The 68,057-nt window shown below is 34.9% G+C and overlaps 2 protein-coding genes across 2 annotated transcripts; both read right to left on the bottom strand.

Annotated features, from left to right (window-relative positions):
• Positions 1–10,298: 10,298 nt before the first annotated feature.
• Positions 10,299–28,328, bottom strand: LOC122037843 (casein kinase I-like). Its single transcript, XM_042597296.1, has 14 exons — positions 27,756–28,328; positions 27,628–27,668; positions 26,333–26,402; positions 26,096–26,244; positions 25,928–26,023; positions 25,772–25,842; positions 22,022–22,083; positions 21,839–21,902; positions 21,669–21,753; positions 18,529–18,655; positions 18,374–18,456; positions 18,226–18,289; positions 17,400–17,539; positions 10,299–10,824 (listed from the first exon to the last, which is right to left on the bottom strand). Exons 1-14 carry the CDS (start codon positions 27,829–27,831, stop codon positions 10,540–10,542), a joined length of 1,413 nt encoding a protein of 470 aa, XP_042453230.1. The 5' UTR covers positions 27,832–28,328; the 3' UTR covers positions 10,299–10,539.
• Positions 28,329–31,039: 2,711 nt separating this feature from the next.
• LOC122037844 (diacylglycerol O-acyltransferase 1-2-like) lies at positions 31,040–66,307 on the bottom strand. Its single transcript, XM_042597297.1, has 12 exons — positions 66,081–66,307; positions 62,276–62,426; positions 60,571–60,669; positions 59,672–59,773; positions 59,433–59,569; positions 59,030–59,111; positions 58,873–58,893; positions 53,981–54,043; positions 49,388–49,435; positions 47,769–47,831; positions 31,477–31,530; positions 31,040–31,340 (listed from the first exon to the last, which is right to left on the bottom strand). The coding sequence occupies exons 1-12, from the start codon at positions 66,305–66,307 to the stop codon at positions 31,239–31,241; spliced, it is 1,149 nt and encodes a 382-aa protein (XP_042453231.1). The 3' UTR covers positions 31,040–31,238.
• Between the last annotated feature and the right edge of the window lie 1,750 nt (positions 66,308–68,057).

Genomic DNA, 68,057 nt, shown 5'->3' with positions numbered 1-68,057 from the left:
TAAGTATTGATGTTTGGATTTCGATGTTTGACAATACATGGAGATTGCAAGTGCAATCATTCTTTTGGGGAGATTGTTGGTACAATTCTCCTCTGATATCAAGGTTGTCCAGTTAGATGTAAAGAAGAGTCAAGTAGGTCAAGACTGACTGGATACTTGACTGAGAAATCCTGATGAGTGAAGTCAAGTGGAAGTCCTAGTGAGTGAAGCCAAGCAGATGGAAAATCTTGGTGAGTGAAGTCAGGTGAAAGACCTAGTGAGTGAAGCTAGGCAGAGGAGAAGACCTGGTGAGTGAAGCCAGGTGAAAAGACCTAGTAAGTGAAGCTAGGCAGTATTAAAACCCTAGTGAGTGAAACTAGGTGAAAGTCCTGGTGAGTGAAGTTAGACAGATGAAAAGTCCTAGTGAGTGAAGTTAGGCAGAATGGAAGTCCTGGTGAGTGAAGCCAGGCACGTGGAAATCCAGGTGGGTCAAGGTTGACCGAACACCTGGTATTGAGAAGTCCAGGTAGGTCAAAGGGTTGATCGGATACTTGGCACAAGGAGAAAAGTCCAAGTGGGTCAAAGGGATTGACCGGATACTTAGTGAGGAAGTCTTAGCAGGTTGAGGGTGACCCGATGCTAGGCATGATGTCCCAACAGGTCATAATTGACCAGATGTTGAGTTTTAAGGGCTTGGGACTTGATTAGGGCAAATCAAGTTGGCTCAATCGATCAACCGATCGATTGACTCATGCCCAATCGATTGGTTGATCGATTGGGTGAGGTGCCGCAACAAAAGCATCTCCCAATCGATCAGTGGATTGATTGGGGAGAATCGTCGGGAGCACAGAAAGCCTCCCAATCGATCGGGTGATCGATTGGGAGTCTCCAATAGATCGGGTGATCGATTGAGAGGTAGGAAATCGCGCGAGAACCCTGAATCGATCGGGCAATCAATTCAGGTGATTTCCACAGATCACAAAGGCGCTCTGGATCGATTGACCAATCGATCCAAAGCCTCCCCAATCGATTGGGAGCAATCCAATCGATTGGGATCCGACCGTTGGCGCTGGATAAAGTCGTTGCGAGCGTTTTCTTCAGCAGTTCTTCGCCCAATTCTTCTCCGACACACAACGATTTATCCACAGAGCTCACCGCCAGTTCTTGAAGCTTCTTAGAGCAAGGTGTTCTTGCACTTCCAAGGTCAAGAGGCATTCCAGACAAGAAGGAAAAAAGCAAGCTAGAGTTTCTACCGTGTAAATCTTGTAAGGTTTATTGTTTTATCAGCTTGTAGTTTGTTCTTCTTATGTATCTTTGTGTGTGAGTCCTATACAAGCTTCTCCGCCTTCGGTAGTTACCGTAGAGGAGTGTTTTCATAGTGGAGAGTGTGTGTCATGTGTGGATCCTTGGATTAGTCACCTCTTCTTGAGGTGGATACAAAGTAAATCCTTGTGTTAGCGTTGTATTTATGTTTCTTATATTTTTCGCTGCATATCATCACCAAGAAACAAGCGACGACAAGACGACGAGCTATTCACCCCCCTAGCACATTTCGACCCTAACATCTCTTAGCTTTGTCACTTTGAAAGTAGATGGCAAATTAGAATAGATACGCTAGTGTAGTTCCAAAAGTTCACATCATATATCATTGGATAGTCTGCCTACATGAACCACCATTAAGGTGTTTATACCATTGAGGTGAAACCAAAATCCTAGAATTGCCTTCACAAATCGAATTCTCTTAGATCATTCTCTTTCTCTTCCTCTCTTCTTGATCCATTCTTTCCTCTCACTCTTCTTCACTTTATTTTCCATGATTTCTAATTTTCAAACACTCTTAACCTTATAATTAGTCTAGACAATTGTATTTAATTTGCTTAGTAAGCTAGACCTAACCACCAATTTTTGTAGGATCAATATCTTTTTATGACTTGATGACATTGTTGTGCACTTGCAAATTTATCCACATCAAGTTTTTAGTGTCGTTGTCGGGAACTGATTTTGGTTAATATTAACTGAATAGCAAATTGATTCGATTAGACTATTTCTTTTCATAGTATTACTTTGCATTTTTTACACTAGCCTAAATTTTTTTTCTTTTGTCTTTTTAGGGGAATCAATTCAATCCATGCACAGAACCACAAGATTAGGAGAATTGTTGCCATTTGATTCGGTGATAGATCGAATATTTCAATAATGACTTATCGAACAAAGAGCAATGCATCAAGATCAAACACCCCAAAACTTTGTTGTGGTGAACAATAACAACCGACCACTTGGCGATTATGCAACACCAAGTTTGAGAGGACTAATATCTAGTATTGCCCGATCGACAATTGAGGCAAATAACTTTGAGCTCAAGCCAACTTTGATACATATGGTTCAACAATGTCAATTTGGTGGAGCACCTATAGAATACCCGAGTATGCATTTGGAGAATTTCTTAAAGATTTGTGGAACTTTAAAGCAAAATGGGGCTTCTACGGATACTATCCGACTCATGCTCTTTCCTTTCTCATTGAGGGGCAAAGCCAAGACGTGGTTTTCAGGGTTTCCCCAAGAATGTATAGCAACATGGGATCAATGTGAGTTGAGATTTCTGAACAAAAATCCCCCCCCCCCCCCCCCCCTAGCAAGACTGTTCACATGCATCACCTTATCACAAATTTCATATAAAAAAATAGGGAATTGTTGTTTGAATCTTGGGATAGATACCAGCATCTATTGCAATAATGCCCACATCATGAGTTTGAAAGATGGCTAATTATTCACACATTGTATAACAAAATTTATTATGCTACTTAAGTGTTCCTTGAATCAGCTATTGGAGAAGCTATTTTGAATAAAACACTTGAAGAAGCTGAGGATATCATTGAGAGTGTAGCATTTAACCATCATCAGTGGGTCAATGAAAGAATTGTCCTTGTTCAAGCCTCAAGAATGCATACAGTAAATTCAGTGGATTTTATAATGGCAAGGTTGGAAACAATGAGAAAATGCTTGGACTCATTGAGTATAGGTCATGTAATGATGTCAATACTTCTTGAAAGATTTGTGGAATTTCAAGACATGCTAAGGAGAATTGTTCAGTTTTGGCATCCATGCAAGGCAGTCAAGTGGAACATGTGGATGTGATTAACAATTTTAATTCAAGGTCGAATACTCCATATTCTAGTACCTAAAATTTGGAATGGAAGAACCATCCAAACTTGTCATATCGATCAAATCAAGGACAATTTGATAATCAAAGGAGCTATGAAAAGTTATGAACCACAACCACAAAAGTCAAACCTTGAGAAAATGATGGAGCAATTCATAGTCACTCAATCTGAAGCCAATTAAAAGTTTTACCAACAACATTCCAACCATAAAGTCATGATAAAAGAGTTGAGGACTTCGGTTGATTCTCTTATCAATCCTACAAAGATGTTGAAAAATCAAGTGGCACAAGTGGCAAGTTTGATTTCGGGAACTCCCAGGAAATTTCCAAGACAACTAGAGATACTCTTGGTGGAACATTGTAATGCCATAAATTTGAGAAGTAGAAAGATATTGAAAAATTTAATAAAAAACATGAATGAGATACCAAATGATCTTACTAAGGGAATTGATGTACCAAAAATGCCCAAGTGGTAGAGGAGGAGTAAAGCAAATCAAATGAAACAATTGAAGATATCTTGCTTAATCCTCCCGTTCAGATTGATCAACCACTCATCTCATTCCCATAATGTTTGGCAAAGACTAAGAAAGATAAAGAGTTTGGAAAATTCTTGGAGATGATGAAGAAGATCTATATGGAGGTGGCATTACTTGATATCATGTACCAAATACCGCAGTTTGCTAAATTCATGAAAGATATCATCTCTCATAAAAGGAAGAAAGAGAATCATGTGACTGTTGCACTCACTGAAGAGTGTAGTGTCATAATTCAAAATGAGTATCCTGAAAAGCTTAAAGATCCAGGAAGATTTCCTATTCCGTACTTCATCAAAGATACAAAAAAAAAAAGATAAATAGAGTTTTCTATGACCTAGGAGCTAGTGTGAGTCTGATGATATTTTCCATGTGTAAAAAGTTAGGTTTAGGAGACTTTAAACTCACAACCATGTTCTATAATTGGTCGATCACACTTGCCAGTATCTTCTAGGAATTATGGAGGATATTCTAGTAAAAATTGAGGATATTATCGTGTCAACTGATTTTATAGTGTTGGAAATATAAGAGGATCCTTGCATACCTATCATCTTTGGAAGATCTTTCTTAGTCACTGCTGGAATAATTATTTATGTGAAAAAGCATAAGCTTTCATTTGCAGTGGAAAGAAACAAGTTGGAATTTGACCTCTCTAAACTATCAAATGATTTTCATAAAGAGGGTCTAGGGGAGGAAGCCAATTCTAATCACTCGAAGGATCATTCTGAAAGACCTCTGGATACTGAGCCAAATATAGAGCCTTCAAAACATGATAAGTATATAATACTCACCAGAGCCCAGTTAAGAAAAGATATATTCCAATTTGGATTGCTCAAAGGAGGAGAGAGAAATCCCGTAAATCCAATGCCAAAGTTGATTTGAAAAAAAAGGTCGAGCTTATGACCATCAACAGCGCTTCTTAGAAGGCAACCCAAGCCTTTTGTTTCTTAGATTATTGAAGTTTTCATCCACTAATCCTTTCTATTGAGTGTTATTTTGATCAAGTCATTTTATTTTATAGGGAATTGAGCAATATCAAAGAGACACCCTAAATTCCGGAGTCTGCCACGTGTGCTTGTGCTAGCCGGCACGACCCATGATGAAGAAAAAGAAGGAAAAACGAAGTCCACAGTGCCTGATATGGGTGTTTATGCCAGCCGACATGATTCGTGTCACAGAAACCCAAAGTTTACAGAGTGCAACACGATTGCCCATGCCAACCGAAATGACCCATGTCGTTGAAACCTAGAATTTCTAGATCATGACACAGGAGCCTGTGTCAGCTAGCACAACTCGTGTGGCACTATCCCTATATAGGGAAACAACCGACACAACTCGTACCCTAGACGTCGTGCCCGTGTTACAGTTGCCACTGCCCGTGTTGCCATTGTCACTGCCTGTGCCAAGTTTAAAACCCCTCAAAATCCTTCATCTTCTTCCTCTAGATCTCATCTTCAAGCTCCCCTTGCCCTAAAACCCTCACCTCCTCACATTTTCTCATGGGAACAAACCTTTCTCTATCCCTAAACCTTAAACCCCGTTTGAAGTTTTGAAGCAAAGATGGAAAAAAAAACAAGAAGAGGAGAAGCTTTCACTTCCAAAGGGAAAGGCAAGAAGAAGGTAAAAGAAAAAGCACACAACAAGGGGAAAAATCCTTTCAAAATTATTTTGCGTAACTAAAATCATAAAGCACGTTTTGATATTCTTGTGAAACGTAGGATTATGCCCACTAGGTATATAGATATGATCAAGTCATGGAAATCCTAGATATTGAGGATGATACATCGTGGTTGATTAGTAAAGTGAATTGGAATGAATTGGTCAGTATTCATTGTCCCACTTACACTAGGACAATTCTTGAATTCTTAAGTTCCTTATAAGCTAAAGTTTTAATTGGAAATGAGTGTGAGGAGGGTAGAATCAAGTTCTGATTATTAATTATGATTATATATGTTCGTTGAAACAATTCAATTATTGTTTTGGGTTGCCTGCTGGAGGAGAGAAAGAATGACAAGGGATTTTCATGCCACCAACTTTTGGATCCCTCAAGTGAAAAAGCTTTATAACTTAAGGTAGAGCCCTTTAGTGTATGTTGAATGGAGTTACTATTGATTTTGGTTTCCACTTTGTTAGGCATTTAGTCAAGGTTGGAAAAGCTCCTTTTGGGATAATAATGATTGATGGGTTTGTTACCTATATTGCTGAACACCTTAGTTATGACTTGAGTGGGTTAGAGATAATAGAGGGTAATTCTAGTATTGATATAGGGGCTTGTCTAGCAGCTAGATTAATGCTTGTCTACGATGGAGATTCATTTGACTTAGTAATGAAAGATTGGGCACCCTTTAAGCTTCCTAATGTCAAATACACCACAATCACCAACCCTAAAAATTGGAGATTAAAGCGAGTCTCACCTATCCCTTAATTTAGGGAGTCAAACTTACCTCTTCCTGAAATTCCCCATGCACTAGTAGTCCACCCTAATAGAGTAGAGTCATCGGTATTTAGGGATGAGCCACCCACTATATTTTTATCATTTTGAACATCTTAGATGTCCATGCAAAGCAAGATACTATAAGATAATATGTAGAACAACAAAGGAGAAACTGGCACAGTGGATTTGAGAGTCTCACGAGTCATTTTCAAAAGGCAGATGCACATTATGATGTAGCTGAATTATATTTTCAAGTTGAGGCAAGAAGAAGACAAGAACAAATGACCTTCCGGCAAGAGTCGAGGAAGTTTTGGGGAGATGTGACGGGATTCATGCATGATCAAAGATAGCAATGGGGAAGGGAAGAAAATTATCAGGAAGTAAGGGAGGTTATAGCTTCTGAGATTGAATATATGTATCAATGGCATAGTCGACTAAGCTCTGATCTCTTCGATGAAAATACTATGGTGCCTCTCCTTCCTCATTTTTCCCCTCGTCCTCCACGTTGATTGATCTTATGGAGGAGTGCTTCATTTTCGAGGTGAGTTTTTATTTTGTAAATATTGTTTGATGATGCCTATTTTCGATGTTCCATGATAGTTGTCTAGTTTGAGGTAGTTGTTAGTTTTACTTCGTTTCATGTTTAGTTCTTGTTGATCTTTTGGATTCGAATTGAAGTATCCATGCATGCTTTATCCTTTAAGCAATGTTTTGATGTGTCTGGTATTGGTGATACCATGTAAATGCATTCTCTCAATTTTGATGATTCATATTTTCCTATCTCGTGGTAAAATTATATAAAAGCGTTGTTGAGTTGATTTTATTTCACCATAAGCCTACTTGATAGTTAATCATTACATTTCACTTATGGTTTATTTCAAAAAGATTGATTTAGTATAACATAGTTATAATTCATTTTATTGGACTAGCAACATAACTATATGTGACATTTTCCCAATAATTTAGTTAATGGATCACACTCAATTTGTGTCAGTTATTTGGAAAAATTAAAGTCTCATGTAAAAAGAAAAAAATAAGGAAAAAAATGGAAGAAAAATTAAAATACAATAAAATATTTGAGTGAAAATATATTTTGAATGGTAATAATGAGATAAAAAACAGTTATCATGGGTAAAAATAATAAGATGTCCCTTTGAGACCGAGTTAGATTATTGGAGAAATATTTATGTATTTCTCTCACTGCCAAGCATACCTTTGAGACTTTGTTTTGGGAAGAGGGGATGAACCTCGCATATGTCAGGTAAGTTCCGAATGTTGAAAACCTTGGGAACATAATGGGATGACGACTTGACTTAGGGAGAAACTTGAAACCTTAGGAACAAGCTATGCACTAAGCACTTAAACTAGCTCGTTAGGCTTGGTGAAATTAGTTGAATGCTTTCGCTTAATAATGATATTATTTGATAGGATTAGATGAACTTATTAAAGTTTGAGAGATAGGTATTGACATGCATTCTGGATATTGATGTTTGCTTGCAGACGAGCATAGGATTGGTCTGGAAGATTTTGATATGCATATTTTATATAGATTTTTTATCATGTATTGATGTGTATCTTGTCTCCTTTTATATTCATATATTTTATATTCTCATCTCTTTATGCTTCATTTCGATATTTTCATAGTTCGAAGAACTGCTCTCTTATTTTTCTTTTGATAGGAGGCAAGAAGGAGTGAAAAACGATGCTAAAGGCCAACTTCTGGAGGAGCGGGTGCCCATGCCGGAAATGCAAAGGGCACTAGTAGAATTCACAGTGCCTGACATGAGCGCTTGTGCCCATTGACACGGCCTGTGTCAAGCACCAGAGGAGTTCATAGCGCCCACCGCGAGCGCTCGTGCCAACTAGCATGACCCACAACAGGCACCTAGGAAACCACTATTTAAGGGGTTTTTTAGTTTTTGCAAAGGGATCTTTGGAGTCGCCTAAGGGTTCCAAGTTGACATCGGAGGATGATCTAGAGGAGATTCAATGACATCAATGTTGGGAATTCAAATCAGGAGTATCCGAAGACGCACTTAAGCTACAAGACTAAGATTTTTTTCTCCTTTTTTGAATTGGATCTTGATTGTAATTGTTTGAACTTTGATTTCTTGTTGTAACTTCATTTCTATGAAGTAGATTCTTGATTAGATAATAACCCTTTGATATATGAACATCTGTTGTTGAATCTATTGAATTTGAATGTTTCCTAGTCAATGATATGTGTGTTTATGGTTCAGATGTACTATGTAAACATAATCTCAATGCTAAAAGTACGAGATTCGTATCCTATAAAAATTTGGTGATGAACAGGAGAACTCGATCGTCCTACTTGTAGAAATTCGAGACGTACAAAGTTTGCTACGAAAGTAGATTAGTATACCACAAGGAGGCTATCATAGATCTTAATTGATCGGTTCCAATTTGTTTCCACATAGTAAGAGAAAACAAGGTTAGGGGATCGTGGAATCATGTGACAGGTCTTTTTAGGAAAACAATCTCTTAATTCTGTCACTCTAAAAGTCGATGACAAATTAGAATTGATATATCAGTGTAGTTCTAAAAGTTCACATCATATACCATAGGATAATCTACCTACATGAACCACTATTGAATATAGGAAGTCAAAGATAGATTAAGTATTTATAATCATTGAGGTGAAACCGAAATCTTAAAATTACCTTCATAAGTTGAATTCTCTTAGATCATTCTCTTCCTCTTCCTCTCTTCTTGATCCATTCATTCCTCTCACTCTTCTTCACATTGTTTTTCAAATTTTCTACATCTCGTACACTCATAACCCTATAATTAGTCTAGACAATTGTATTTGGTTAAGCTAGTACTTAAGCAGTAGTTCTCGTGGAATCGATATCTTTTTATTACTTAACGATATTTCTGTACACTTGCGGATGCATCCACATCATTTAGCAATGGAAATAAATTTTTCATCGCTAATTAGAGATGAAAATTTTATTTTTGTCGCTAATTCCTTCACTAAATTAGCGACAAAATATTGTTCGTCACTAATTTTAGCAACGGAGCTTTAGTTCCGTCGCCAATATTAGCAATCAATATTAAATTTCATCACTATATTTAGCGACGAACTTTTAATGTCGTCGCTAATTCTAGCGACGGAAATTAAATTCCATCGCTAAATGATGTTAGTGATCAAAAACATGGCGATTAAAATTTTCAATTGCTAACACTTAGCGACCAAAATTTTAATCGTTGTTTTCCTTGTAGTGAGAGTTGATCCACCAGATTGTATTCCTTGTAGTGAGAGTTGACCCACCAGATTAACACTCACCTACGCAAAAGTCAACAGTCAACTTGTTGAATTATCCTTGACAAGTTTGAGAAACAGATTGGAGAAGTTGATGACAATGCAGGACTGCATGGAGTGGATTAAGCTATTATTTGAACACTGCATGATGCAAAAGGATGATTTATGGAAGAAGAACAATCCACGGACCTGAAGATTCGACCATAGGTGAGCGCTCATGGAGGCGCAGATGGCCCTGGCATTGGCATGTTTCTTACTCCCCCATAATGGTGAAGAGGTATTCATGATCCCCTACCTCAGAGCAATGCCTGTTATCCTGTTCTGCAACAATTGTTGTAGACGCAAAAATTTGAGATAAGATAAGTGACTATTTCCAACACGCAGCCCTACATGCATCACACTACAACATGCAATAGGTCTGACGGCACACTTGGAAGCAGCAGCCAAAAAATGACAAAGGATGGAATTTCTACCCACCTTTTATGATCCTTTTCAAGACCGCCCTTTGTTCACTGGACTATGATTTTGTGTCCAATGGTGAAATTTAGATGCAATTAATCTACATCCAAAGGTTCTTTCTTCTGCAGTGGTCAGAATAATGGAATTTAAATACAAATCAACATCTACAGATTCTTTCTGCTGCAGTTGACATATATAACAGTTTCTAGGACTCTTGCATATATTAGTCATTTGTGAAACAGCTCTGTATGCATGCACAACTTCATTCCAAAATCTGAGAGAACCATGGAATCTTTTCATTCAGTTCGACATCCACACTGACTAAGCAACAAGCCTTAATCTATAATCAAATTGGAAAAGGGTAGTTTGGCTATCACAACTTCATATTATCTCCAGATTTTGCTCACAAATATACATCCGCACACAATCAGACACAAATCGTAATCAATATTAAGAGCTACACTCCATTGCCCTTAGGCTTTGATATAAAAAAAACTAGGTTGTTCCAAACCCTGTATCCCTTAATTGAATCAGAAACAGGTGATTTCTCTGAATCTAGCAGTTCAGCCATGCAAACAAGAATAGACTTCCTAATGGGCAGTACAAAGCAATACATTGCTTAACATTATCATAGTTTAGGTTTCCTATTTACAATGAATTAAGTCAGCCGATAGCAACTCGAAGTGAAATGCTAATACCCAAGCTTTCCATCGTTATCGAGGTTAAGGTCATGAAGTTCTCTGAGTGTAGACTCGTAGTCCATAGGTTGATGCCTGCTAGATGATGAATATTTGTTATCCATTAATATAGCTTGGGAGCCTCTGTGTGCTGAAATTTTAGTAAAAAATGCAGCTGCTTCTTTTGTGTGAGTGTATGACATATTTGACTCACTGCTCTGCATTACATTGCGATTGCTAGAAGCAATGGCTCGGCTCGAAGAACCACCTGAACGCCCCACAAATGTTGAACTCGATGGCTACAAATGTTGAGAAATTTCACCACGAGGGATAGAGAAAATAATAACGATGTAGATAACATTGTGTTTTGTTTCTTTTTTTTTCTAGAGATAAATACAAGAAGCAGAGCAACTAATTGAGATATTAGTACTAACAAAATGCAACTGAACATGAAAAAGGACATGTTAAACCATTTAACTGCAAAGAGAATATACAATTAAATTCATCATTGTGAAAACATTGAGATGCAATACATAATAACATAGATCATGATGATTCACTCCTTGCAATACATAATAACATCATAATGTCATGCTAAAAATTTAACAAAGTTATCCGCTACAAGATGACCATATTATTCACTCCTGCACCTTAACTACCCTTTGAATACTAAAGAATTGGACATGATGCCTGATAAAGGTTATATTCCAAGCTTGAAGGCCTAATATTTCTAGCAAACACAAAAACAAGGCACTAGTACCTGGATAAGGTCCTAGGGAAGAGTTTATTATATGCAATCTTACCCTATTTTACAAGAAGTAGTTGTTGTGACTCGAATCACCTCTAGGTCATACAGCAACAAGTTTACCATTGCGCCAAGACTCCCCTTCTATAAAATGTTATGATCTAAATTAAAAATAACCAGAAATTTGGAAAAATGTGTACATTTGGAAATTTTCAATTATGTTAGTGGAGGGATGAAAGGAAAAATGGTTAATTAGTTCCATGTTTTTTAGAGTTCCTCATACCCAAGAAAGAAAAAAAAAATGACACGGTGAGGTGAAGTGATGATGAAAGAGAGAAGGGACTTTGAATGTCTCTAATAGGCTCTTCCACATCCTGTTTAGTGCTCCCATCCCCGTTAGAGGTGCATGCATTTTTTCATTGATTTTCCTTGCTTCAATGAATTTTTTTTCTTAAATTTTTGTAGTATATGGTTCTTGATCTTTTGCATGGAGAGATTGATAAAAATGATCAAATAAATTATTTTGTTATTTGGGGAAACGTTATTTTGGTTCAGAAGAATAGGAAAGTAAATTAACTTGAGATATATACTTTATAATCCTATTAACTTATGATTATCTTCATTAAGAATTTGCTGGATACTATTTTACTCTAAATTTATGGTTGGATTATTTAAATCCTCAATCTGAAAAATTGCATTCAAGTTGCAATAGCTCTGTGGAAAGTATTATATTATGTTATATTTACAGGCTCGATATTTCATATGACTAAATTACTTTCAGCAAGATAATTTTATTAAAGTCTGAATCTTAATGTGACAAAATTTGTATTTGAAAATCTAAAATATTTTTTGAATTAAATAAATTAACATTAATATTAGGTAATTCTTGATTAGACTCTCCACAAAGGAAATTAAATTTAATCATAGGTTATAAGCCTGATTTACAAGTCAGTGTTAGGTAAATGATTTATTTCTAGAATGAGTTGAATGGTTTAGTTGTCCTTGTCTATGTTAAGTCTAATCCATTTGATAAAATAATGTGGACAATTTGATCCTAATTATCACTATTATGACCTTTTGAGTTAGTTATGATCACACACATATCTAGTGCTACGTGCAGCTCAGTTAAGACATATTACTTCTGGTCAGTTGAAAATGTTTATACCTCAAATCACATGGATCACCCTAGCTATGGAGTTGATCTTGCCCTCGAGAAAACATGAGCTTAGTTCTAATTTTGATACATTGTGGAGCGACTAAGATATTCTCGAATAGGTAATATATTTGGCTTAGACGGATAAATTGAGCTATAGTAAAATATTAGACACTAAGGTTATGAGCTAATCTTATCTTGATTGTTTTATAAGATTAAATAATATAAAAATAGTTCAATCAGCACAGTTAATTTAAGTTTGTACATCATGATCTTAGCTGACCAATTTCTATTAGTATTATTTAGTTATTTGATTAACTTAATCTTCATTATACTTACTAGTCTCTTTAACATAAATTGGTTTATCATTTCTCAACCATGATGTACACCAAATCCATAGTATTTGCATGCTTGACTTAGTTAGTTAAGCATATCCTTGTGTTGAGTTACCTAAATTCTAAATGAACCAACCTAGCCTAAGATATATGTTCTTTCATAATTAATTTATATTGTAGCAAAAGGTGATTACGCTTATCTCAGGCGCCCCTCACAGTTCATCCCCAAGTTATGTGAAGGGAGGTAAATCGGGGTCAGCTTATAGTCGATCGCCAAGTTAGCTAAGGGGGTGAGAGGGTTTTTTTTTAGGGCATGCGCCCGCAATAACTAATATATATGAACATATAGTATTGTGACACTAATAATTAATTTAGGTTAGTGGAATCAACCTAAATTAATCAAACATTGCAATTAGATTTCTATATTGTTTCCCAATTTTACTTATATACTTTGGTCTTGATAATGAAATATGAAAATATAATTGTGACCATAGTTGATCACTTGATTGTTCCATGACCTATGATCTTGTAACCCATGATCCATGATTATTCTTTTAATTTGTGAAATCTTATTCTTACGGATAGTTGATCACCCATGATTATCCTCGAGCTACTTCAATAAGCCTCTCAATAACCTTTACTATACTCATGTACATCACTTTGCCACTTGATATTCGCTGAGCATTTCATAAAGCATGCCATTTTTACTCATATAAGATTGGAATAAACCGAATGTATGGCATTATCACTTTGCAAAGTACGGATGGACGCATTGAACTGAGTTTTAATCTCAGTGGAGAAGGCACAAAAACAAAGAAAATAACTCAGAGCGATTTTTCATTAAATATAACCAAGTTACACGAGAATAGTCATCTACAAAAGTAACAAAATACCTAAAACCGGGTTTAGACAAAATAGGACAAGGTTCCCAAATATCAAAATGAACTAATTCAAAAGGAATAGTAGCACGTTATTTACTCTAGGACTCGAACTAAGACGGTGATGTTTTACAAACTAACACGGCTCACAATTTAATGAAGACATCTTTCCATATTGTGGGCAAAGCTTTTTGAGCAAAGGGAGAGATGGATGTCCCAACCTACAATGATACCTGAAAGGAAAGTGACACTTGAGCAAGCAAAAGAATTTAGAAGCAGTGTGTCAAGAATGTTGATACTTCATCCCAAAATGATGTGGCTGAACGTAAAAATAGGCATCTCCTTGAGACTACACGGGCCCTTTTATAACAAATGAATGTTCCCAAACTTTTTTGGGCCGATGCAGTTTCTACAGCATATTTTCTCTTTAACTGCATGTCATCTACACTTCACAGTGAGATCCCTTACAAAGTCCTTTTTCCCAATACCTGTTAACCCTAGAATATTTGGTAGCACTTTTTTTGTTCGGGATGTTCGTCCACATGTCGCTAAATTAGATCCCATGTCTCTGAAGTGTATCTTCCATGGTTATTCTCGTCTTCAGAAAGGTTATAGGTGTTATTACCCCAGTATTAACAAATATCTTGTCTCAATTGATGTTGCCTTCATGGAAGACACATCTTATTTTCCATCATCACCTACTCCAACTCGTCAAAGGGAGGAGGATGATTTGTTGGTGTATTCTGTCACATCCTCTACACTTATCCCAGAACCGATTCCTATCAAGTCACCTATTATTCAAGTTAATTCCGAGTGTAACCTCTTGATTCATGTCTTGCACCTACTACTTGGTTATTAAATTCAGATCCAGTCCAAAGTGATGATCTTCCTATTGCGTTACGCAAAGGTAAACGTCAATATACTTATCCTACTTCTTTTGTTTCTTATAACGGCTTATCGTCTTCCTCTTGCTCTTTTATTGCTTCACTCGATTTTGTCTCTATTCCTAAAATTGTTCGTGAGGTCATATCTCATTCTGGTTGGAAAAATGCAATGATAGAGGAGATGAATGCTTTAGATGACAATGACACTTGGGACTTGGTCGATCTACCTTCAGGGAAATGGGCTATTGGATGCAAATAGTTAGTTGTTAGATTAAAAACACGCCTTGTCACTAAAGGCTATGCTCAAACCTATAGTGTGGATTATTCTGATACCATTTCTCTTGTCACAAAATTGACATATGTTGGAGTGTTTATTTCAATGGCTACTTATCATAATTGGCTTTTACATCAACTTGATATCAAGAATGCTTTTCTTCATAGTGATCTTCAAGAAGAGGTGTATATGGAGCAACTCTTGGGTTTGTTAATCAGGGGGAGTCAGGGCAAGTTTGTCATCTTCGAAAAGCTTTGTATAGTTTGAAACAAAGTCCTCGTACTTGGTTTGGAAAATTTAGTCGGGTTGTTGAAAAATTTAGTATGATAAAGAGCAAGTCTGATCATTCTGTGTTCTATAAGGAGTCAGTAACTGATATTATTCTATTAGTTGTGTATGTAGATGATATTGTTATCACTGGAAGTGATATGACGGGAATCTCATATCTTAAATCTTTCATTTATATTCAGTTTCATACGAAAGACTTGGGAGTGCTGAAGTATTTCTTAGGTGTTGAGGTTAGAAGGCGTAAAAAAGGTATATTCCTATCTCAAAGAAAATATGTTCTCGACCTATTAAATGAGACAAGAAAATTGCAGGTAAAACCTTGTAATGCTCTAATAACTCAGATCATGCATCTCACTAGATAAGAGGAACTATTTGAACATCCTGAGAGATATCAAAGGTTGGTTGGGAAGTTGAATTATCTTACCATAACTCATCTGGATATTGCATATTCGGTTAGTGTTGTCAGTCAATTTATATCATCTCCAATCATTCATTATTGGGTAGCATAACAAATTTTGTGTTATTTGAAGGGAGCACCCGAACGAGGTATCGTATATAAAAAACATGGCCACACTCATATTGAATGTTTTTCGGATGCAGATTGGGCAAGTTCCAAAATGGATAGAAGATCTACTTCAGGTTGTTGTATCTTTGTTGGAGGAAATTTAGTCTCATGGAAGAGTAAGAAGCAAAATATTGTGTCACAGTCAGTGCAGAGTTAGAATACTATGGCAGAGTTTGTGTGTGAGATAATGTGAATATATCAACTCTTGATTGAAGTAGAACTTAAAATTTTAATAACAGTAAAATTGTGTGATAACCAAGTTGCTCTTCATATTGTATCGACTCCTATGTTTCATGAGCGAACTAAGTACATTGAAATTGATTCACTTCGTTCATGAGAAAATTCAACAAAACTATTACTACAAAAAATGTGAAGACTGAAGAACAACTCGGGGGCATCTTTACAAAAGCTTTAAGTGAGGTTCGGATCGATTATCTTTGTAACAAGTTGGGTATGATTAATATCTATGCTCCAACTTGAGGGGGAGTATTACATATAATAGTTACCATATTTGTATATATACTATTTGTTACCATATTATATCTATATATTAGGTAATATATATAGGTCAATTAGGCAAATTTGTCAATTAGCCTAATTATAGTTTCCTAAAATAGATTCTAGTTTGTATATAAATATGTCTACTCTTCAATAAAGGATGTACTCTTTTGTATCTCAAATTAACAGATTTGATAATTCTATAAGATGCCCTCAACTATCACTCATTATTCTTAAACTAAAACTCTTACTTAACTTTGTCTTATTATTGTTCTCAGAACTCTAAACTTATTTAGCATGCTCGTACACTTATATCTGTGCGACGTGGAAAATTGTGGCACTATGGCCGGTGTGCATTGCTCCAAGGAAGTTCAAGAGTTTTTCCATGTGTCACTGTCACTTGTGTCTTTGATATGCATGACTTCAACATCTTTCTTATGAATACTGACTCAGATTCTTTGAGCACTTGCTTGTGATAGGGTCCGCATTGCGTAAAATTGTGAAATTGATAGTATAGGATGCCGATCAAGAGGAGAATTCCTCTAATGTGCATTCCTTGTATTTTGTGTTTCACATGTTGACTTACACTCTTGTTGATACTATATACTTATCTTGATTTTTTAATTACACATTTTCCTGTTTAATGAGCTCTATATTTATTAGATAGCTTACTTGCACTTAATAGTTGTTTCCTATACTTTATTGTTTCAACTCTTAACTAACTATGCTTTAACTTATTCTGGGGAAGACCCACTTAACATATTAATAATATGTTGCTATTATCATTACTTTTTTAGCAGGAATTGTTAAATGAAGATCCTTTTTTTTGGTGTTGTTAGAATCATAAGTGAGGCGTCCAGTGAGATTTCTAGATGATTGCAGCTTGTAGTTCATTTGATGTAAAAGAAAAATGTATACTTTTTTATGGATGTTATAATTTTATTGTTAGTTTGTAATGGGGTGTTAACATGAAATCTCCTTCAGCATAGATACAATGATTTTTAATAATATATATATACATATATACCTTACTGTTTAAAGAGATCTACAATTGGTCTAAGATGATATCTGTATTAGTAGTTACGCACAAAAAATGTTTTTAAATCAACAAATCTTATTTGTTACCTTAAGTTCACATGATATCATTGGTCACCCAAACAGTGGATTAGCACTAACTACTACACTATAAAGAAACTATAGCATAGTCAAGAACAGAAAATAAACACAATTTTGAACAACATAAGAATATCTCACTGTAGTTTCTCTAGGAACAGCTGGATCATTTACTGCTGGACTCTTCTCAGTGGATATGTTACCAGCATTTGCAACTGGCATAGAACATTGCAAATGAGAGTTATCCCCTCTCCAGCCATCTGTCTTTGCTCCTTCGACACCTGGAATGGAATTATAGTTGCATAAAGAACTATATTCTCTCAAACTAGAAAAAGGAAAACCAGTGAAAGCTAAGGAAAATGTTGTTACATGCTAAAAAGAGGTTAAGATTATCAATTACGATGTTTCACAAAATATTACAAAGATACATCAGCCTAAGAAACCCACAGCTATTGAAGTAATCATTTTAAGCGTATGATGAAACACAGAAGCAGAACAAAACTTATATATGAGATGCCACTGAGGCAACACGGAGGATATCCCACAGACAACTAGAACTCACAAAGAAAAAGAGGATCTTTCACAGAGAACTAAAATTCATCAAAATGAATTTTATTATGCAAACGATGATTGTAAACCTAAGCAAAATTGAAAGTAAACTAAAACTGTTCAAGGAAAGAAATAATTGCATATCTAAATGGACTCAGTCAAACTATAAAAAACCAAACTAACTTGAAACTTCTACCAAAACTTCACTACATTAGTTACCAACTTAAAGTCGTAGATTTATTCTCCCTCTCCTGAAAAAAACCTACCAAAATACCCTCTTACAAATCTATAACTTCTCAGAAACCGAATTCTTAATTTGCATGAGCATGATAAAGGATTCACTTTCACTCACACACCACATAACTTATAAATTTCAACTATCATAAGTTAAGAAAAGATCAACTGTAGAAAATATTACCAGACTTCCTATCAACATTAGCAGTGGCAGGAGCCGTCACCGAGCTAGGTTCATCTCCAGAAGCCTAAAACAGAAGGTGCAACCCTATTAACTAAATAGTCAAAAAATCAAAGTCAATGGATAGAAGAAAATTTATTTTACAACTTACGATAGCTTGTGGAGGAACACCTGCAATTTGTGTCCGCTGATATTTCATAATGGTCCAATCAAACACATAGTCAAATTGAAAACCTGTGAGGAACAAAGGTATATAATGAGCCTCGCTCTGATAATTCATTGGTTTATGTAGATGTGAAAGCGCACCTTCACGGATGAAGAGTTCACGAAAGATCCTCTTAAGATAAGCATAATCAGGTTTATCGTCAAAACGTAGTGAACGACAATAGTGGAAGTATGATGCAAACTCCGATGGATAACCACGGCATAAAGCCTGTAATACAATCTTTAGCAGTTTTGTTGTGATGAAATGCAGAAAATTTGGAATTTAATATTCCTATCTGTCATTTGCAGTTTACCTCAATACATGTGTATTGTATTGTAGTTGAAAGATGAAATATTAATGTTGTTAAGAGACAACTATTACACAATATATACATATATATAGGATTCATCATAATAATATATAACTAAAACAGGCAGGCAATATGGAACTAAACTCACAACACATATAAGTACAATAAACTAATAACTCTAACAAGTCCCCCAAGCTGGAGTATAGATGTTATTTGTGTCCAACTAGCCATCACATAAGCTAGAAAAAAGATCTCATGAAAAGAAAATCACAACTAAGACAGTTGACAATAATGAAGATAAAAATGTGATACTAGTACTGCAACTTGAAGATGTGAGAATTGATCTTCAAATAACTGATGTCTCAGCTTAAGTTGATGGCATCTTTAAGAGAGATCTTCATAAGACAAAGTCAGTGATTATCTTCAAAGGATTTGATAAAATCTTCCACAGTATTCCCCATCAAACACAAATTGAAGAAATTGCACTTTGTGAGGATGAATGATAATTTATGAGAAATTTCTGAGTGAAATAAATAATTCTGTTCTAACATCCACTTTGGAGATGAGAAATTATCAGGAGAGTGACCAACTGAAGGCCAATTATCACTCTAATAAGCAAGTCAAAGAGGAGACCATGCAAACTCTAATATCTAATTAGAAGAGGATACTACTTACTAGTAGAGAGACAAAAACTAATCTATCTTTTTAAAGTTGCAACCAAAGGACATCTAATTGTTGTTTGTAGGCCAACATGACATTAGGGTTCCAACCATCTGTTCTGGGAGGAGGACGAATGTTGAGAGGAAACTAAGTTGTGAGTCATTTTAATTTGAGAGGTATCAGGAAAGATTTGAGAGGACAGTTGTTGGAAACAACTAACAAAAACTAAAATCATCTTAAATCATGCATACAAGACCAATCAAAAATGATAAGGAATGAAATAGCGGTAAATCAAGACAAATAGGAAAGAAGAATTTTGAGAAGGAAATTGTGTGTGTGTGTGTGTTGAACACTTGTTAACTCTTAGATTTTGCGATAACATATGATCTTATATTAGCTAATACGTTTTTTTTAAAAAAAAAAAAAACACTTAGTCACGTTCAAAAGTGGGAATAATAAATCGTAAATTGACTTTCTTATGTTTAGGAAAAATAATAGAAAGATTTATAAAGATTGCAAGGTCATCCCTGGATAAAACTTAACTACTCAACATAGGTTAGTAGCATTGGATATACGCTTCAAAGATAGTATCAATAGAAAGAAAATATATACAACTCCTAAAATTAAGTGGTGAAAGTTAAAGGATGGGAAGCAAAATATATTTAAGGAGAAGGTAGGAGTACAAGGATTAGGTAAAATATACGGTGACTCTAATATGACATGGGATAAGATAGTATCAAAGTTAAAAATAGTAGCTAAGAGTGTACTCGGTGAGTCAAAGGGGCATGCACCACTAAGAAAGGAATTTTAGTAGTGGAATGAGAAAGTACAAGAGAAAATGAAGAAAAAACGAATAGCTTATAAGGAATTATATATTTATAAGAAGGAGGAAAATTTTAAAAATATATAATAGCCAAGAAAGAAACTAAGAAAGTAGTGAATGAAGCAAAGAATGAAACTTTTGAACGATTATATCAAAAATTAGATAAAAAGAAGGGGAAAGAGACATTAATAGAATAGTTAAAGTGAGAGAAAGGAAGACAAAAGATCTTATCCAAATAAAATGGATTAAAGATGAATGTAATAGGGTACTAGTAAATGATGAAGAAATAAAAGAACGGTGGAAAAGGTATTTTTATCAACTTTTTAATGAAGGTTTAGGTGATCAACTTAACTTAGGTAATTTAAGTAGGTAAAATGAACATAGAGATTTAAAATATTATCATAAAATTCAAACTTCAAAAGTAGAACAAGCTTTAAGCTTTAAATGGGATGCACAATAAAAAAGTTATTGGACCAGATGATATTCCGATAGAGGTATGGAAGCACCTAGAAAAACAAGGTATTGAATGACTTACAAAATTATTTAACAAGATATTAAAAACGAAAAAATGTCTTTAGACATTTTTTTCCTTGTTTTGTGGAAAAGATCTATTCTTGGTTTTGTGTAAGGGGGAGTAAAGCGGTTCTGGAATCAGGAAACATAATTTGAAGCTGATGATTGAGGGAAGCAAAATCATCATAGTGTCACCTTGGAGGTGGGTGATGACTTCAATAGTGAGGAAGGAGGATGCAAACTCATTGAGAAATATAGGGAATTACTCAATAAAATTGCAACTATTGTCTGCCTATATAGGAGGAATTCATTGTTAGGTCTATTGTTGTAGCTTTTATAGTCGGGGAACAAAGAAGTCAAACTTTGTTAGGGTGGGGCCAAGGGAAACATCGCCAATGAAATCAAGGAGCTGGTAGGAGGAGAGATCAAGGTAGGAGCCTTGATGTTGGCTCAGTTACCATCACCAATTTTTGTAGGCTCGTGAGTGGCCTAGACAGACCCCACAACAACAATAGAGGTTTTGAAGATTGGGAAGGTGTGTTGTAAAGGAATTAAGGACTTTGGCGTGAATAGAGGAGGGAAAATTAGGAATTTATGAAGAAGGAATGAGGGGATGTTGCACCATTAAGTTAAACTTGCAGTCCTCCTAGGGTGATTAAAGAAGGAAACTTAAGTTTAAGAGAGCCCACTCTAATACCAAATTGAGAGTGATGAAATATTGTATTGTTGCTGTTAAGAGTAGATCATTGCTGTTAAGAGAGAATTATTAAAATGTATATATAGGATTCAACATATAACTCAACTCAAATGTCCAGCTTGAGACTAATCCTAACACAAATGACTAACAATACAAGTAACATAATAATTCTACCATATTTGAATGAAATGTACAAAATTTAGGAATTCATGTCCCATAATTGAAATATGAAATTTACCTCAATAGATGTGGAAACTTTTCTATCACTAATTCTTTCATACTTTTGCTTCTTATTTCCAGCTTTTAATCCCTGCCATGGGAGGCTACCACAAAACAGGTACAATCAGTGATGGAAAAAACATGCAACAGAGTGTATTCATATTATAATCAACATCAAAGGAAAACAACCTTCCTCTCAAGAAATACATGAAAATATATCCAAGAGATTCCAAATCATCCCTCCTGCTTTGTTCTTATTACCACAAAAGTGAAGCAGTCAGGCTCAGAAAAGAAATGGAATAAAGCAGATCTCTACTACAACTTGAGAAATTAAAATTAAGTCCCAAAACAATGTGGGTATAAAGCATATACCAACTCCAAGGTGAGTGTTTATGCTAGCATATCTCGCTGTTCCAGTCAAATTCTTGTTCTCCCTATAGCATGAATAAAGAGCATCAGATCAATAAAGGTATTTCACAATTGTGTCCAGAATATGCTTAAATGACCTAAAATCAAGTATTCGGAACAGAAGTGCCAATGGGAAAAAATGGTACTTTTGTGGTTTTAGTCCAGTTGGATCCAAATGACACTTACATCTATCAGACAGCATGCTAAGCCTCCACGGAATTTACAATAAAGGTACTGTGCTGCAAAACTCACAATTCTGTCTAAAAATGTGCAATAGTTTATGTAGAATCAAATATTATCTGGGAGAAGGTGGGCAATGAACAAAAATGGTATTTTTGAATTTTTTTTTATCTTATTTTGGTTTACTTTAAAAAAAAATACATCTTTGGAAAGATATGCACCTCCCCAAAAATTATAGTTATTTTGATCTAAGCATATTGTGAACTAACAAAACCCTCTTAGTCAGCTAGTGTCCAAATGTTGGAGACAAGTTTATACGTGCACTTTTATCCATATGACTCAGAAGTTTCTACAACCTAATCAAGAAATAGATGAAGCTTGCCGTTCAATTAAATCCAATTAATTGAGATTTAAGGTTTTCTGCATTAGAATGAATTTATGTTATTGTTATGTTCAAAACTATTAAACATACAGAAATCGAAGTCTCTGTCTCTAGCCCAAACCTTAGTTGGAGAATGAGTTTGGCTGAGTTCAATTATGGTTCAAGTTTAATACCGTCGAACTGCTTCAAGTTTGGTCGAAATGTATTGGATTCAACAAGTCAGACCGAGGTGAGCTGTAGTGGAGTTACTTTAAGCGACTAGGATTGAAGTAGCATAGGACCATGGTTTAAAATTTCGTACCGTGCCGAGGGTGAAACGGAAGAAATTTATGGTTCCGCCCACTGCTCGACAGAGGCACCGCTAGCCGCCACAACCTCCTGCGGCGCAAGATAAACTAAGTTAAACATAAACGTAGTGTTTAATAATTAAACTTATATTAATAATTTCAATCAATTTCTAACTATAATAGGGATAATTTAAACATGTTTAATTAAACCCTAATAAAATTATCCCATTAACTATATATATAATAAAAATTTTATTTATTTATTTATTTACCATATAGGGGCGCGAAGGGGAGCCTTGGCACAACGGTAAAGTTGTTGCTTTGTGACCAAAAGGTCACGGGTTCGAATCCTGGAAACAGCCTCTTACAAAAAGCAGGGTAAGACTGCGTACAATGGATCCTTCCCGGGACCCCGCATAGCGGGAGCTTCGTGCACCGGACTGCCCTTTTTTATTTACCATATAGGGGCGCCAAGATCCCTTTTTTAAAAAAAAAAAATATTGTATTTTTTATTTTTTTAATATTTAGGTTAAATTTTTATTTTTAATTAATATATTTTATATTTAAAAAATATCAAAATCATATCGATACGGTACTAGATACGGTACTAAAACTGTATCATTCTTATCATAAATCAAAACTCCGATACAGCTCGAAATTTTAAATCACGCATTGGATGAAACTCCACCCATGATGAATTACCTCGTCATGGCTGGTCCTAAGCTCAGATAAAGGAGGAAGGTTGCGTTAGGTTGTCAACCAATGTTAAATTATGACAAATGTTCAATGAATGAATCCGTTGGATTGTGGGATGGTGGAACAAGGTTAATTGCCTTGGAGTAGTGAATTGTAAGGTGATTGGTCCTAAGTGGTTAGTAGCAGTGTTGTCAAAATCGAGAGTTTAGGTAAAATCTTTAGAACAGTCATAAAATCGGATCATAAAATCGAATCGTAAAATCGTAAGATTTTACATCATACTTTAAATCAATTTTAAAAGAAACCTGATATATTCTTTTTAATTGATCATTAAATATTTTAATCCAAATTATAACATAAATCTACATATAGAACATTTTAATTCATATAATCATAAACTACTCGCATTTAAACTTTTAAACAACCAAATACTTACCATGAAAATACAACATAAACATAAATTCAAGTCTAAACTTAAATCTAAAGATAAATAAAACACAAGATAACAAATTAATATAAATCATTCATAGACCAATGCAAATCTAACATCGTCCCAAGCGATATCATTTTGTCCAAAATAGTTCCCTTTTATTTACGACACAAAATCGATAAAATTATCTCAAAAATCATGTTTTTACAAGTTTAAATGTGATTTTACGATTTTGATCCGATTTTACGATTTTGCTCCGATTTTACTTTAATACACAATTTTATCACGATTTCACTCGATTTTCATAAGTAAACTCGCGATTTTGTACGATTTTACGAGTTCACTCGCGAATTTGATAACATTAGTTCGTAGTGAAGGATTAACTCTCCAAAAGGTGGGTTAATACGAGATTAATAACGTATACAATAATTGTCAAAGAAATAAACTTCAATTAAGTGATCTAATGTTGATGCACGAAAGGGGGTTTATGCTATTTGATATGGATTGAATGTGTAGAACCGTTAATCCGATTTGTTAACATTAATGGGCTATTAATGGGTACAGAGCTTCATGGTGGATGGTCTCTACAGGATGAGTTAAGTATAAAAGGAAGATGTCAACACTCATGTTGGGTATCTTGCAAAATTGTTGACTTTTCTTCTTCCTCCTCTCTACCTCAATGAGAAGGACTAAGGTTGTTATCCAATCCTGCAAAAAGATTTCCGTTGCATTGCAGGAATTGCTCCAGTGACAAGTAAGGGATACAATGGCATTAGCTTTGGACTCAGGTCAGCATTCGGTTTGCTATTGTATCAATTCAGTTTTCAGTTTTGCCTTATTAAAGATGATAGCTAGATCCTATAGATGATACATCCTTTAGTTTGTTTCAATGTATCGCTATTGCTTTCAAGTAGTTGTCACCCAAAGATCACTCAGAGTGCTGCGAGCAATTTTTGTGGGTTTCCTTGTAAATCCCTTTCTTGCAGCCTGTCTTCCATTTATAAACCAGAAAATGTGTACACAGCCAATAACAGAACTCTATGTGGCTTGAGTGCCCAGGTGAATCCATCTTGACTCTTTGGCGAACCTTGGTTGTTGACTCTCTTGGTTGGGCATGTGTCTCCTTCTAACTAGTTGCCCTTGAGTCACAAGGATTGAATCATGTTCAAATTGTTGTTCACTAAGTTCACACATGTGACCCATCCAGTGACTCATAGAATCATTGGTAAATTACCTACATCACTTATTTTCTCAGATGTATTTGATCATAAGCTTGGATGAACAATGGTCAATATTCACAAAGCAATCCTTCAAGTGAAATGGAATCAAAAGCATATTTAACCATTTGGTAGCGAAGATATGGGATTCTGCAATTTGGTTTCAGGTTTGTTAGGAGATCTCTTCATTAACCAAGAGAATCAAGCATCCAATTCCATTTGTAAAGCTGTTAGCTCATATCAACAATCTCAAGAACTGATAACACAAATTGGGCAAAAGTAATCAACTCAGATAACTATGATAACATCAAATGTGACCCCACATATCAAGAATAAAAGCTTCCTTTGACATGCAACTGGAGTCGGATTTTAATTTTTTAATAAAACTAAGGTAGGTATAAGTGATTAAGCAACTTGAATACCTACAATCAGATCACATCCAATGCAAACATACTTCAAGAACAAACAAACTATTTTGACCATCTAATAAAAATATAATTTTACTCTGATCATACAATTTACCTGTAAGGAATGTGCTGATGAGTTGTGGTGTCCCTGTACTTCTTGGCCAATCCAAAATCAATAATGTAGACCTAGAAAAGGAACTCATATGTAATGCACAGGTAATGGAAGCTAGGAACAGGAATACCACAACTACAAGTACACTTGGTGAGACACCTGATTTGCTCGCCTCCCCAAGCCCATCAAAAAGTTATCTGGCTTGATATCTCGATGCAGGAAAGATTTAGAGTGAAGATATTCCACACGGTTGATCTAGAAAAGATTTCAGCAAAGGTTAGGAAAGATAACAAAAAGCAAACAAGTAACATAAAAAGATAGAAATACCATCTGATCAGCTAGCATCAGGACAGACTTCATAGAGAGTTTTCGACTGCAAAAATTGAACAAATCTTCGAGGCTTGGGCCCAATAAATCCATAACAAGAACATTATACTCTCCTTCTATGCCAAACCATCGCACGTTGGGAATGCCAGCTACCATAGTAGGATTAAACAATTATGAAACCAATCATGACCATGCATTTATTTATCTTGAAGAAGAAAAGCATAAAATTTTCATTACTTCCTCCTTGCAAGATTCTGTAAAGTTTTGATTCGTATTGCAACTGTGGATGCTTTGTCTTGACATTTTCCTGATAAAACCAAACCACATCATCATAACCTTTCAAAGCACCAAAACGGAAAACAAAAATGTAGGATGATTACAGTAAGTTATAGAAAAAGTAGGTTGAAAAATATACTGTGACGATCAAAATCACTGAAGTGACGCTCTTGAATAGATGAGATACTTTTTACAATGAGACCACAAAAGATGGTAATGAATTTCTTCATATCTTACAACAGACACATGATAGTCATGAGTTACTCCATATATCGCTTAACATCAACTTAATCTGAGATGAGTAATATGAATATTTGTAGGTATAATTCATTGGACAATGGAACATCTCCCAGAAATGAGCTACTAATGATTCATACATAAGAGCACATACAACTGAAAATGATTAATTAAGGACCAAATTACTATCCAGAATGAATGACTGAATAAATAAAATGGAAATTAGTTAGGTAAAAAAAGTACAAGCAAAATCTTCCATCCTCAATGCATGCTACTCTTCTACAGTGTGAATTATTGTTTTAGTATGCAGCGGATCCATCTAGACCTTCAAATTCACTATAGGCATTGAATTTGGAGACTCCTATTCTCACCATATTGTTAACTGATCAGCAATATTAGAGCTTCAAATCCTACAATTTTAGACACAATCCGACCTACCATCAGTGTCAAGTGGTGTTTGTTCCAATAATTTTAGGTCAGCTACATTAATCTCATCCCTCCATTGAGCTCAATGTAAGGCTATCATATAACATTAAGGTTCTAATTAATTAAATAATTATTTAGTACTTTGACTAATATTTTATCTGATCTCCTTCTACCCTTTCCACCTTCCACTCTAATTAATTCAGCACTTCTAATTTTATAATATGCAAAGCTATGCAAGTCCCAAGGCAGAATGGAAAAGGTTGAGGTCGCATTAGACCTAGATAACCGTTAAAATTATCCTACAAAGTGATCTACCTGTTTGATATACCAAATTCAAGTTAAAAACAAACACGCTATGTGATAATTTCGTTGGTACAGTCTATGTTTTCATGAAGAATTACCTATCTCAACCATTTTAAGTCCCTCCGCTTTCTTGTATATCATAGACCATCTTACCAGATTTATGCTATACAGAATATGCATTATCAGTTGAAAATTCAAACAGGACTCTTAGTATAAGCAGAACTTTCACTGACATTTCTCTGTTACTTTAGCATTAGAACGACACAGGAAAGCCAGATAGAGATGCCTACCAGCTTGATGGCTACTTCTTCATTCGTTTGAGCATTAATACCTGGAAAAAGTTATCAAAATAACAGCAATTAAAGGTTCGATTAAGATCACAACAACTAAATCCAGAGAAGGTAAGGTATAGAAAAACCTAAATAAATCTCCCCGAAGGAGCCGCTCCCAATCTTACGACCCAGGCGAAACTTGTTCCCAACTCGTGGTTCCATAACTGGCACACAGAACAGAACTTTTCTGGCAAATTCAAACCCTAATGAAGTTCAAGCACCAAAAGAAAAGGAACAAGGAATCGAATAGGCAAGCAAGCTCTCTTCCCCCCCCCCCCCCCCCCCGCGAACTACAACAAATGCAATGTGACTGCAAGGGCGATGTGATTGGGGCCGTGAACAAGAAATAAACACTGCAGAAGGAAGCAGAAAGGGATGAAATCTTCAGATGGTTGGGCGTTGCTGTTGGATTAGCTGAGAAGCGGAGACTGAATGGTAGGAGAAGGGGCGAAAAGAAACAGAAGAGGAAAAAAGAAAAAAATCTAAAAGATCTACAGTTCGATGAAGAGGGAAGTGGGACAATTATAGTTCGCATTGCTCGCGATCCTCACCATCTTCGCTGTTCGCGTACGCAGTGCATTATTCTTTGCTTTTGGCAAAATTTTGCTAGATCGGGACCATATTATTTTCATTATTCTCAGTGTGCATCAGGCTACTTGCACCCAACCGCCTTTCCTACTTTCGCAAATTTTCCGTTCTATTTTTCGATGGTGAATTTGTTGGTGAACGACATCTAAACCCTTTTTTGCATAAAATAATTTTACAATGTAATGGAGAAAAAAATGTTAATAGAGAAAAATAATTGTTTATATAATAAATAAATAAATAAATCATTTTATTTTCTTTCATAGTCCAATTGAGTGAAATTAGAAATGAGTAAAATTTCAATTCAACTCGACTGTCGAATTTAATTAATTTAAATTTTTAATTTGGTTTATTTTTACAAAAAATATTGATTATTTTATTTAATTCAATTCAATTTCAATTTAAAATTTTAAAAATCAATTAACAAATTAAATTGAATTTTATTAAATAATTTTAAAATAAAAATATTAAGTTTTTTAAAAATTTTATTAAATTAATTAAAATTTTATTAAAAGTTTTAATATTTTAAAAAAATATTCTTTGTAGGTTTGATTTATTTAATTTTAATAGTAAAAATTAATTTATTAAAAAATTAGATTAATTCGATTTTGAATAATTTGAATTGTAATACTTGACTGTAAGTGAAACTATTGATTTATACAGCTGGTGGGGACAGAGGAGCACGGTGATCTCTTCTATTTTTTAAATTTTTATTATTTTATTAATTCTAAAGGTCATTAAATTTGGTCTCATAATTTTTTTTTATTAATCATCAAAATAAATTAAAAAATATAGATAGATAATGATTCAATGTCATAAATTCTTCAAACTCATGTACCTTAGGTGAGATTTGTACCTTTATTATATGAAATTCATTTTATCTTTTATCATCGTATTATAATCTTGAGGATAAATTCGAATTTCTGACTTGAACCACTATAATATTGAACTAATAGTTGCCTCATTATTCACCTACATATTCTTGGAAAAAGTCTCATGCTTGCCCTCGATAATGGTGGTAGCGGTTAGGGTTTTCATATAATTAGTCAGACATCTAATAATTGAATTTCAATTATAAAATAATATAGGAATTTATTTATAGGAATTTATTTAGTAGAACGATAACTCTAAGAATATTAGTCAATTAGATAGACCTCAGTAAGTATTATTTTCTGAGTTATTTTGGATAATTTTTTTTTATAAAGTTGGATCTATTACTTATAGGATTAAGCAGGATACCTGGATTAAAAAAACACACACACACTTGTCTCTAGCGAGTAGCTTCGTCTACCTTTTCAGCTTTTTAACGTGTGGCTTTGGGGAATTTCTCAAATGTTTTTTCTTTGTAGTGTTGATGTTTCTCAAATGAACAATTCATTCGATGGGTAGTAAAATCTTTAAGTTTCTTTTTTATAATATTAATATAATTTTCTACGTAATTCTCTACCCGATGAATATCAATCTGATGAATACGTTTTGATCCATATTAGTCTCATAATAGTGTCTTCTCAGGCTCGAAATTATAATTCATATCTCCAAATCTTAGATTGCTGCCTTCTCTCAAGTCTAGAAGGAATCGTCATCACTTAAATTTTTCAATTTATCTTCTCACAAATAATTTTAGGGTGATCGTGTAGGACCGCTGGGATGACAGATTCCACTTTTTACTATCATAGAAGGATTTATTATCCAATTAATCTAGGAGATGACTGATTCAGCCTTATAAAAATTTTTCATCAACCATCAAAATAAATTGATAAATACTTGCGAAAGCATGATTAACCACTTGAAAGATTGAATCGTTGCACCATTGTGCTAGGACAAGCATGAGACTTTTTCCAAGAGTATGCAAGAGAACAATGAGATAACTTATTAGTTCAATATTCTAGTAGTTCAAGAAAGAAATCCGAGTTTATCCCCAACAATCCCATCAATCTATTCCTAAACCAACACGAAAAAAGTAAATCAAAGATAGCTACTAGCCATTAGTACAGGTGTCTAAGGTATAGAAGAAGATATGCTCAGACGCGTCGAGTTTCGATCTCAAAATCTTATATGATAATACCTCATGCCTCAACTACCACATCGCCTTGAGAAAACAAATCCGAATTTATCCCTAAACTTATGAAGCAATGATAAAAGATGAAATGGACTCCTGTACAACAAAAATTAAAATCTCATCCAAGACATGTTATATTTGAAGAGTTTATGACACTGAACTATTCATCAGGATCCATTTGTATTTCTTAATTTATTTTGATAATCAATAAAAAAAAATTATAGAACTAATCAATTGGATCGTAAATGTTGAATACTAGGGTTAAAAAATATATTAAAAAAATCTGAGGCAAGGGATATTTTGGACATCACCTCCTCAAAACGCAGCCTTCAATACATACATTTTGGGTGTTACGAAATCTCAAATGGTGTAAAGTACCTTGATCAAGAACTGATCAATAAATCATAGCTTTTGTACTATTAAGCATACGATGGTTTATATAGGGAATAAATGTCCATCGCATCAAGGGCAAGCAATACGTGCATTTATCCAACGTATTGAGGCCCACAATCTGACAGAAAACATGTCATGCTTTATGGCTTGACTGATATGGTTATCACATGATGATAAAATTGTCAAATTAAATAAGGATCACGAAATCAGAAAAAATATCCTCTCATATTTCTCATATTATAACCTAAATCCTGCCCTAATTTTAAAATACGTTCACAGAAAAAAAACAAATATTATATTAAAAAATTGTAGAAAGAGAGCCTTCACAGAGAATTGTCCTTATCCAGCTTTTTTTTCATCAAAAAAAAAAAAAAACAACGTCCTCAACCTTCCAAAATATTTGACTAACCAACCGGGTAATGTTTTATCACAAGAGAATAAAGAAACATTCTAAATTATTCCATGTGAATATGAATAATAGTTGGTGCACGATGTCCGCTTCATTAAGAACAAAAAAACGTTTGTAGATCAATCAATCCTTCAAATTCCTGTTCATCACGTCATGGTAGTACAAGAGGACACACATTGGCTGTCCAAGAATGCAAAAGAAAAACCAAAATATAATATTCCCAACCTGGACAATTTGGACCAAGTATTAGAATGTTGATGTATCAAATTATCTGGGAAACGATCGTAAAGAGAAAAAGTCGTAGGTTGACTCTTAAGAACTAAGCAGGACAAGAAAATTTGCACCGTAAAGGTCAACGTACCATGGTGTTAGTGAATTTACGCTGGAGGTATTTTGTCAGAGTGACCAGTGGAATCTGCCAAGAAAATAACAAAAAGCATTAGAGTAACAGGTTTACTACGCATTTTAGCTGGGCATCATGAGTGCTTTGGTTTTGTTTCTATTTTTTCTTTCTTCAGGGAAGTTCAGACACCAAGACAACTCACCAACATTAGTAAAAGTGCGTATATGGAACAAGTTTTCTACTGTGATAACTAGTGAGAAGCATACTGTTAACGGCAGATAGGTACAACTAAATGATAAGAAAGGGCAACTCAAGTTTCAATAAGCCTTGATCCTCTTTCACTAAGTACACCTGATTTTAGCATTAATTCTTTCTTTTTCAAAGTTATGAAAATAGGGAACAAAAAAAAAAAAAAAAAAGAATGATACAATCAAAATAGGACTTGGCACTTTCGATTTTCCCCTCTTTCTCCTTCAGCCAAAATCACATGATCCAAGTAGTTTAACAAATGTACAAGATTAAAGGACCAAGAAAAATATGATGCATTCAAAATGTAGTCTTCCATGAGGCTCTGTATGCTTTTCTTTTATTTCTGATTGGAGATATTGCTAGTGCAATCCCAAGTAATGCCTACACCCATCATATGGCTTATGTATTTGTGTCACAATGGCACGGTATACATGACATGGACTACCGATGCAAGATAATTCAGCGTTCTGCTGTATTTTTCATCATGCCAATTCATACTGTAACCCAAGTCGCGTTTGGATTCCAATTTTAAGAGCGGGGGTTTCAGTGTCAAACTCTACATGAAGGGGGATGCAAGCTCTTCATAATGTGGCATGGGCGTTGATTGTTCAGGCTGTTCAGGATTATTTCAATTCATTGGTATGGTTGTGGAGGTTTCGTCGTTCAACACAAGCCATCTGGTAAGTTCAAGGGCATCAACGCGTGAAATTTGTAGAAGAGAAAATGTTGACTCATGTGCTCAGCCTTGAAGCTAGTCACTCAATTGATAGTCGCTCTCTCATTATGAGGAGAGCTAGGTCTCATGGTAAGAGACTGGCTTTAGCAAGCATCTCTATGCGAAGTAAATTCTAGGGTTCCAACTGCAGACTCAACTGGTAGAGGCTTGATAAGGGTTCATTATCCTATAAGTACCATTGACAAGGTGATTGCGTCGAGGGCCCCATAGATTATGTGTGTTCATGTTGACCCTCCTCAGATTTGGGCTCCTCTCACCTCTGTACCCTCATCTTAGCCAAGGTGCCTTCAGTGCTTGGAAAGAGATCACCTAGTGTCGACATAACCTTGTCTATTATAGATACATGCAACCAACCATCATGCAAATATATAAAGGGTAGCTCGGTGCATAAAGCTCCCACATGGATCCCGAGGAAAAGTTGAACCACATTGGGTATATTGTACACAACCTTACCTTGCATTTTACAAGATGCTATTTCCGTGACTCGAACCTGTGACCTCAATGTCACATGACAACAACTTTATTGTTGCACCAAAGTCATCATGCAAGTATATGCTCTAGGGAAATGGTCGCTTCTATTTTGATAGGACAGGAGGTTTCCTAATATGTGTCAAGGTAAGTGGAGATGTCCAAGTAATTCAGAGGATATGCAACAAGGAGTTGATGGAGGCCAAGTCTCCCAGTTCCCTTTTGGTGATTTTGGGCATAGTTTTTGTTGGGAGATTATGATTTGGGTTATAGATGGTCGGGGTAATACAGGGTATGCCTTGCAGATGCCTTAAGGCAAGTTTTCATATATTGCGGTATGTCGATGACCTCTTGCTATTTTCTCAGGTGGAGCCTTCAAAGGTGCAGAATCTTCAGATATTGGCGCCAGACTTCTCAATTTTCAATGGTCCAAGCACTAACTTGGAGGGTTTGCTTTATTTTATCTTGGAAGCTTAGAGTACACAGGAAGGGTTCTTGTAGATGTGTTCTGTTGCCCCTTGTAGAATCTACCTATGGCTTATCTTGATTTTCAAGGATTTAAAAGGAGGAATAGGAACTATAGGGGGCGCTTCTAGCAAGGGTAGCTCAACTACTCGGCCTATGGCTGATGTGTTTCTTTCCTGAAGGTAGACTCACTCGAGTGAATAGTGTGCTTCCTCTATTCCTACTAAGTGTATTACCTTCCAAATTGGGTTCAAGTTGGACAGGATCTGCAGGGGATTCTTTTGGCACCACCATCAGGGCTTTCACTTCTATGGTCTGAAATCTTGCATCTTGAGGTGCAGTGTGTCAACCTTCTCAGATGGGTAGTCCTGGTATCCTTAGCATCACTGGAAATAATCTGGCGCTTGTCTGAAAATCGTGGTGGCTCTACCTCAATTGTGCTCAAGCTCTGTGCAGACACACTATAGCTGCATTATATTATCACAAACTGATGGTGTGATCTTGTGTCTCCAGACAGTTCTTAGTCTCATGCGTAGAGATTGCATTCTGCCAGGAATAGTATTCTGTCGGGAGATGCTGAGTCTGGTGATTCATACCTTCGGCACAGTTGTCAGGGCAAAAGGATGGTTCTAAAATGACACGTACCACTGCTATTCTTGTTACATTCTAACCAAGATGTCAAACTTAGACAAGTTGACCTCACTTTGCCCACCCTCGTGATCTCCTTTAATAGACCAATCCTGAGTGACTTGCTGAAACTTGTTGGGTATGTTTGGTCAATTGATGTGTTGGACGAGTTTGATGCTCTGTGGAGTTGGAAAGCAGATGAGAGTCTTTCGGCGAAACTCATTTCATTGTGCTCTAGTGGTGGCTGCTTTTCTCCTTATTTTGGTCTAGTATGGCATTCTTTCTCTTTGATCAAGATTAAAGTGGCAACTTGACTACTCTTAATGGCAAACTGGACACTGGAACCGTTCTCACAAAGAAGAGGGTGCCTCTGGTAGATTTTTCTTGTGTGTTGTGGTAGCTCTGTCGAGGAATCCAGCACACACCTGTTTTTCTTGTGCTCTGATACCGGTGTGGGACAACGGCTGATTAGAAGGGTTTTCAATTTAGATGGGTTCATCTTCGGTTGGGATATGGTTGGCAGCTAGCTCCCACTTGGTAGGAAAACTTCTCCACATCCTTAACACCTCTATGCAAGCATGTCTACACACAATTTGGTTGGCTCACTACAATGCTTTTTTAAATATACCAATCTAAATGTCTTCCATGATTCAGCTATGGGTTGATATGAATCTTCATGGAGAGTCCAGGTGTGGGTTAGAGCAAGGGCTTCTTACCTGGAATTGCTTAGTTGATCGGGAAGGTTGCATAGGATTGATGCCTTCTGTTCTTAATGATTTGTACAGTGTAGGCTATTGTGATCATCTTTTAGTCTCATTGTTCAAGCCATCACGTGTAGCAATGTTCTATTTCTCTAATAAAAACTCGTGTGACTATTTATCACCCATGATTATTATTTCAAAAAAAAAAAAAATGCACCATGCATGCTAGCTGTCATGACCCTGGTCCACAACCATGGTGATCGACTTGGCTCAAAAAATACACTTTGTGCCATTTCCAGAAGAAAATTTCATTGATCAATGATATCGCATAGGGAAAGAGAATGCAGCTAGAGTATCTTCTTGTACACACCAATTGCTGAACTTGATGGGAAGACAAGTGAATAATACTAAAGAAACAATGTCAGTAAAGACACCAAGGAAAGGATAATTAAATAATAAACAAATATCATAGATATGTCAGAATGCTGGTTGGGACTAAAGATTTTCTTCCTTAAAAACACTAAAGAACATGAGGTTTATATTAAAATCCTTCCTAGTAAGCTTTGAGTATGTCACAACATGCAATATCTACTAAAGTGTAATAGATAATGGATGGAAATTTTTTTGCACATTGGTGGGATCTTGGATGGAACTATCATGATATTGTCTACTAGAAATTGAAACTAGAGATGACAATTAGGGTTGTAAATGAATCGAGCCGAGCAGAGTTTTGAGGTGTTCAAGCTTGTTGATAAGGTAACCCAGCCGAGCCGAGCTTAAAATAAACCAAGCTTTTGAAATGATTGTTCAAGCTTGGCTTGATTTATTTTTTATGAGTTTGAGCTTGTTTGAAACTTGGTTTGAGATTCGTTCATTTAGATGTTATCGAGCTCTCAATTCAAGTTTGGCTTGAGCTTGGTTCAAGCTTGTTTGCTTAGATGTTATCAAACTCTCAATTTAAACTTGTTTGATTGTTTGAAACTTTTAGTTGTTTGATTGATTATTAAGCTTGATAATTTAAACAAGGTTTAAAATTTCGACCCACTTGATCAGAACGATACGGTTTCGGTATCGTATCGTGCTGTGCCGATACAGTTTCGGTATTTTTTTATTTATCTATAGTAATTATAAGATATATATATATATATATATATATATATATATATAAGTTTTATATTGATTTATTATAAGTTCTCAATTATTGAATAATTTAATATTATTAGAAAAATAATTAAAAATAATTTTATTTAAATAGAATTGATATATCAATAATTCAAATTAAAATGGAAGTACCTATAATAATAATAATAATAATAAAAAGTATATAAATTAATACAAGATATTACTTTATATTAATAATAATTATATAAATTAACTATTTATTCATTTAATTAATTATTAATTAAATAATATATATATTTTAAACAGTAAAAAAATATCAAGTAAAAATTAAAAAAAAATATCAGAATATAAATATAATTTATTAGAATTTTTTAAATTTTTAAAGAATTTTTTAAAAAATTTAAATGAAATTTAGAATAATAAAAAATATAAATAAGAATTATTATATTTTTCAAATTTTTAAATGAAATTTAAAACATTATTTTTTCAGAATATTAATTAATAAAATTTATTAAATTTATTTTAATTTTAAATATATTTTTTATATATTTTATTAAGATAATTTATTTAGGGTTTATAAAAGCCTCTTCGAAATATCACACATCCTCCTTAGGAATTGTTTAAATTAATTAAATAAAATAAATAATTATTGAAAACGAAAAAAACTTACAGACGCGAGATCGCCCACGATCCCGCGGGGGGCGTCCGGCGGCGCCGGAAGCGTTCGACGACGCCGACCTTCAGCGGCGCAAAAAGCGTCGCGGGACGCTGCTGAAGGCATCCCGCGTCTCGTCCAGCACAGACGGAGGCGTCCTGCGTCTCCTCCGGCGCCGCCAAAACGGACACACTTCCTGTGCCGATTTCGGCCGATCGGCAGAACAATAAAAACTGTCCGTGCCGGGCGGCACGGAACGACATTTCATACCTTGAATTTAAATTTATTTATTTTATTTTATTTTATTATTTATTTAGTATACTCAAAAGAGTTTTATTAATAAATATGGTTCATGAACATATTCATGAACATTGTTCACGAACGTTAACGAGCCGATGTGTTCAGGATTATTTGTTTAGCTTAACGAGTTGTTCAAGCTTGTTTGTTTAATTAATCTTGTGTATATTAAAAAAACATAAATAAGCTCTTACCAAACCAAACACCAAACTTGTTCACGAATACTTGGTTCATTTACAGCCCTAATGACAATAGTATTACCCGTTCAATTAGGTCCTTGTGGGTCAGGTTTAGGTAATCACTTATTGTGATGGGTTGCATTTGGGTATTGATATGTCATGTGTTTGTATTTTCAGATATATGTGGATATTTAGAAGAGTTTGGACATTCACAAGTATCAACAAGAAATACCAAGGTTCACATCATGAATGTGAAATATTGAACTGTGAATCTTAAAGAACCATGAATTGTAAAGTTCAAAACAAAAAAGTTAAAAATAATTCAAATTTTTTTAGAATTGTGCTGATATCTAAAATAACAACAATAACAATCAAGTTTTATCTCACTTGATGGGGTCGGCTATATGAATCCTTTTATGTCATTGAGCTCTATCTCTTCCTATATCATCATTTATACTTAAATAAATTTTATCTTATTTTATTATTACTAATCGAGTCTTTTTTTTATCTTCCTCTTCTTTGTTTGATATGTGTGTTTGTTATAGTTTTACATCATCTTACTGGAGCATTTATTAGTCGTCTAAGTACATGCTCGTACAAACTTAAACGTGTCTCTCGAAGTTTTTCCTCAATAAATGCAACTCTGACTTTCTCTCTAATGCTCTCATTTCTTATTCTGTCCATCTTCGTATATCCACACATCTACCTTAATATCCTCATCTCTGCAACCCTCATCTTCTGCTCATGTGTTCGAGTCATAACCCAACATTCAGCTTCATATAACATAGCAGGTCTAACTACAATTTTATAAAACTTTCCATTAAGTTTTAGAGGTACTTTACGGTCACATAAAACACCCGACGCTTTCCTCTATTTCAATCATTATACTTGTATTCTATGTAAGATATCTCTCTCATTCCCTCCATCGTTTTACAAAAATGTTCCTAAATATTTAAAGCTCTTGGTTCTGAGCATCTCATCATCTCCTATCTTAACAATTGTCTCATTACGTCTAATATTGTTAAACTTAAATTCCATATATTCTATTTTTATTCTACTAAACCTAAAACATTTCCTTTCGAGAATTTCCCCCCAAGATTCTAGTCTAGCATTTACTCCTTCACGTGTTTCATATACCAAAATAAATCTGTAAATAACATGCACCATGGTACTGTGTCTTGAATGTGTATAGTAAGTTCATTCATAATTAGTGTGGAAAATCAAACTATCCAAATTTGGATGATTCTAATATTATACTACAGATGTTAATATCTTGGACTTATAGCTATTCCCCGTAATTAGTTATCAATCACACAATTAGTTTCCTATTAATTAGGATTTCTATATTTAGCTTCTTATTTTAGATAATACCTTGTGTATTTATACTACATCTATCCATGAATAAGATGTACTCTGTTTTTCCCTCTCAAAACCACATGGTATCAGAGCCTAGGTTAACCTAGGGCCTGGTATTTCTGCCGCCAACAACTGTAGCATCCTCTTCTCTACAGCCCTAAACCGCAACGTCTCCTCTGTTGTGCCACCATTTTCTCCTCTGCAGCAACGTTGTCTTCTTCTCAGCAATGCCAGCGTCTTCTCCTCTGTATCGAGATTGTCTTCTCCTCTACAGCGACAACGCCCCTTTCTCCTTCTAATCGCTCGCCTTTAGTCTCCATGGCCTATTCCAACCAAACCTCCGGTGATTTATCTGTCACAAACCCGCATTTTTCTTCCCATATACAAAGCAATTCACAAACACCCACTAATTCCTCCTTTGCCTTTAACATCGGTCACAAACTCGATGACCACAATTATCTTCAATGGTCCCAGTCCATGATGATATTTGTGACCAGTCGTGGTCGCGATGACTATCTCACAGGGGCAGCCGTCTAACCTGTTGCTAGTGATCTAAATATCAGAAATTGAAAAACAGAAAACAATCTTGTCATGTCATGGCTCATCAGTTCCATGATCACCGAAATAGGAGAAAACTTTCTCCTCTATTCATCATCGAAAGAAATTTGGGATCAACACCATAGAGTTATTCCACGTTGAAAGCACTCTTCAAGACCTACACCAAGTTGATCAATCAGTCACTGCCTTCTTCTCCATATTGACAAGGCTTTGGCAAAAATTGATCATTTTGAATCTCATGAGTGGAAGTGTACCGACGATGCTGCATACTTCAAGAAGATTATTGAACGGGCATTCAAATTTCTTATGGGAATAAACAAGTCTATCGATGAGGTGAGTGGCCAAATCCTCAGCATGAAACCTCTCCCTAATCTTCGAGAGGTATTTTCTAAAGTTCGTAGTGAAGAAAGCTGGAAAAGGATCATGATGGGAACTCCAACCAAGAGACTTTTGTCCGAGTCTTTTGCCTTAGCCACTGCCACAAAAGAATTCACATCTCTTGCTGCCCGAAAACAGCCTCAAAATCCTGCTCCACAAAAAGGACGCTCATGGTGTACATTGCAAGAAATCAGACCACTATAAGGAGACTTGCTGGGATTTGCACGGCAAACCAGCAAATTGGAAGCCTACGCGAAAGTATGACCATCAAGGTAATACTACTACTATTGATGCACCAAAACCATCTCCCTTCACCAAGGAACAAATGGATGCTTTCATGCAAATCTTCAAGTCTCAAGTCACTGCGAATACAATCCACTGAAGGTTCTCAAGCTACTGACCATTCTACCTGTCAAGTAACAAATCAGCACCCATCCTCCTCTTAGATAGTCGACTCTGGTGCCTCTGACCATATGACAAGTGATAAAAGACTATTCACTACTTTTGTTCCATATTATGGTTCTTAAACTGTACATGTAGCTAATGGGTCACAATCCAAAGTCTTTGGAAGAGAGACTGTATGCCTGACAGCCATTCTTACCCTTCAAGTTGTGTTATATGTCCCAGAATTAGATTGTAACTTACTCTCTGTAAGTAAACTTAATTCTGACCTTAATTGTGAGACTAAATTTTTTGCTCAATCTTATGTTTTTTAGGCAATGGATTTGGGGAAGATGATCGGCAGTGCTAAACTCTATTTCGGATTATATCTCTTCAAAGCAAGCAATCCTCTCATTGGTACACAACTCATTAGTCAGTCAAGTATCTTAAGTCTTGTTTTCATTCCAATAAAGATAGTGACATTATGTTATGGCACTATTGACTAGGCCATCTAATTTTATATACCTAAAGCATCTGTTCCCATCACTATTCATTAGTAAAAAAAACAAATTCATTTCAGTGTGATGTTTGCTAACTCTCTAAACATACTCATAGCAAATATTCCTCTATTCCATATAATCCGTCTCATCCGTTTTCCCTTATTCATAGGGATATTTAGGGTTCTAATAACATACCAAAACTCACTGGGACTCGTTGGTTCTTGCTATTAGTTGATGATCATACCTGAATAAGTTGGACATTCCTTATAAATGATAAATCTAAAACCAGCAATATTTTTAAAAACTTTCATGTAATGATTAAGAACCAATTCCACACAGATATCTAAGTTTTCAAGTCGAACAATGCTCATGACTTCTTTAATTCCAATCTTGGCCCATATCTGGATGACCATGGCATTGTACATCAAAGTTCCTGTGTAGAAACTCCACAATAAAACGGGATTGTTGAACACAAAAATCGTCACATATTAGAAGTAGTCCGATCCCTGTTATTTCAAGCTAATGCCCCCAAAAAGATTTTAGGATGAAGTTGTTCTTATAGCAACTTATCTGATAAATAGGATGCCTTCTCGTGTCATCAACTTCCAAACACCACTTTAAGCCCTTGTCTGTCTACCCCCATAATAGAAGTAAACTTGATAAATGTGCAATTAAATGCATGTTCATTGGGTAGTCCTCGAATAAAAAGGGTTACAAATGTTTCTCACCTACAACCCATAAATTCTACAATACCATGGATGTCACCTTTTTAGAAAGACATCCATTCTTCTCTAATTCCGAAATTCAGGGGGAGAATCGTACACATAAATCTCAGAATTGGAACTGGTCCTCTCGCACTGACACTACCGCATTTGTCTCAGCCACTTACTGATAATCAACCACCTCCTTTGATCGACCAATCTACTTTGGCTGACCAACTTCAGCCTTCTGACAGTCCACCCAGTCATCTCAATCTTCTAGATTAGGGGTGGCAATTCGGGTCAGGTTCAGGTTAGCGGATTCAGGTTGGCGGATTGACGGGTTGGAACATCAAAAACTCGAACCTGACCTGATTAATATTTTGGCTCAAATTGTTTGACCCGAACCCAATTCATTTATCTATATTTGACCCGAACCCGACCTGAAATGACCCACAACCCGAATCCAGCCCGAACCCGACCCGACCTGAAATGACCCATTTATAAAAACATGCTCATCTTAACCCGAACTCATCCCAAACCCGACCCGAAAAGACCCATTTTATAAAAAAATATGTTTATTTTAACCCGAACTCAACCAGAATCCGACCCGAACATGACCCATAGATATTTATAAACAGGTTCGCGGGTTGTAATCAGGTCATTTCATGTTGACCCGAACCCGACCCATTTATTAATCGTGTCAATCAGGTCGACCTGAACCCAATAAGACTAAACCCTAACCAGATTTTTTCGTATTCAGTTTGGGTCGTGTTTTCGTGTCGGGTCAAAAATTGCCACCCCTATTCTAGATAGGTCTATTAAAGTTTACACGAGGAGAAAACGTCTGGAACAGACTGAGCACAACCAAGAATCAACCCTGGATCCAGTGACGAACAAAATGACACAGGTTGAACCAGCAATTAGTCCACAGTCAGAGCCCGTGGATTCTAAACCGCTAAATAATTCTATCTCCAATTTGGATCTACCAATTGCTCTTCAGAAAGGTACCAAATCCTGCACAATGCATCCAATTCAGAATTATCTATCACATGTCAATCTCTCATAGAAATTTAGAGCTTTTGTGTCAACACTTAGACAAAATCCAGATTCCTAGAGAAGTTTTTGAAGCCCAACAAAGTCCTACATGGCATACGATTGTCCTTGAAGAATATCAGGCTCTAATGGTGAATGAAACTTAGATATTCACACTACCACATGGGAAGAGAGTTGTTGGATGTAAGTGGGTTTTTTTTCCATGAAACAGAAGATAGATGAAAGTGTTGATCAATTTAAGGCACGTCTAGTAGCAAAAGGATTTACACAATCTTATGGGATTGACTATCATGAGACTTTTGCTCTAGTTGCTAAGTTCAATACTGTAAGAGTTCTCCTATCTTGTGTCGTAAATCAAGAGTGGTCAATATTCCAACTGGATGTGAAAAATGCATTCCCGAATGGAGATTTAGTCGAAGAAGTATATATGGAAATTTCACCAGGATTTGAGAATGGTCAGACAAGAGGGAAAGTGTGTAAACTCAAGAAATCTATGTATGGACTAAATCAGTCACCGCGTGCATGGTTTGAGAGGTTTTCCAAGGTCCTGAAGTTGGAAGGCTACTATCAATCCCAAGCCGATCACACATTGCTTGTTAAGCACACCCCCAATGGTAAGGTGATCATTCTAATCGTATATGTCGATGATATAGTACTCACAAGAGACAATGAAGAAGAAATAAAACGACTTAAAAATGTCCTATCCAAGGAATTTGAGATGAAGGACCTAGGACTTTTCAGATATTTTCTTGGTATGGAAGTTAGTAGATCTCGTCAGGAAATATCTGTCTCTCAGTGCAAATATGTGTTAGACTTGCTTTGTGAAACTAGTATGAGTGGTTGTCATCCATCGGAAATACCTATGGATCCTAATGTCAAATTGAATGCTATAATAGAAGAAGAACCTATTGATAGGGAGCAATATCAGCGCCTAGTAGGTAAATTGATTTACCTCACTTACACATGACCAGATATCAGTTATGGAACAAGTCGTGTTAGCCAGTACCTCACCAATCCTTCAGTTGATCACTTGAAGGTTGTTTATAGAATCTTAAGATACTTGAAGGGAGATCTCGGAAAATGACTTTTCTTTAAGAAAATAACAAATCGATCAGTGGAAATCTTTACAGATGCTGACTGGGTAGGATCTTAGAGTGATCGAAAGGTTATTGTTCATTCATATGGGAAAATTTGGTCACTTGATGCAGCAAGAAACAATCAGTAGTTGCTCGTAGTAGTGCTGAGGCAAAACTCCGAGCCTTAGTTCAAGGCGTTTTGAAGGAATATGGTTAAAACGATTGTTAAAAGAGCTCAGAATTAGTTTCCAAGGTCCTATACAAGTGATGTGGGACAATCAGTCAGCTATGGCAATAGCTAACAATCCTGTCCAACATGATCGATCAAAACATATTGAAATTGATTGGCATTTTCTCAATGAGAAGATACAAGATAAGAGTGAGTTGATGAACTATGTCCCTTCTCATCAACAAGTTGCGGATATTCTCACCAAGGCTTTATTTAAATCCATCTTCAGTGAACTTAATCTCAAGACTCGACTTAATGAGTATCTATCGCATAGTTTGAGAGGGAGTGTGGAAAATCAAACTATCCTAATTTGGATGATTCTAATATTTTGTTACAGATGTTAATATCATGTATTTATAGTTATTCCCTGTAATTAGTTATCAATCACACAATTACTTTCCTATTAATTAGGATTTCTATATTTAACTTCTTATTTTAGGTAATACCTTGTGTATCTATACTACATCTATCCATGAATAAGATGTACTCTGTTTTTCCCTTTTAAAACCATAATTAAAGTAAAAAGATAGGGACTTAGAGCTGATCCTTGAAGTAACCCTATCTTTATTGGAAATGTTTGAGTTACTCCGCCCGAAGTCTTTACTCTAGTCGTTAGATCCTCATATATATCCTTAATTAGTTCAATATATATTACGCTAACACCTCTCTTTTTTAGAATTCTCCATATAATTTCTAACTCTATAATAAGCTTTTTCTAAGCCATTGAATACCATGTGTAGATCTTGTTTTGCTCCTGATACTTTTCAATTAGTTATCTAAGATGTATAACTTCTATTGCCGACTTTCTAGGCATCAACCTAAATTGATTTTTGACCACCGTAGTATCCTTCCTCAATCTTTTTTCTATTACGTTTTTCTAAAATTTCATGGTATGACTCATTAGTTTAATACCCCTATAATTTATAAAATTTTGTACATCTCTCTTATTCTTATATAAGGGAATTAGAGTACTTACCTTCCATTGATCATACATTTTTTTCGTTTTCAATATCATGTTAAATAATTTTACAAGTCATTCAATACTTTGTTTCCCTAGGCACTTCCATATCTCTATCGGAATATCATCTAGTTTAACGGTTTTTCCATTAGCATTACATTTAAAGTTTATTCTACTTTTGAAAATTTGAATTCTACAATAAAATTTTTAGTTTTTATACTCATTTGAACTACTTAAATTACCTAAGTTAAGTTGGTCTCCTAAACCTTTATTAAAAAATCGTTTAAAAGTTTCATTCTTTGCTTCATTCACTACTTTCTTAGCCTCTTTCTTGACTATTGTATTTTTTTTTTAAATTTTACTTATTCTTCCAAATATATAATTCCTTATAAGATATTCGTTTTTCCTTCACTTTCTCTTGTACTTTCTCATTCCACCACCAAGATTCCTTATTTAGTGGTAGATGTCCCTTTGACTCATCGAGTACACTCTTAGCTACTATTTTCAACTTTGATATCATTTTATCCCATATCATATTAGAGTCACTATATATTTCACCTAATACTTGTACTTCTACCTTCTCCTTAAATATATTTTGTTTCCCATCACTTAGCTTCCACCACTTAATTCTAAGAGTCGTATATATTTTCTTTCTATTGATATTATGCTTGAAGCTTATATCCAACATTACTAACCTATAATACAAATCTTTCTGTCCTTCTTCCTAATTATAAGAAAGTTAATTTGTGATTTATTATTTAAACTTTTGAACATGACTAAGTGTTCTCTTTTCTTAAAAAATGTATCAACTAATATAAGGTCATATAGTATCGCAAAATCTAATATAGTTTTCCCTTCTTAATTTCTTGTTTCAAACCCATAACCCCAATGTATCCTCTCATATTCTTCATTTTTCACTCCAACATGCTTATTTAAATCACCTCCTATTAAAATCATTTCAATTAGCGGAATATTTTATAATACTTCATCTAAGTCGTCCCAAAACCTTGATTTGGTAGCTTCATCTAATCCTATTTGCGGTGCATATATGCTAATTATGTTCATAGTTTCTTTCGCCATTATTATCTTAATGGACTATAATTCGATCCCCTTTTCTAACTACTTCTGCAATTTCATCCTTTAACGAACTATCTATAATAATACCCACTCATTTCTTGTTTTACTCTTTTCTGTGTACCATAACTTAAAAACCCGAGTTCTCTATCTTCTTTGCCTTCTTGCCTACCCATTTTATCTCTTGTACACACAAAATACTAATTTTTCTCCTAATTATCATATCTACTACCTCCATTGATTTAACAGCGAGGGTTCTATGTTTCATATTCCAAATCTTAGACTATTAATTTTCCTATCATATTTGTTCTTATCCTGTGAGAACTCTTACCTATTTAACACTACACTCAAATTTTCATGGAAATGTAGCGATCTTTGTGACACGTTACAGTCGAAGCCTGCAACGCGAACTCTTGCATATTTAGCACTACAGCACCTGAGTTCTGAAGATGTAGGGATTCTTGCCGAGACGTTGCAATCGAACCCTGCAATACAACACCTGAGTTCTGAAGATGTAAGGATTCTTGTCGAGACGTTGCAGTCGGACCCTGCAATGCGTTCCTTTCGAGGAACAACCTAGCATTAGCACAATAGTTTAATGTATCTATTCATTGAACATTTGCTATAGTTTTAACATTGGCTGGCAACCTAACGCAACCCTCCTCCTTTGTTCGGGCTTGAGACCAACCATGACTGGTTCATCATGGGCGGCGTTAAAAATAAAATAGTTATGGGCTGTTGTGTCAAATATATTAATTTAATAGCATAATAGGTGTGTTAAAAGAGAGGAGGATGAAAGAGAGGATAAGCTCTCAAGGATTTTAACAATTTGGAGTAAGTTGTTAATTCATTATAAAAATATTAAGTCGTATCTTCCATTGAGAATAATACACAATTTTTTTTCATTTTATTATGAACTAAAATGAAGGGGAGCTATGGCGCAACGATAAAGTTGTTATCACCTTAAGGTCACGGGTTCAAGTCACGAAAATAGTCTCTTGCAAAATGCAAGGTAAGGCTACGTACAATAGACCTAGTATGGTCCGACCCTTCCCAGGACCCCGCATTAATAGAAGTTTCGTGTACTGAGCTGCCCTTTTTTTATTATGAATTGAAATGAATTCATAAGTACTAGGAAACTTCCTCATTGAATGCTTTTGACAGAAATTTTTAATATCAAATGGAAGACAACTTGGCCGTAACAATGACTTCAAAGTCACCAAGGTTACCATGAAGGTTTATTCTTCTTGATTATTGTTAGGCATCAAATTCATATTGGCTATCAACTGTTTCCACTTGACAAGTTTTTTTCTTTGACACAGTGATTTCACTCTACTCAACTTTATACTTCTATCTAATAATATAAATTCCTTCATTACTTTTTTTTCCTTTTATAATTTATTTAGTTTAATTTATAGTATGTTGGATTTAATTTAATTTCTTAATGGTTTTGATTTTCTTTTAGTTGATTAAATTTATTTTTTAACGGCCTTTTATTTTCAGAATCATATACAATAAGATTCATATCAGATCATTTCTTTTCATTTTCAATTTACATATAAAAAGTATATTGTTTTACATGTGTATTGTTGTGAAGGTGGCCTCGTTATCCACATCTCTGGTTGAATGAAGGACTCAAACGGGTTTTCATGAGCGTTGGCAGGTCCTGGAGTGCCTGTCAAGGGCACTAGCGCCCGGGGTGATCATCACCACCTGCACCTCACATCTCGGCGCAGTGGAACGTGTAACCCGCCTGCTGTCTCATTCAACTAGAGGGATCGACCTAAAGGGCGTATAAGATTTACTCGACTAAGATGGAAATTTCTCGACTTATCTTATAAAGTTGAAAGTCAGTTTCAAATAAGTTAAGTTGAAATCAGTTTCTAGCAACAGTCGTGAATGGCATTCAAAACGTATACTGATCTCATGACTCGAAAGGCCTATGAAAGCTGTATTAAGTTAAGGAGAACACCCTTATTCTTTCCTTTACTAATGCAGGGTTCAATCTCTCCTTCCTCCTGCTCTGGTTAGCACGGAAAAGCTGGAAAAAGTGTTTCCTCTCTGTTTCCCGCTTCTGCTTTCCACTAAATGCGTTAAGAGATTTCTGGAAGAGAAGTCTCTCGAGCCCTATGCCAGTTAGTTGCCCATTTCCTCATCTATGGCTTAGCGATCCTATGATGCAAGTTGCGGATTGAAGGATTTCTGATAATTTTAGTAAATGTCATTAATCTTGGGGACCAAGGACCTATTTTTAATATGTTAATTGATAATAAACATTGATAGAAGGGACTACCGAAATTACATGACCAAAATTTGCTTAGTAACAGACTCAAAGGATAGGAATGACCTTTGGGCCTTAGGACATGAATCTCAATGGTTATTGAATTTAGACAAATAAATCCCATGTCCTATTTTAGACTTGTAGTCAATATGTCCTGTCCTATCACAATATTAGTGCATCATAAAATTTAAAGGGCACGCAGAAGCATAACACATTTGATTAGTTCCAATAGAAGAGATTTAGTTGACAGTATTATCAACTTATACCTGAAACATTATCCCTAGAAATGCCCAAAACTTGAATATATGGCATGGAACAGCAACGCACAACTGTGAACACGAAATTATATAGAACATGATTAAGAAGTTGAGAAAACAACAGAGTTGAAATGCCTTAAGCTGAATATATGAAACTGAAAAGCAAAACAACAATGAACATTGTCTTTTTAGCACATAATCAAGTGAAAAGAAAAAAGGTGACTAATCAAATTTGAACTTCAAGGCAAAAAGAGCAATGGAACAAAAGCAAGATAATTTTTTTTTAAAAAAAAAAACGTGTTATCCAAAGAAATCAAATATGAATTTTCTTAGGCCACGTGCACTTAGTAATCTATGATTGAAAGAAATGTGAGAGAAATAAGAGAGATAAAATTCTAGGTTCAGCACAATTATAGAAGTTGGAAAAAAAAATAATTTGCACCTTAAACATATTTTAAAACAGTTGAAGACCTAATTGTAAATAGAATGGGATATAACTGTAAGTATGCTAAGTTAGGTGTGTGAATGTAAAAGTACAATAATGATAGTCTATGTTGTTAAAAGTAGAAGGAACTACCTAGGAAAATACCCTAAAAATTTTTCCCATTTAACAAAAACATACTTGGCACATCAAATTATCTTATTATATGACCATAATTGTTATAAATTATGTTTACTACAATTCCTATTTAAAACTCTGCTTAAATCAAAATTTTAAAATCATGATAATTGGATTGATGAATCATATTTTTATAGTTATGAAATAAAAATATTTTTTAAGAAAATAATTGATTTAGATGAGAAACTACATGTATTATATCACATATATGAAATGAAACTTCAAAGGGAAAAAGGTTGAGAGTGGTGTCTTGGAGTCAACAAGGATGTAAAAGAGGATGAAATTTTAGGTTGTAGGGTCAAGTTGATAGTGAGATGATGGCAAGTTGGGAACAGTACGTATTTGTTATCGAGAAAAACAAAATTTTCATGCTAAAACTCTACTGAGGTTGGAGATAACAACAATTGAGTAGTCTTGTTGCATCCAAGTCTTACTCCCTTCAATTAGTGTCATTGAATTGGTTGAGTTGCACTAACGATGAGGGCAAGCCAACAATGCATATTATGTTAGTAGAAGCAATCAATGATCAAATGTCTCATTTGTCTATTTCACTTTAAATTTAAGTGAAATAAAAATATTTTATATTTTAGTTAAGGTGAGGCATGAATCTATTTTACTCAAACGACAAGTCATGATCATGCTACAATAATCATATACGAATATCAAACTGGAAATAATAATATATTTATATATTTTAGGATGTAAAATTATTTTGCTATATAATTTTTAAACCCGTATTACCTTTATTTAACTGAACCGCTTGTCCATTTGAAAGTTCACCAAAACAATTTGTGATACAAATTATAGTTGTTAGAATTGCATGATTCACAATCATGTTGTAAATTTATATGAAAAAATATCTCAAGGAACCTTAACAATCCAATTTAACTATACAAAATTTGATAAAATAAGTTCTAATTTGTTTCTAAAAAAGTTAAAACAAACCCTAGAAAATTAAACTCAAACAATTAAAAGAAGGAAAGACAATAAAAGATGAACCGAGCAATACCTCATGGAATATCGCAGAAACAAAGAAAGAAATAAAAATAGAAACTCCCTGCAATAAAAATATTAAGCAACAAATAAGAAACCAACGTTTATAAAGAAAGTGCTTCATTGCACAACAAAACATTTTGCAACTTAAAATATTGAACGAGATGACAAAGAGAGTATTAGTTTATTTCTACTTTGTCTTGTGGTTACTTCCTCTAAATGGATTACATTAACAATGCACGATGCAAATTCCATACTTATGTCATTAGCTATTTTGGACTAGAGTTACTCGTTAGGGGGATACAAGTCATTATTTATTTTCTCTAGCTCCAGAATTTGGATAGAATAACTAGTTCTGAAAATAGAGGCAGAACAATTGAGGGCAGAGAGAAGTTGCTTACAAGTGGAGTACATAACATGACCGTCCTATAAGCTAATTGGGCATTTCTATCATCTGCTATTTTATAGGTGTAATTGGGAGAGGTATTAATCAATCTATCAAAGGTAGCCAACTGTACCTATATTATAAAAAATGTCAAAAATTCTTTTGCATATTAATGGCATTACAATCATGCCTTCATTACTCCTCCATCAAGCTCAAAGGTGTTACAAAATCATGGCTTATTCCAATAATTCTACGACGTCTTAGAGGCTAAGTTAGTGAATTCACTAAATATGTAATCTAACTAGCAGATAATAATCCTCTTAGGTTGCACCTTTTCTATAACAAAATGGCAATAAATCTGCATTTTGTCTGATAATGAACAAGTGGATTAGAGGCAGCGGCCATGAGAACATGATTGTCACAATTTAACTTTGCAGGTTCAATAGAAATGCAATCCACTTCATTCATTAATTGTTTGATTTCAATAAGCTCACAGGTGACAAGAGTCTAACCCTATATCCTATGTCTACACTTGACTTAGCTATTATAATGTCCTCTTTGCATTTTTAAGTGGTCAAATTCCCTCTCGAATGTAACTTTTACTTAATATTCACAAGCAATCTTAAATCCACTGAATTGCCTCCCATGTCCTGGGCATCGATGTTCGTGGAATTAGTCAACCCAATGGAGTTATATATCTCATGTATAGTAACCATAAAATAATTCAATTTCTACACAAATGGTCTTTCTCAACATCAGATAATAAATTCCACCTGAAATTAATCTGACATTTGTATACATGGGAGAGTCAACAAATTTAGCGCCTACACTACAAGATTCTTCAAGAATATGTAGCATATATTTCCAATATGATATATAAATGTTACATGAATAGACAACTTCTATACTATGAAAATATTTAAACACTTGCAAAACCAATTAAGAAAGGTACTACTAGGAAAGACAAGCTAGATCCTTATTTCCTACAAAGGAAGTAAACAATTAGGGGGAAAAAAGGTAGGGCAAAAACCTCTAGGAAAATAATTGTAAAATATTTTCTATCTGAATTTTTGCTTGAAGGAAAGGAAAGATGGGGGAACATTAAATTTTAAAACTTTATTAATTAAAAACATAGAACAATGCATTAATAAAAATAAAATTAATTTTTTTTAATTTGGATTTGAGCTTCATTGCTCTTCTCTAGATTGAATTGAAGCGATATAAAGAAAAATTGGGTAAAGATTGATACGTGCTAACCGCAAGTGCACGGTCGTCGTCAAGTAGTAAAAATATTGTCCTCTAAGACTATTTTGTTGAGTACCAGTTTACATGAGGTTATCTAGATGAATCAAAATGAGAAAATTGTGTGAAAGCAAGTGAACTAAGAAAGTTGAATTGTAAAAGGTGAGACTAACAATTTTGAGAGATAATCCTAAGACTTTGATTTCACCACGATGATCATTAATAATCTAGTTATGATTCTCTCTCTTACCTCAATGTTAGATATGCTTGAAGCTAACCAATCTATCCTAAGGTAACCAATATTTCCTCTCAAACAGCACCTACATAACTATCCAAATGCAACGCCTACTTTCGTGGTAGTCAAGTCGAGATAAACCCTTTATGCTCTGTAATAGCCATAGTATCCTCGAGAGAGTTTGGACTACTTTCGTGAGCAAACCCTCAAGTCTAGTTTTATAGATCAGAGATTAGAGTTCACCTCTCGATCCTTCTCCTTTTCTCTAATAATCGCAAAGTACATTTATATGTTAGATCTTACGCTAAGGTTCACCTCTAAGTCTATTACAAAGAAATCCATCCCTTAATCTTTGTCAAACAAGCATACACAAATAAATGATAACGCATGCTAGCACCGTTAACATGTTAAGCATACTAAAATTGAATCAAGAATCAAACACATCATGCAATAAAATAAAAGAATAACAAACTACAAGTGTCAACTCAACATTGGACTACTCCCTAATCCTAGAATAAAAAAAACTACTTCATGACCTTAGAGTTACAAGAGCAGCCGCCTCCTCGATTTCCTATCACGGGATTGGGAGATCCTTCCCTAATCGCCAAATGCCTTTAAACTACTGCCCTTTGTCTCCTTTTATAGTTTTAGAACCTTGACAGGATTTCCTAAAAACTAGGACAAACCCTAACATAATTTCCCAAAATAAACAGGCGACTAACAAATTTTCCTTACAAGAAGGGAAGGCTAATAGAATTTCCTAAAATATAAGGATTAATAGAATTTCCTAAGAAAAACAAGGTGCGCCTCCACATGGTCCACGGTCGTGGCAAACACCACGGCCATGTTGTGTGGCTTGTTAGAAGTCTTCCCGTCAAAGATCAGTAGGGAACATAGTCATGGTAAGCACCATAGGCTAGCCGTGTTCCTTGCTGGAAGGTCTGGTTGACTCTCCTTGCCAATTTTGCCTCTTGGATGATCCATGACCATGGAATGTAGCATGGTTTGGCCGTGGATCATGCTAAAATGTGAGCTCCTTAAGTTTTTCATCTCCAGTTGTGCTCCAAAGCCAACAATCACACGGTCGTAGTAAGCACCACAGGCTAGCCGTGTTCCTTACTGGAAGGTCTGGTTGACGCTCCTTACCAATTCTGCCTCCTGGATGATCCATGACTATGGAATGTAGCACGGTTTGGCCATGGATCATGCTAAAATGTGAGCTCGTTAAGTTTTTCATCTCCAATTGTGCTCCGAAGCCAAGAATCCCCACTTCCTATCAATATATCTGAACTAAAAAGATGAAATGAAAATGCTAGAAGTTCATACAAATTATGCTCATGTAATACACTTAATGTATGCTAAATAAAACCTAAAATATATGTATGATTCACACCCATCAAAGATATACTATGCCCATCCCTCCCTAATTTCCACTAGAGAAAATGGAAGGAAAATGTAAGGGTAACCCTGTGCACCTCCTACCAATGTGGGGTCCTGGATAAGGGTCTATTATAAGCAATCTTGCCTTCCTTTGCAAGAGACTATTTTCAAGACTCGAATGGTGACACGACAATAATTTTAGCGTTGCGACAAAACTCCCCTTCATGGAAGAGTGTAACTAGAGAAATCTTTTTGCCCCCTTATTTTCTTTCTTGTTTCTTTTCCTTGTAAGAAATAAGTAGCAGGCAGTGTTGAAGGAGGTAAGCATACAACTTTGTGATATGTGCTACTTGTAATAATAATGTCATTTATATAAACAATGAGAAGAATATATTTTTCAAATTTTAGAGGTAATGTGAAAACTAAAGATAAGATACACTGAAGCATAAGTTTGTTTCGAATATTAAACAAAATCAACTCTAATACAAATACAATCTTATATTGAAAGATTTTCTTTAATTCCTATATATATATATATATATTATTATAAAAATTTACAAAAAAAGTCATTATACATACAATACTATAAATTCTTATTAAAGGAAAGAACCATAATATTCATACTCATAACATGGTTTAAAATTTTGACCAGTATCAGAGTTTCAATTTATGACCAGAATGATACGGTTTAGATACCGTATCGTGTCATGCCGATATAGTTTCTATTTTTTTAATATAAAATATATTAATTAAAAATAAAAAATTTAACCTAAATATTAAAATAATTAAAAGTACAAAAAATAAATAAATTTAAAAAAATGTGGGATCAAGGCGCCCCCACGACCCTTAGCCACCTCCGCAGGGACGCAAAGGTCCACGGTGTTGGTGCCGAGCGGCAGGCAGAACCATAAATTTCATTCGTTTCACGCACAATACAAAATTTTAAATCATGCTCATGAGTCCTAATACACTTACCATTTATAAAGTCCTCGGTACAAGAAAAGACAACCTAACATTCTTCCTCACCATAGGCATAAAGTCATTATTTATTATCTCTGGTTTCATAGAAAAAGGAATATGAAGGAAGAACAACAGGAAACAGAGGAAGAAGTTACACGTAAGTGGAGTGCATGGCACACCACACTTTATGATATTCAGAAAAATTCTGATGGATGCACATATGTGAATTCAGATCTTATTTTCCAGACTAATGGACAAAATATCCACTAGAAGATTCAACAAAATAAACATTTGCTGAAATATCTCCGTGATCACTATAATAATTTAAGGAAGCTAAGAATAAGAGAGAAAACTAAAAGCAAATAGTGTACTTATGTTCATTGTCAGCGAAGATCAGAAACATTTACCTTTGGTATACCGTTGCGCAAGCAGGGAAAATATACATGGCGTATCATCCATTTGTGAACAGGCTGTAAAAGACCAGCAAGGCATTATGTAGAAAACAATTGGTCCAGTAGATCTTATTATTGTACTTGGGGAAAAGAAAGAGCAACACAGTGAATTCTGAAAGCACATTGTAAAGTAAGAAAATGATTGGGTCTTCATAAAATGATTTTTACATGAAACATGATCTAAACTAAGCATAGTCTTGCCATTGCTTCGGCACCACAGTGATATCAATTATGGCAATGCAGTAGCAATCCAAACACAACTTTCTTCCTCATTGAATTATGTTAGAATCAAAACCACGGTATGGAATATCATTCCGTGTCGCCCGGCACAGACGGTTTTTACCGTTCCGCTTAGGGAGCAAAACTGGTACAGGAAGCTTCCAAATTTCGTGTGCCTCAGCCGTCCATCACGCGACTGTGACACGTGATAGAAGCGTCCCTAAGGCATAGCCGGACGCCTCCGGCGCCACCGGACGCCTCCGGCGCCACCGGAAGCATCCGGGAAACTTCCAGCGGCTAGAAGCATCGCAGGACGCTTCTAACGGCGCCAATGGCGTTGTCGGACACTTCCAACGGTGCCGAAAGCGTCCGCGGATGATTGTGCAATGATTTCAGTGTGCAAAATGATTTATTTAATTTAAACAATTCCCAACTAAGTGTGATATTTTGAAGAGGCTTTCATAAACCCTAAATAAATTATTCCAATAAAATGTATAAAAGAATATTTAATATTTTAAAAGAATATATTAATTTTATTAATTGATATTCCGAAATTATTTTTCCTGTTTTAAATTTTATTTAAAAATTTAAAAAAATTCTAAAAATTTCTAAAAAATCAAATTTATATTCTAATATATTTTTTATTATTTTATAGTTTTTTACTGTTTTAATATTTAATTAATATTCTAATATTTTTTACTATTTTAAATATATATTATTTAAATTAATAGTTAATTAAATGAATAAATCGTTAATTTATATAATTATTATATATAAAATAGTGTTTTTTTTATTAATGTATATAATTATGATTATTTAATCTGAGGTTTGGAGAACTATAGAGTCGACCTAAATAGAATATTACGAGAATCAATACTTCATATTCACGTCACACCTTTTGGTATTATTAAAGTAACATATTATGATGTATCAATTTTAATTCGAGTCAATGATAGATCAATTTTCTTTAAAAAAATTATATTTAATTATTTTTTTAACAATATTAAGTTATTCGATAATAGAGAACTTATATAAAATCAATATATAATTTTTTTTAAAATTATACACAATAAATATATTTATGTAATAATTACTATATATAAATAAAAAAAATCGAAACTGTATAGGCACGACACGATACGATATAGAAACCATATTGTTCCGGTCTGGGATGAAAATCTCGACACGGATCGAGATTTTAAACTTTGATCAAAACTATTCCAACCACACAGGTCTGGTTCAAAAATGAACAACAACCAACAATAAATGCGGCACACATCTATAATTCGGTGTCAGGCATTATTTAGTGATCAAAGTCATGTTAGATCTTGCAAAGAAATATAAAATAGCTAGCTACTGGCATTCACAGCTATAATAAAATGCAAAACTAGACTAAAAATTTTTACACATTTTGTTTGAACCATAAGAACAGAGGCAAGATAAAACAGCCACTTGACTCCAATTAATGGGCAAAGATAAAAAGGGCACCCCTTGTTATCATTTTTGTCAAAAAAAAAAAAAGCACCCCTTTTTCAAAAAAAAATCAAATCAACATTCAAAATCTAGAGTTGTGCCGAAGTTTTGATATGTGACTAGAACAATATTGTTTCGGTATCGTGCCGATGTTTCGATGCATGGTACCAATAATGGATTGGAGTTGAAGAAAGAGATGAAACATTGGAAGGGGTCTATATCGAGTAAGTTTTAAATCTTGTACCATTGTTAGGAGAAATTGTCAAAACATATCATTCCGGTAAATTACCAAAACTCATACCATTCAATAGAGATAATGTCTCTTTCCTTTGTTTCATCTCTTTCCTCCTTCAATCTGGCATTGGAGAATCAACATGATACTAGAATAGTATCTTTCTTATCAAAGACTGAAACTACGACGCGGCTCGAGATTTTGAACCTTGGTGTCGAGTGGTATCAAGTTTCGATGATTTATCAAAATGATACATTTAGACAATTTCGGTCAGCACGATATGAGATTTCAAACCATGAAATCAACATCCTAACCAAGGTTCAAAATCTTGAGTAGTGCCAAAGTTTTGATCTTTTAATGGAACGATATTGTTTTGATATTGTGTCAATGTTTCAATGCATGGTGTCATTAACGAATTAGAGTTGAAGAAGGAGATGAAGCATAGAAAGGAGTCTATGCCAAGCAGATTTTAAATCTTGTACCATGCCGAGCGAATAGGAGGAAACATATCATTTCAATAAATTATCAAAATTCAATACCACTCAACACATCTTTTGCTTCATCTCCTTCCTCCTTCAACCTCCAAGCTGTCACCAATGCCATTCATTGAAGTGTCGACACAATACTAGAACAATATCTTTTTGGTAAAAGAGCGAAACAACAACACGACTTGAGATTTGAACCTTAGTGCCGAGTGATATCAAATTTCAATAATTTACCAGAACGATACATTTAGACCATTTCGCCCAACACAATATGAGATTTCAAACTATGATCCCATCAAATTTCTAATCTAGAAATACTTTTTTTCCAGAACTATTGCAGTAACTACGATGTAGCTACTATAATGTGTTGAAGTATCTTCTTAATTTTTTTTATAGTTCAATTTAGTCAAAATTACTGCGCATGAACCACTTTTAAATCAAAATACTCTTACTAACTTGATTAAAATTCTTCAAACTTGGTCAAAACCACTTCAACTTTTAGCAACTATTATATAATTGCTACATCAGTGTAGCAGATATTATATATGCAGGGATCTTTTGTGAAAACTAATAAATATACATTGCGGAAAAATTGATCCCTCTAGGGATCCATGCGAATACAGTATACAAAGTTGGATAGAATGACTATCTTTGTTGTGTGAATGGTACAATGTCGACAGCAACTTTGATTTGTCGGCAGATCTCAGCGCGATCAGAACGTCCGCGCCTCTACGGTATCCACTCAAGCAAGTCCCTTAATTCTTCTCCAAGAACTTCGGAATTAGAGCTCTCTCTCCTGACCGACGAAGATGGAAGAGAAAGAATGGAATGTCACACCAACAACTTCATCTTGCTAGAGATGACATATATATTAGCAATCTAAGAGACACCCAAAACCTCTTCACCTTGTTAGGCTCTTTATGGCTATTTAAGATGACATTAAAAAGGGAGATAAACACTAATTCTTTATCTTCTCCGATAACTCTTCAGCTTCTCCAATGACTATTAGTGTTTATCTTAGAGGACTCTTGATTAGGTTGAGCTATAATAAGGCCCAAAACTAATTTAGGGATTAAGGCTCAAACCCATACAATTTTAGTCAAACTAAAATAAATCAATATCCAAATCAACATACTCTTTATGTGTGACTCAATAGATTCTCGTAACGTCGGCAGTGTTTTCAAAACCATTTTAGATACACAAGCAATGAGCAGCATCTAGCAATGCATCATTGTCACCCAAGTGACGAGAATGTCGAGATCCAACATAACCTGTCTATGTCTATTATCTTGTATAACTCAATCCTTCTATTCTCGATATCTACATTGATCTATGAGGCGTAAACCATATCATCCTCTTATCAATCTTTGTGTTTCTTGATTTCCAAATAGACTCACTTAACCAAATAAGCTCAATATCTCATGTTGACTTATTTGAGCATGGTCATGCATTTTAGTAGTCCTACTTAATCAAAGGGCCCATAGATATCACTTCTATCACATGGAAGGGATAGATCTCATCTACATCACTCACATCCCTCCGCATAACTTATTGCATACCTAGTGATCAACTTTATAGTCCACTTTGTTACAGGTGACGTTTGTCGATACCAAAGTACATAACTCCTTATGTAGGGAACTGTAGCGACTTCATGTCTAAGAACTATTTATACTAATAGTCACTATAAAAATATTTATGATACTCATATAATGATCTATGAAACATTCTCATAGCGAGTCAATTCAGTATAGATTCTCTAAATATGCTCGTGTGTCAACTTAATATCTTATATCCATAACTTGTGAGAATAAGTCATCAATTGACATACATGCTAGTCTCAGCGTATTAATATTGTTCTTGTATATTAATAATTGACTAGGAATAATTAAGAATAGTGTTCTCTATATATGTCGACAACCTCCCACAATCAATTCAACAATTGATATATTGTAAACTAGAACTTACTACCTTAGGACATTATTATACTTATTTATCTGGCACCGATCTGAAGTAAATATAATAACCATAAACTTTGTCTTTTATTAATGAAATATGATACAAAAGTTCCCTTGTCAATCATCTCATAATTAGCTCTAAGGGCTAACACTAACAATATAGCTATTATAATAGTGTGGTAGCTATGCAATAGTTGCTACAATAATTTTAAAGTAATTTTGACCGAATTAAAGTGATTACATATTAAATAAAAATAAATCATTAAATGTACTAAAATACAAAAAAAAATGATATGCTTGAAATGGTAAGAATACTTATCCATTATGAACTATGAAGTACAACCATTAAAAAACAAAGTGACCTTAAGTCACTTAAATCCTTTTCCTTAAAAAAACAAATAAAGAGGCGTAGAATTTTATGTAAAGACAAATAGAACCATCTATCAATCGTGCAAAACTTAAGGTGATTAAGCAAAGACGTACCATGTTCCACATTCTCCAATACTTGTGATCCCAAAAAAGTCATGCATAAAGAGAAGAAATAGTTAAAATCATTGACACTTTTATATTTCTCCTGTATGTAAAGTAGTCAAACTGCATCACAAAATAAAAATACAAAACGAGTTCAAACTTTCACTACCTCTTCAACTGTTTTTGCATTCCACCAGTCTTTGTAGAACTCACGATCACCAAAGAGAAGGAGCTCAGCCAGAATATTTAACCTACAAAGAGAAGAAAACGTTTAGTTGATGAAATAAATATCGAACTTTCTAATAACTATATTTTTTATTGTAAAAGACAAACTACAAGACTTAATTAGCCAATAATTTATTATAGACATTCCTAAATGTATTCAACCCATTACTACACAAACGGGATTTTGACAACTGATAAATGCCAACATTGGCACTAAGTAGAGTTTATGTCTTGTTCAATTCGTGAATCTGACTTGTGCATTTCTAGGTAACTTCAAGCGAAATTAGTATTTCATATAACTCTAATGCCAACTCTGAATTTTACTTTGATGCACTTATATAACTTACCATAGATGAAAAAAGCCATAGAACATACAAAGCCACACATACAATGTTGGAACTGACAATTTTAAGACTCTTTCTATAGCATACAGAAGATTCACTTTTAAGGGATGTTGAGACTGCTTCACAATTGGATTCATGTACTGCAGAAGGAAAAAAGGGAAGCAACCAAGTAATATGAAGTATTAGAAGTTTTCAGAAAGGGAAAAGAAAAACAAGTACTAGCAACCAAAACAATGGCTTACTTGCTCAATGATAAAGCCCATTACACCTGTACAGATCACCCACTTAATAAGTTGACGGGTAACCCAACCCTTTCTAATGGACATTGTACGGGGATAGTTTTGCTACACAGCATGAGAATCATAGAAAATCAACATCAGTATATCCGTTAATAGACCAAGCTTATGTCAGTAAAGATTATACCTACAAAAATTATTTTTACTCTGGATTTAGGAGTACAAGAAGATGAAACTAGTAGAAAGCGAGATAAAGTGAATATCATAAACCATACAACTAAAATGAAAAATCAGATTAGGAAATCCTTTCTACTTGTATTTATTGAAGGGGGTGAGTTAGTGTCTTGTTATTCTTAAGAGACAACAATACAACAGGATACATATAGGACCAATATGGTACACTATAGCTGTGTAAAGATGAGATAAAAAGTATATCTTTATTAAAAAGTGAGACATATTTATATACAAACACGGGATTTAATTTTAGAAAATTATAATTAAACTAATTGACAAATTAGCCTAATTAACATATATCTATTAACTAATTTGTACCAATAATATGGTAACTAATATATGCAGTTATGGTAATTAATATATATAAATATGGTAACTAATAATTATGCAGTGTATATATATATATATATACTGCATAATTATGCAAATAAGGGTTCTTGAATAAGTCAATACATGGGATGAATCCCTTTAGAAGTTAATATATCTAACCAAACATCCATTAAGTTTAGCTACGGAAGGCATTTTACATGGATCTTAAGCAAAATAGAGAACCGAGTTTTTTAGAGTGAAAAAAGAAAACTACATATTGTATTGCATACCAGTAGGGAAAGTAATTCTTTGGAATTCATCAGTAGTAAAAAGATAAGTGAATGTATAGCCAATTGAAATACCTGATAACAAAGTGTTGGAGCAAACATAAAGTATGCTAACTGATTGAAGCTAACACCTTCTTCGTTACTGAGGCCTGAAAAACTATAAGACTTGTCTTCCTAAGGATAAAGAAACAAATTATTAGATAAATAGAGAAATGTTAAATAGCTAACTTGATGTTTCATCTCACAGATGAAAAAAAAAGTTGTGGAAAAAATTACAAGTAAGAAAAAAGAAATCAATTTAATTTTACCAAGCTAAAAAAGGAAAAAAAATATGGAATAGAACAATCACTCCAAACTGACAAGAACAAACATGCTCTACAATGTAGACTTAACAGAGGAGCATTTCAGACTATTAAGAGATTGAAGAATAATAATAATAATAATAATAATAATAAAAGTTACACGTCAATCAAATACTCCTACAAACAATGGTTGGTCCAATGTGGGCACCTATGATTTCTATTAACCCATGTCCAAACATTTACCCTTTCAGATTCCAAAAGTGAATATATGCATATGCAAGATATAAAGTATTATTCTGTACTGATGGTACAGTTTCAGTACTGTACCATGTCGATACTTGGCACACGTCAGCATGTTTTGAGATCAACTCAAATGGGTTTTATAATTCCTTCTACTTAACTTGATTAGCTTTATATATAAGTCAATAGCAATTAGAAGTCCAATCAAACTAAATTAGAGCAATAAGGTACCAAATAAATAACAAGCATCTTCACTAATGATTATACTTTACTAATAATGAGGGTTGTACATCGAATGGGAGTATTGATTCTCTATTCTTGCAGCATCCTAGCGATATCAACCCCATGATTCACCAAGACACAAATTAAATAATGCTTCCAAGATATCTCATTTTGAAACTAATTGCTCCACATATCTATAAATATATGTTAGTTAACTACTAGGAGTTGGACTTAGATGAACATCGTTAAAATTGGAATAGACATGGGTACAAAATATGAATGCTTCTAAATTTCTCCAACTCCAACATCATTCTTCTTCTTTGTGGCTATTGGAGCTCCAATTCATCCTCCTCCTACCCTTGTTACGCTTTTTCATAGTGTATCATCTACACTTGTGAACGATAAATAGAATTGCTCCACCATGAAAAAAGAATTTTTCTTTCTGGTTCATTTTGATCAAGGCAAACTCTCTCGCAATTAGTACCATGAAAACTATCATCATGGGAGGCAGAGCCAACATGATATTAGTATCATCGACAATTGGAAGGAACACTTTGACCAGCACTGATATCAATTAACACAATGTGTCTAAGATTACAAGATGTCAACTTATAAAGTGTGTAAAGACCTTAGAAGTTATTGCCAAGGACTTAGATTCAAAACTTGTTTCCACCAAAATGGGGCTTGCTTCTATATACATGCCATTACATGCCTTTGCATTTCCACATTCAAATAAAGACCGCTAATGGTGAAATTAGTGATGGAATATCTGTGGTTGTTTTCAGAGTGATGAATTGAAGTTATTATTTCACCAATATATATAGAATGCTCTCAAGCTAAGTAATGTGTCAGTCAGGATCATTTCTTAACCATTTTAATCATATGTATACAATAATATTATAGATGTAATTATTAACAAAATAATTAAAAAAAAACCAGATGCAATATAAATAGAAACAATATATCCTAGTTTTGTCATTTCGGAGCAACTATTGAAGTTTTAAAAGGATAAATACCTGAGATAGCATTCGTATATCATAATTGGTATGTGCATAGGACACAAGCTTCAACCATACTATGCTGGCAATGAACATTAACAAGAAGCCAGATAAAACTGAAGAATCATACCTGCTATGAAACAGTTTATTAGTGATATCTAACCACAATCTGGTAGCAAGCATATGCTTACTTAATTCTCTAATGTAGTGGTAAATTTCTGGAACTTCTCCAAAATATGTCCAAAAAATCAAGACAATGAAATAGTGTGACATGTTAAAGAAAAATATTGTTTATAAGACCACAATGTGTACAGACATTACAAAATATTTGTATCAGGATCTACTGGAAGCATGCAGAGAGTAAGTTCTGTTAAAGCAACCGTTGACTTGATAATTATATTGGTATTATAGAAGAAATATGGAGATTGCATTCTTTTCATTTCTTAATTTAGCTACTGCTCATCTCCTTGGGGATGTGCTAAAGACCTCTTAAATTTTAATAATGATTCTTACAAAGGAAACAACCAACCAAATTATCCTCCTAACTATTATTTTAATTGTTGTCCTGATCCAACTCTTGAGTCTCTTGTGCATGCTATTCGTTAATATTCCAGCAATAAGCAATCTTCACAGTTTTCTCTACTCCATAGTAACAGATTGGAGATTTTAAACTATACCCCCCTTTTGGGATAAAACGAGAGTAAAGTATTCATCTCTTTAGGAAGTGGAACATAAGTATAGCCGTATAGATATATGGAATTAGAGCCATCTTCATATTATAGGAGGCCTAAGAGTAAAGTTAAACAATTTCAGGAGCTCGAAATAAGAGGCGAAAGGTAATGGGAATATATATCTTTTTTGAATAAGCATTGAAGTGAATTACCATCATAAATATTTTCGAGAATGAATGAATTTATAGAATTACTATAAAATATAGAACAAATATTTAATGTAATTAAAATAAATGTGATTTAAAATACCTTGAGGCTGGATAAGTACCATTTAATTAACCCTAAATTTTTGAGAGTCATAACACTTGTTGTACTACCAAAATAGAACCAGAACAAGAAAAGTATTCTTGCAAATGTCATAATTATTATTGAAACATAAATTTCAGGAAAGACAAAAATATGTCTGAAGAAATTAATGAGAAAATATTAGAGTTTTATGCCTCAAGTAGTCCTTTATTTGTGTTTCTTATTCATCAACAAAAAAATGTGTTATATGTTATTATGAGCAAAGTTTAAAATTTCGACCCGTGCCGAGGTTTCAGTCTGGGACCGGAACGATACGATTTCGGTACCATATCGTGTCATACCGATATAGTTTCGGTATTTTTTAAATATAAAATATATTAATTAAAAAATAAAATATTTAATATAAATATTTAAAAAAATAAACAATATAAAAAATAATCTTAAAAAAAAGAAAAAGATATGAAAATAGATAAATAAATAAATAAAAATCTTATCATAATTTTTAAATTAAAATAAATGAAATATAAAATTAATTAGATAATTTTATTAGGATTTAATAAAGCATCTTTAGATTATCTCCATCATAGCTAGGAGTTGATTAAAATAATTAACCTAAGTTTAATTATAAAAAATCCAAAATCAGACATCACTCAGGAGCTCGCGCGACTTCGGTGTTGCCACGAGGTTGCGTGACCCCTCAGCCATGGCCGTGGGGATCGAGTGACTCCTCCGACGCGATCGCGGTAGTCGTGCGACTCCTCTGCAGCAACCGCAGGTCACGCGACGCCTCCGCGGCGACAGCGGAAGGGTTATGCGACCCCTCCGCTATTGTGCGGGGTTGAGTGACCCCTCTGCTGCGGCCACGGGGTCGTGCAACACTCGCAGCTATCGCAGGTTTGGTGCCGGGGTCGTGCCGGTGTCGGTCGCAAGGCGCAAACAAGATGTTTCATCCTTTTCGATTGTCTCGGCACGGCACTTTAAACCATGATTACGAGTAAGTCCCTATTATTTACAAGTAAATCACACTTTCCCGAATGGGAGCATTGATAGAACGGTAAAGTTGTTGTCATGTGACCTTAATGTCACGTGTTCGAGTCGCGGAAACAACTTTTTGCAAAAATACAAGTAAGGCTGCGTACAATTAACCGAATGTGGTCTAACCCTTACCCGAGACCCCACATTGGTGGCAACTTCGTACACCAAGTTTTAGATCTCTAACACTTCCCGCTCCCCTCAAGCAGACTTAAAAGATATTCTAGATACTCTTCTTGTTACCAATATAGCCGGTCCTAGGACCTCTTAAAGACTTAGCAAATCCACTAACTAATCAATAAATGCCAACCAATGACTTGACAATTTATTGAATTTCACCTTATATCTAATGAATGGGAAATCAATCTCTATGTTGTGTCCTCCCATGAACCACTTGATTACAAGCATGTGCATGGCAAGTTGGTTGTCTTGACATAGCTTCATAGACTCTCCACTCTATAGGATTATATCCCAAAATGCTAATCAACCATTTAATCTAGATAAGCTTACATGTAGCCAGGGCCATAGCCTTATACTTTGTTGCACTTAATTTGAATATAACAATCTCAGAAACTCAAATTACCTACTAGAATGACACCATGGCTAGATCTTTTTGCCTACGAGAGTGTATATTGAGTATTAATGTAGCCCATATTTTTAAGTGACCTCTATCCTAGTACAATTTTTTTTTTCAAATACCATAAAATTTTTATGGATCTCTCCAAATAATCAAAGCATGGAGTTTCAAGACTGATAAGGCTCACTCAAATATATGTTTAGTCTTTATAACTATCCGGTAGTTCAATTTTGCAAGTCTTATGTGCATTTGTGCACCGGTTAATGGTTCTCCTTGTCCTAAAATTATTTTAGTGAACAGCATTGTTTTGCTATTTTGCTATGTCACCCAAACAGTCTAAGTTAGTTAATTTTAATTTGATATTGTTGATATAGAGTGCAAGAAGTTGTGACGATTCGACTTAGAGATTACAGTTGAGCTCATGGAGTTTGTGGACTCGATGGGATCAAGTTGTACAGATGGGGCTCGTGGATTTAAGAGCATAACTTTGATTTGCTTGATGTCTTGAAGCTCGAGGAGGAGCTTAGTGAATTTGAGAACCAGAGACTTGGATCAAGATGCTGCTTGATCCTCCGTGGATTCAAGGGGCTGATGTCCTGAAAGCATTAGAGGCATGAGTGAATGATTATGCGGTGTGTTGTAATCTTTGATTTTTATTTTCAGACATGTTACATTTTGTAATGTTCTTGGGATTGTCTAGATAGTGTGTGAGCTACCTAGGGTTTGGTTGTTGAAGCCTTGCAACATCAGAGTGATCCCCAGACATGAAGTAGATCAGCTCAAGTCTCAGAACATGCTCGCAATGCAGGTGGAGTGAACAGCATTGTTTTGCTATTTTGCTATGTCACCAAAACAGTCTAAGTTAGTTAATTTTAATTTGATATTGTTGATATAGTGTGCAAGAAGTTGTGACAATTCGACTTAGAGATTACAGTTGAGCTCATGGAGATCGTGGACTCGATGGGATCAAGTTGTAGAGATGGGGCTCGTGGATTTAAGAGCATAACTTTGATCTGCTTGATGTCTTGAAGCTCGAGGAGGAGCTTAGTGAATTTGAGAACCAGAGACTTGGATCAAGATGCTGCTTGATCCTCAGTGGATTCAAGGGGCTGATGTCCTGAAAGCATTAGAGGCATGAGTGAATGAGTATGCGGTGTGTTGTAATCTTTGGTTTTTATTTTCAGACATGTTATATTTTGTAATGTTCTTGGGATTGTCTAGATAGTGTGTGAGCTACCTAGGGTTTGGTTGTTGAAGCCTTGCAACATCAGAGTGATCCCCAGACATGAAGTATATCAGCTCAAATCTCAACATGCTCGCAATGCAGGTGGAAAATGCTATCTTAAGCAAAAGGATTTTGTCCCTATAGAAGATACTTAGGCTTGCAGAAGATGCTCGCAACAAAGGCAGAACTGCAAAAGGACTCATCCACTCGCGCATTGGATATTGAAACTTCTTGTGCATCGGTTAACAGGCGGAACAAGAAATTTCACATGTGTTGATTGGCGCAACTCAAGATTTAAAACCATGCCCGTGGTAAAACTCCAACTTGATCTTTAGGGTGCGTTTGGTTGGGGGTTATCGTCAATAACCTTCGTTATCGACCCAAGGTTATATTGTTTAACCTGTCTAATTTAGATAATGGGTGATTCCTATGTTTTGATGCATTCCCGCCACATCAGCAAAACGTCAGCAAAATGGGATATAACCTGAAATGCAATTATCTCCAAATTCTAGGTTTTTCTTGATTCCGGGGTTAACGAGAATCCAGCCGCGGTCATTCGTTCATCAAGCACGAGCAGCGGCGCAGCGAGGGCGAGTAGCGGCCAATCGTTCCTTCGTCGTCCTTCATCGCGGGGCAAGCAGCCATGGCTATTCATCGTCCTTCATCGCAGTGAGGGCGAGCAGTGGCCGATCGCAAGCAGTGGAACGTCGTCCAGGGAGAGCAATGGACGGTTGTAGCATCAAGGGCAAGCACAAGCAACAAACGCCACCCCCATTCCTTCGTGCAGAAGGCTCGCCGGAGGTGGCAAGCGATTCACCGTCCCGTGAACAAGACACCGGCAAGTGGGGACGAAGGTGGCAAGTGCATGATTGTCGATTACGAGAGATGGCGACAACAGAGGCAAGCGCATGATCGCATGCGTGAGGAGATGGTTCTGTTTGGTTTTTTTTTTTAACTTTAGTTTTTGATTAAAATTTAGTCAATTGAATCAATCAACTTCTAACTATAGTTTAGATAAACTAAATAGATTTACTCTAAAATCCAACAAATTTATCCCTTTTTTTAAATAATAAAAAATTCTAAATATTATTTAAATTTATTTATTTATATATATCACCATTATTAATAATATTATATTTTTATTTTGTTTTATTTTCACTTTTATCAAACTTATTATTAACTAAGTTATACACTAAAACCTCCAAATAAACAAGTTTTTATTGTATTACCTAAAATTAAACCAAACAATATTAGGTTATATTTTATTCCTCATAACCAAGGAAATACATGATAACCTTGAACCAAGTGCACCCAAAGTCTTGGTGCAGAAATTGAGGTGGTAAGGATGGCAGTCAACGATGCAGATGATATAAGCTTCAATGAGTCAATCCCTAAGAAGGGCAAGCACCAAGAGCAGGTTATCCTTTGTCTCAGAGTGGACTTGATTAACAATGGAGCGAGCAACATGAAGCATGAGGATGCATAATCTCATTAGAAAGGTGGCAATCATGGATGGCAGCCCATCCTCACCAATGGAAGAATGGGAGTAGGGTTTGCGAGGAACAAGTGTTGATGAGCAACGATGGAGGTCGTAGAAGCAATATAGGTGATTGACCTACATCGATCAAAAGTCATGACAAAGATGATTGAAGGGAGGACGATATGCACAAAGAGCTTCATTAACAGAGAGATGAACAACGGAGGGAAGCGCAAAGAGATTATGTCAATTACAAAGGAATAAGCAGATCTACTACCATTTTACAATTAAGGGGCAAATTATTTCTCGCACAAGCCCCTCAACTTTTCTATATGTATTTGATACGGTGATAAAAATAGGCTCCCCGAAAAGCGGGTCAAAGCAGCAAGCACCGACTGACCTAGAGGTCAAAGTCAAATTGACAAAGTCACAGAGTCGAACAGACCTGGAGACTGTGGACCAAGAAGGGTTGGCCGAGTGAGCTCGCAACACCAGTCGAACGTGAAGGGCTG

Source organism: Zingiber officinale, unplaced genomic scaffold, assembly GCF_018446385.1.
Source record: "Zingiber officinale cultivar Zhangliang unplaced genomic scaffold, Zo_v1.1 ctg94, whole genome shotgun sequence".
NCBI lineage: Eukaryota > Viridiplantae > Streptophyta > Magnoliopsida > Zingiberales > Zingiberaceae > Zingiber > Zingiber officinale.
The sequence above is the reverse complement of the archived record's forward strand: the minus strand, read 5'-3'. Positions and strand labels throughout refer to the sequence as shown.

What these genes read in the sequence shown, in the direction of transcription:
- LOC122037843 (XM_042597296.1), bottom strand. Translation starts at nt 27,831, where the DNA reads ATGGAACCACGAGTTGGGAACAAGTTTCGCCTGGGTCGTAAGATTGGG. An exon ending in AAACACTCACCTTGGAGTTG is followed by an intron (nt 21,903 to 22,021) that starts GTATATGCTTTA and finishes TGTGGTAATAAG; the next exon opens with AACAAAGCAGGAGGGATGAT. An exon ending in AAGTTTCCACATCTATTGAG is followed by an intron (nt 18,656 to 21,668) that starts GTAAATTTCATA and finishes ATTGTATTACAG; the next exon opens with GCTTTATGCCGTGGTTATCC.
- LOC122037844 (XM_042597297.1), bottom strand. Translation starts at nt 66,307, where the DNA reads ATGCACAAGAAGTTTCAATATCCAATGCGCGAGTGGATGAGTCCTTTT. An exon ending in CTTCAACAACCAAACCCTAG is followed by an intron (nt 62,427 to 66,080) that starts GTAGCTCACACA and finishes GCTTGCTACCAG; the next exon opens with ATTGTGGTTAGATATCACTA. An exon ending in TTCTAGGGATAATGTTTCAG is followed by an intron (nt 31,531 to 47,768) that starts GTATAAGTTGAT and finishes TTTTCTTGGCAG; the next exon opens with ATTCCACTGGTCACTCTGAC.